General features: G+C 44.0%; 1 protein-coding gene across 2 annotated transcripts; it reads left to right on the plus strand.

Annotated features, from left to right (window-relative positions):
• Nucleotides 1-6,965: 6,965 nt before the first annotated feature.
• Nucleotides 6,966-51,142, plus strand: LOC146976682 (uncharacterized). Of its 2 annotated transcripts, none has more exons than XM_085796596.1 (4): nucleotides 6,966-7,210; nucleotides 40,817-42,415; nucleotides 44,935-45,489; nucleotides 49,896-51,142. In XM_085796596.1, the coding sequence occupies exons 2-4, from the start codon at nucleotides 41,038-41,040 to the stop codon at nucleotides 49,916-49,918; spliced, it is 1,956 nt and encodes a 651-aa protein (XP_085652722.1). In that variant the 5' UTR covers nucleotides 6,966-7,210; nucleotides 40,817-41,037; the 3' UTR covers nucleotides 49,919-51,142. The 2 variants fall into 2 exon arrangements, with proteins under 2 accessions (XP_085652722.1, XP_085652723.1); XM_085796597.1 differs by having other exon boundaries at nucleotides 7,016-7,214; nucleotides 40,820-42,415.
• Nucleotides 51,143-54,263: the final 3,121 nt, after the last annotated feature.

Raw genomic sequence — 54,263 nt, forward strand, 5'->3', positions numbered from 1 at the left:
TGCTAATAAAAAGCCAAATAAGTTACATACTGGGGCTTTAATGTATCTGTTGTCAGTCCTTCCAGGTATCTCCAATCCTCCAATCACCAGTAATAACTCAAAAATGATCAGCGCATATATCTGCAGCAGATATTTTTTATAACCCCTTCAACATTCCCAGAACAAATGGCCACATTAGAATGCTTGCAGGTTTTTGCCAGTAATTCAAACTTCAGCCTCAACAAACCAACATAATTACAAATATATAAACACCTCAGGGACTCTCTATCCCCTGAAGTCATTTCCTCAGGCGTAGTTTACTGCCTGACTGTGGCTGGCTACAAATGACTTCCACCAGTTCAAATCTCAGCAAGACTAACTTTCTATATTAAATTAAAACAACCTGGTACAATCAACTACATCATTATTTTATTGAGCTTATTGGTAGCCTGCATGTAATTACCACTTGAAGGACCACCAGGCCTAAAATGTTCACTAAAAGCTTCATGTAGAAAATCAGAGATTGTTGAGATATAATGCAAACACCAGAGACAAGATGATCATCACAGTGGTTGCAACTAGTTTCAACCCAACTGTAACCCAGAACCAGTTCAAACCCAACACCATTTACTCTCTCCACAACAACGATCACTATACCAAGCATTTACCAAATTCTAATACATATTTCTTTCTTCTTTATGTTTGTGTGCATGTGTTTGTGTGTGAACTTATTTTGTGGTATTGAAAAACTGGTACCCACAATACTAAAGGGGTTCAACAACTCTTTGGGCTTCCTACAAGTTTAAACGGTGCTACGATGGTTAAGACTTGTAGCCATTTGACCTTAAAACGCCTTAAAGAGGAACTATGTAGGATTTCTACCTTAACCATGCTTTTTACCTTAATTAAACAACTTCGGAGTAATTCTGACGGTTAAATGACTTGTTCCAGGGAAAATGAAGGCTCTCTGCCTTCCACCTAGCGTCTCTTGGCTGAAAACCAACCTTGGAAGATCAGAGCCTCCGACCCGGTGTCCCAGTTCTCGACTCAACAGCATCATGAAATAAACTCACCCCATAATCTCTTGTTTATGACAGATGAGACTACACAAATATACAGTACATGTCGTAACACGTATATGATGAATAACGTTTTCCAGCACTCTATTGATTGTTTTCTCACCAGCTGTGTTGTAACAAATGCACATGGCCAGAAGGAGGGTTAGTAAAAGAGCTGAAAAGCAACCAGACTTGCATAGTTCCCCTATAAGTGGGCTCTCCAACTCTATGTGAGATGCGTTTATCTTTTTGACTTATCACCAAAGACTTGGTCATGCTGCAGGTACCTCCAGTTATTCCTCTACTTCCATCGCTAAGGACTATCATTTAATGGTTTAACCAATTTTGATATTCAAGGATGTTTTATGTAACTATTAAATATCAAGAAACAATGTGACTGGCCTTTGAATTGGTCATTTGAATGGATCCATGTTAGGCATTCAGTTGTGGTTGTTGAGGTTAGGAGTTAAGAGGAAAGGGAATGCATTATGTCAATACTGAGTCCCCACAAATTGAACAAAACAAGGGTGTGTGTGTGTGTGTGTGTGTGTGGTTAGGGGCTCCTGGTCTCAAAGCCTCATTAGGTGAGCATATGGAGTGATCTGCAGACAGTCCAGTAATGATGTGGAGCAGAAACGAGTCTAACTCCTGCCGCTGAATTACAGCTGGAGGTTTTTCCTCTGCACACTTTAATATGATGGAGTCTTAGTAGAATTCACCAACTCGCCTGACTTCCCTTCGCATATCTGTGAATTTTTTATTGGCCAGCTGAGGATTTTATGCTGTCTTAAAAAAAAAAAGAAAGCTGAGCGGCTTTAATTTGTTTTTGACCTTTTTTTCCAGACAAGAAATGTCCTGAGAGAATGAACAACCTGTTACTGTGGGTCACTGAGCAGCTCTAATGGATCTCTCGGGGGATCGGCTGGGTTCTTTGCTCAAAGGCATCTTGACAGAAGTTGCTGAGCAGGTGCAGGAGATATTTTTCCCCAGCTGAAAGAAATATTCGAACGAACAAACTCATTACCCCTGCAAGAAGACTGACAATGTGAGATGATGAGCTGACAGTAACTGCTAAAATACTGTAGATATCAGAGAGTTAGGACAGCAGATGATATGATAGTTCAGTCACACCTTGACAGAACCTCTTCAGATTTGGCAGTAACATTCACTAGGACTCAGGGATGAACCCAGTAGATTTTGGTGGTTAGAGGTCAAAGGTCAGTTGTTTTGCGATTTCTTTTAAACAGACAAATAGGAGATGTTCTTTTACCTTTACATATTTTGACTGTCAACCTGCAGCTGACGGCTGTGACGTGTGGTTTATCAGCTGATGTTCCCAGGCGGGCCACTGGTCTCTGGAGTGGAGATTCCCAGGTGTGAGAGCATGAATGCTCCCTCCCTCCCTCCCTCTGATGATGGTGTCTTTCCATCCAGAGACCATTGGACGTTGAGGGGGCGTGGCTAATCTGGCGGATCTGGCAGGTCGGTAAACAACATGTCGTCAACTGACACTCCTGAGGAAGACTTCAGGTTCAAAGTCAAAACATGTCAAGGTAAAAGAACATCTCCTGACTTATTGGTCTGTTCAAAACAAAACCGTATAACGAGTGATAAAAAAAAAAGGACAAAATGCACATTTTCAAGCTACTTTAGCCACTCATCTCCCCATACAACAATTACGACAAATTTTCTTATGACACTGCACTGTAACCAAATTTTGTAATCTCAACATTATAGTGAAATATCTATGGTAATATACTGTTTAAAAATGCTTCTGGGACAATAAACTGTCACTATTCCTCATACTGTAAAAGTGAAAAACTGTGATAAACTGACCAATGGCAAAGGAGATTTCTCATTTGTGGTCTTTTTTCAAACTGTCTGGTGGAGGTAGCAGTAAAAGGACAAAGGGCTTAACACAGTAACTCACTAGGCCTATAGCCTTATATTTTACATAGTACTTCAAACCCATTTAACTGTAGCCAAGTTGACGTCCATTTTTACTACTGTTTTACAAAGATTCTATGAGATTATGATTACAGCTAATTGATAACATTTGTATTAGCTAAAATAACCTAAATAAAGTGTATCACTTAGTTTAATAACATGATAGCCACAAAATATAATTTACATTATGATAGTGTTGCTTAATAATGAAGCTAGGGGTCCATTATGCGGCCCTTCATTCATTCACTTAAACAGGCTACTGGGTGGTTAAACAGGGATATGACCTGAACTGAATAATGGACAGACAAAGTCGAGGAAATGATTCCTCCTCCAAACCAGCATGCATTCATACAGTAGGACAGATCTCTGTGGAGAAGACATGCTAACACACAGGTCATCCTCTTATCTCACCCACTCACCTGCTCTCTCCCTCTGTCTTTAGCTTCTTTTGCCCATTTCCTTCCCCTCCTCCAGAAGACAGAGGAGTAAGAGAAGAGCAGAGGAGGAGGAGAAAAGGAGGCTGCTGGCTGTCATGTCAGGTCAGCGTCAGATTCAGGCTTCAGACTCCACGACACAGTGACTGACACACCTCAGTCTAACTCTGTGTGGCTCACTGAATTCTGGTTTCACTTCAAACAGGAGGACAGTGCTGACACATCTCTAAAACGCAGCAAGGTCATGCTTTAAGTTTGTCATGAAGATCTCCATCCACACTAAAACACCACAACACTAGGGGAACGGCATATTCTCCTCCTAAATACATTGTAACTGCTGGTCAGAGTAAACCTGTGTGGAGCCACTGGACCAAAATCCAAATGAAGCTCTCCTGAGTTTAACTCTCCAACATAGACTTTGTTTTAACATGGACATGCTCAGTGCTCAGTTGTCTCATTAACATACTGTTTGTAGACATGCACAAATATGAATATATTCATTGTTGGATGACATGAATTTGGTATTTAAAGGTCCAGTGTGTAATTTCGTCAAAGTCTATTGGCAAAAACTAAATACTACCAATATGTTTGTATAAGTGTATAATCACTATAAAATAAAATCTGTTTGGTTTCTGTAGCCTTATAATTCTTCTTTTACTGGTCTTGCTTCTTTTATTTATTCCAACCACGGCAATTTCACAATTTGACAATATCATGGCAAATCATAACATTTCTTTCATTGGTTGGAGGGGAGCAGGGGAAAGACACATCTTCTGCATTCATACAGTAGGACAGATCTCTGTGGAGAAGACATGCTAACACACAGGTCATCCTCTTATATCTCACCCACTCACCTGCTCTCTCCCTCTGTCTTTAGCTTCTTTTGCCCATTTCCTTCCCCTAAGAAGATGCTTAGAGAGTGTCGCCATCTTGCGCCACCATGTTTGTACGGTAGAGAGCATGTTTCAAAAGTTTCACGTTCATGAATGAACAATAGAATTATTTAATAGATAAATAAGAGAATCACTGATTTCCCCTCATGTTACACACTGGACCTTTAATTAGTGCCATGGGGCTAATAATAATGCTCAAAGGCACTGACCTACAGTATGAAATAGCTGCAGAGGTCAAGCTGAGATTTTAATGGCTGTGCATTATGCAGAATGTTTGGGCTGGAGTGGGTGACATCATCAGCTGGTGTGGAGGAAGTTGTCTGAAATTGTCTGAAACTTTTCTCTTTCTATGCTGCTCCTGGCCACAAATTACATTCTACACACATGATTTCTTCCACAGTTGTAGACAAACGTATCCTCTCTCTAACAATGTGTTCAACAAAGCAGACAGACTTACAGAGTTTAAACTGTGAGCCTCTGAGTGCAGTCAGGTCCCTTCCTGCTCCCCATTGACTGCAATGCAAAGATTTTCGGAAAGAAGTAGAAGGGACCCTTGTTTTTAACTCGCAAGGGTTTCTAAAATATTGACTCTAGAAACACCGAATCATATAAAAGTGTTCAGGAAGTCCTCTGGATGCTCACGGTCTGCTTCTTTTTCTGATAGCAGCTACCGTTTTGTCACAAAAAGTCAAAATGTGAGACCAGCACCAAGACAGAAAATCGCCTGTTTTCTCAACATTTCTGTCTGCCTCAGCCTGGGGTGCCTCTATCGTCGTGGTCACCACCTCAGGTTGCTGGGTAACCTCTGAGCCTCAGTCCAGAGCCACAGCTGAGACCAATTCATTAATCAGGGACTCCTCTGATATCTACTGACCCCTGTCTCCCATACACAATGACAGAGTGGCCCCCATGGCACTCTCAACAAGAGTGAATAGTCTAATTGCAACAGTTATCGACTTTGTCTTCATGTACAAACAACAATCAGTGTGGTATTTGTCACACATCAGCATCAGGAGGAATGTCAGGTTTCACTATTTCTTAATTCTTGGGCCTTTTCCACATGGAAACGGAGCTTCATCCAAAACAATCTTTTTCTTGTTTGTTTAGAAAATAAGTCTCCGTAAACACGGCATCGTTTCCAGAAATATCTGTGTACACATGGATCCACTGAAAACGACTCAAAACGCTGTCATACATTACACCAGGCCTGTATAGAGTGTGTGTGGTGCTGTAACACTGCCACACATACATACCAAAAACAGAGAAGATGTACAGCTTGCCTGCTGTATTCAAACTCCAAACATTATAAGTTGATTAAAGCAGAAGTAAGCGATCCGGTGGTTTTGGCTAACTTCTTGTCAGCCGATGGAGTTAGCAGCCCCCGCCCTCGTCATGGATCTATTGGTCCCCGTCCCTACGTCACCACATTCACGCGCATCCCTTGGCTGCACACACAGTCCTTCATGCCGTTCTCTCTCATTGGATAAAAGTTGTAGGATACAATGAAGTATACAAGAAGTTTTCTCCTGGGCTCAGAGCAGAGCAGAGTGACTGACAGACCCGTGTTTCAGACCAAACACTCTATGTAAGTGATTGCTGTCGGAAGATACAACTATTTAAGACTTAGATTAACACAAATATTCTGCTTACTTCTGCTTTAAATGTTGACTGGGAGTTGTGTCAGTAAAAATATGATGATCAGTGATGATTTAATAACACAGGCTAAATGTGGCTCAGGTTACAGGTTAGAGAGGTGGGGGATATGACACCATCGTTTCACAAAAGATCCATTTTGGTTGTGTACATGAAAAGGATGGGGCGGCGTTTTCAGACTTTCCTACTCTAAAAAACGTATGCGGATTCAGTGAAACTTGTATCCGTGTGGGCTCTTGGTTGTGCCAGGCAGAAGAAGAAAAAGAGGTTGGCTATGGGGAATAAAATGTGTTTAGAAGGTTGGGCAAACTTTGAGTTTAAAGCATAGAAAGGTGTTAGATGTAGCCTTAACTTACTCATAAACCTGAGACAAAGATGATCGGTGTGGACGTGGTCTGTGTCTCCATCCTCCTTCCACTACTTTACTCTGAGTGGTTGATATTTGAAAGAAAGGGTGCCTCCTCACCCCCACCACCCCTTCCCCTCCCTCTGTTCCCCTCCCCATTCACACCCCTCCCCTCCTCTCTCTATGGCTCTGATGCTTTGCCCCCATTGTTCTCTTGCCTTCACGCCCGCACACACACACACACACACACACACTGATACAAAACAATGCCTGAAACGTGAATGGAGCAGCCACCACAGGGAGAGTTGTAAGCTGTTGGCGCGCAGACTCCTGCTGACTCCCTCTCTCCTTCTGTTTCTCTCTATCTCTCTCTCTCATCCTTCTTTCACAATGTCGTCTTTTTAAAACCTCTGTCCTCCCGCGAGAAAATTAACCCCGAGAAGATCCTTTTTTTTTTTCTAACCCCCTTAACTGGGTGATGAAATTTAGGAAGGGAGGAGGAGGAGGGGGGGTTGGAGAGGGCGGGGTTGGTGGTGGTCTCCGTGGTTGCTAAGGGCAACCATAGGGGAGTGAGCAAGGTAGAAGGCGTCCTGTGTTTTGCATGTGTGTGTGTGTGTGCGCACGTAGGACCTGCCAACGTCCCGCTGCGCGACCCCTCGCGCCAATTCCATCTCACACAATTGGCTGAGAGAGAGAGAGAGAGAGAGAGAGAGAGAGAGAGAGAGAGAGAGAGAGAGAGAGAGAGAGAGACAGACAGTGAGAGAGAGACCTAGGCACAGACCAGGAGAGAGAGGGAGAGAGGATGGCTGGGAGGATTTAGCCGCGGCAGCACAACAACAAGCTTATTAGCCTACCTTTCTCTCCGCGCGCTTGGAAACGGATTTACGCACACGAAAAGAGGTTTGTTTGCTTCATTTATTTATTTATTCCTCTTCTGTTCTCTCCATCTCCCCAGCTGATTGCATTCACCTCTTGCACGAGATTCTTTTTTCCCCCCCCACCACCTCACAAATGAACCGTTTTATTTGCCCCAGTTGCCTGCAAGTAGTGGAGGGAGGGAGGCTACAGGTTCCTGCGCGACTGCGTTTAATAGCGATTAGCTGGCGGGTAATTAGCCATTAACGTTCAAATTAACCTGGTAGCGGTAGTGTAGTCGGCTCAGGAGAGACCGGGCTTCTGTCGGTCCTGGTGCAAGAGGGGCTTGTGTTTTATTTGGGGATGGGTTTGGGGGGGTCCGTCGGGAGAGCGCTGCTGCTGCTGGTGGTGGTGGCGGCGGAGGGGGACAATAAACGGGGCTGTTGTTTGGCGACGCCGCGCGCATTGTGCCCCCAAAACCGTTGATCGGGCTGCCTCTGGAGGCAATGAGGGATAATAATAGGCCTCTATTAGAAATGATGGTGATGAAATAGAATTAATTGATTGATTGATTGATTGATTGATCAGTCTGTGGTGAAACAGTCACATGGTCCAGATCTATCCCACCAGAACCTGGATCAATCACAGACTGGCTCCGCTCTGGCTGGATGGTGAATGGACGGTGGGTTTGTATGGGTCTATGTGTGTGTGTGTGCGCGCGGTTGTGTGTTTGTGTGCAGTTTCTTGCAACCGTATAAGGAGCAACAGAGAAATAAAATCAAGATGTTGAATAAAACGCTGTGGTATCTGTGAGAGCTGCTTCCATACTGTAGATATATATAGATATATCGGCGCGTTGGACATTTACAGTCAGATGTTACATTTCTGACATGTGTGTGTGTTTGTCATCTGTTCGTGCGTGTCTGTGACTCTGTATGTGCGCGTGTGTGCGTTCGTGCAGCGCGCGCAGTGTGGAGAAGAACAGTCTCATAGACCTGGATGGCAAAAGCGCATGAAGTTGTTTTTGCGCCTGCATGGACCATGATCACAACAACAACAACAACAACAACAACAACAACAACAACAACAACAACAACAACAATGCAATAAAACCAAGAATATTATACAGTGCGCGCGCTGTAGGGAGAGAGACAGAGCAGAGAGAGAGGGGGGGGACTGGAAGGGGGCGGGGGGAGGAAGAGGAGGAGGAGGAGGAGGAGAAGAGGGGGTGCGAGGGTCTCAGCCATTTTCGATGAAGTGCGTGAAGGAGCGCGCGCACATGGCGACAGACAGACTGAAATCACATCATAATCACAGCCAGGCGACCATGTGTGAAATCACAATGAAACACACAAGTCATCATCATCATCATCATCATTATTCTTCTTATTACAACAATATTATCTGTGTGTGTGTGTGTGTGTGTGTGTGTGTGTGTGTGTGTGTGAAGGAGTTCGGGGTCTGGAGGAGGAAGGTTTCATCCTCTCTCTCTCTCTCCTCCACAATAGACCAGAGCTCCGCTTGTTGGGAATTTGGCGCTTCACTTGTTTTGCTGAATGAGGATTCAGACTGAAGCTGCTCAACACTGTTGTTGTTGATGATGATGGTGATGATGATGATGATGATGATGATGTGGGGGCTTCTCCACGAAGAGTCGCGGCTCTGTTGTTGTTGTTGTATCGCCACTTGATTGTTGTAACGATTCTCCATTGACTGATAAATGTTTAAATTGATCATGTAACGGTGCTCGGGGGGGCGGGGGGTCCATGTGCAGTGCGCCGAGCCCCCCCCCTCACACACACACACACACACAGCCTCGGTCTATTGTTCCCTGGGTGAATCTGATGGAGGCAAACACGTATCAATCGGTCCATTAACACAACCGTCCGCCTCGCAGGTCGTCTGTAAAAATAATAATAATAATAAAAAATAAAATGTGCCGTGATAGTTTCTTCTGATCTCACTCCAGCGACTTCATGTGTGTGTTTAATAGTCCAGGCAGCAGTAAAGTCTGGTGACCTTCTTCATGCTCGGTGTTGTGTCTGTGGACTTTTGTTACTTGCTCCACATTCTGTTATATAACGTTGCTTATGTTTTAATAATCACAAAACGATTACATGTTTTTTTTTTCTTTTTAGTTTTTTATTTGTCTTTTTTGGGGGAGGATGTGGAGAGGAGCAGACGGATAAAAACATGTCGCCATATTAGAAGATTTTTTTTTTTTTGCCCCCCAAAATGGAGGGGGAGGAGGCTCAGATGAGCTCATTAGCAATGCAAATGAGTTTTTTTCTTCAATGGGGGCTCGGGCACCTGCTGTCTCGAGCATGCGCGCGGCTGGATGGCTGAGTGGCTTCCTCCCCCTCCTCCTCCTCCCCCTCTCTCAGCCTCGGGAGCGCGCTTCCATCCCTCCTTCTCATTAGAATTATGTTCTATTTCCACAGGCGCGCCCCCGTTATCGGAGCTTTGACAGATTATAGGCTGTGTGTGTGTGTGTGTGTGTGTGTGTGTGTGTGTGTGTGTGTGTGTGTGTGTGTGTGTGTGTGTGTGTGTGTGTGTGTGTGTACAGTATAGTATAACCCAGTATATATGGATACAGAGGAGCTCACAGGCAGGAACAGCCTCTAGGAGGTGGGGGCGAGAAGAGGCTAATTTAAAAAGAGGAAGATAAAAGAAATGGCATTAATTTACTGTAAAAGAAAGAGAGGAAGAGGAAGAGAAGAGGAGACAAATGAAAGAAAAGTGAACAGTGAGGAACCACCTTCGTTTACTCCCACAGCGATAGAAATATTTCAGCCACTGTGATGTACTTATACATATTGTCTTGTTATTCACCAGCGGCCACTCATGTGTAATGTACAATCTGTTTACAGACACATTATGTGAACATTACTATGAACCATTCGATGGCTGAACGGTTATAGCTGCTGCTTATGGCCAACAGCAGGTCAGGCCAGTGGCTCTGGGACTTTTTCATACTAAGGACCCTAAATTGATATAAATTAGTATATAATTAGTATAATAATAAATAAATGATCCCTCAAGGAGCCCCACTTTCAGAACCACTAGGTTAAATCACAGTGTTCGGAGGTTCGGGCTGATGGGACAAATGTAACACTAAAATACACACGTAGGCTAATTGTTTAATTCATCTCATAAGATAAAACAATTTCCAACTAGGTAAGATACGTTTTTTTTTTCTTAAAAAGGAACATTTGGTGCTGTAGTTAGTCAAAATGAAACTAGACACGGAACGTCATGAAAAAAAAAAGACCCCCAAAAAACAGGCCGTACTGTAGGTCATGTAGCCTATGCAGCAGGTTACAACGACTCTTAATTACGTTTTGTTGCTAGGCGACATCTAGTGGTCGTAGTCCGTATGACAGCAGCAAAGGGAAAAGTGCAGTGATGTAGTATTACTGTAAAGAGAAAAAGTCCATGTCAGGAGCTTTTCATGGAGCGACCGGTCAACAATTCACAGCAATTTGACAGAGGGGAGTGTTCGATTCCCATGTCAGTCGTAAAAGGTACTTGGTTTAACCCACATCACAGTCTTTTCCTAAATGTAACTAAACCACTACCGCTGTAATAGTAGCCACTGGCAATTATCATTGTAACCATGACAACCAAGGTCTGTTTCGTCTGCCAAAGTATTTCATAAGGCGCTTGTATGGGTCGTATCAGAGTGTTGGTAGTTGAGGCTGGAGTTGTTGAATACAGATTTACACAAACCAGAGCACAGAAGCTTCATCATTGTGTATTTTACAGTAACTGGCTGATTACTGTAATGAAGCAGAAATATGAAAGATAAGGTTGATATGAGCTAAAAACGAGGTAAAACAGGTGTCTTAAATCTGCACTTAGGTATAGTTTTAAGACTTAACTATATTTAGCTACTCGCTTTCCACCACAGGTGCATTCCAGCCTGTATAAAAGATAATACAAGAAGGACATAGCCTACACTGTGAACAAATGATGATGTGAACTATCATGTCTGAATGGTCCACTGCAGAAGGTTCTCACTGCAGCTGTTACAGTAAACATGAGTACATATGACACAACTTTCAACTCCTCTGAATCAGTTACAGTATTGGGTTATTGGATTTCTGCGCTGTTCTGTCACTGTGTTGGTGAGAGGGCAGACAGGCAGGTCAGCAGAGCCTCTAACTGACCACAGTCCTGTTCACTGGTCAGTGAGCCACTCGTCTATGGAAACCGTGACACCCCAAACTGGTGAAAAGTGAATAGAAGTTAAGGGTTAAAGGGCAAAAGAAAGAGGAGAATGGAAGAAAGGAGGAGAGGGAAAGAAGCAGGACAGGAGATATAAAGACAAAGCTGAAGACAAAGTAAGAAAAATGAAGAGCGTAATGTTAGAAAAAGGAAAGAGATGAGAAAAGGAGAGTGAGGGAAATGTGAAGAGAAGAGAAGGACAAAGAGACTGGAGGATGGCAAGTCACATTAAAGGATACAGGACAAATGAGAAGCAACAAGAAGAGATAAACAAAGGAAACAAGCATGAGGAGGTGTACGGAAAAGAAAAGAGGGATGGTTAAGAGGTAGAGCAGAGACAAGAGAGGGAGGGCGAACAAATGAGAGGAGAGAAGAGGAAACAAATGGAGGAACAAAGGAGACAGCAGTGGAGGACAGCAGATGAAGACAAAGGAGGGGAAAGGGAGACATGAAGGAAAACGAAGAGCTCATACAGAGGAGGGGAAGAGCCAGATACAAGGGGGAGAAGAGGAAGATGGACAAACTGGACAGGTGTAGAAAGACTAGAGGTAGAGATGGAGATGGTTGTGAACCCATCAGGCAGGTGAGGGGCGTCGGAAGAGGAGGAGCGGGATAGAGGTTGAAGATGGGGCTGTTCGATTTTGCCCAAAAGTAAAAACTCGATTTTCTTCTCTGAAAATTTGTTTTCCGATTACGATTACGATTTTTTTGTTAAATGACAAACTATTTCGTGTGCTGTTTGTGTCTTTTTAAATGGACCTAGAGTCTAATTTAAAAAATTTAATTAAAAAAATATCTATCTATCTATCTATCTATCTATCTATCTATCTATCTATCTATCTATCTATCTATCTATCTATCTTAGCAAAATGCCGACAAGTGTGTGGGGAGAGCAGTGGGAGAGCGTGATGGGAGGAAGGAGGCAGCAGTCATTACCATAATTCAGCGCAGCCCAGATTCATGAATGAGGGGCTGACCGTAATTACCCTAGTTAGAGTAAAAAATCCATTTTTACGATTTCAAAAAATAGATTTTTTACGATTCCAAATAATCGCGATAACGATTTTAAATCGATTAATCGAACAGCCCTAGTTGAAGATGACGCTGCGGGACGGAGGACAAGGAGGAAACTGTTCAGTAACGGACTGTCTGGTTTCCTCCGTCGCTCTCACATCACATGCACATCACCAGGGTCTTCACATTCTGTGCAACACATGAAACCAGCGCGTAGAAACAATTCACCTGGTTGCCGTGCAGGTTGGTCCGTTGTTCACCTGACTTCAGTCTGGAAGAAGATGCTCAGGTTGTCATGGTTTCCTGGTTAGATGACAACGACGACTGTTCACAAGCGAACTTGTATTAAATAATCACGACCGCTGTTGTTTCTGCGTGATGAACAGCAGCACATCTTGGTTTAGCAGCAGGTTGGATTGCATTACCACACTGATGTTCACTGTTCACCACATGGTTTAGCTTGATTTTCATCCATCCAGTCGTCATGACATCATTCATTGATTGGCTGTCTTTTGCTTACATTTTGTATCGATCTGAACACTGGTTTCAGAGATTGAGATGAAGGATTTGCGTTGTGTTCCAGCAGGATGTTGCCTTTTCTCTTTGGGAAACTATGATTTCTTTTTCAAATCAAAAGATTAAAAGATGGAAAATAAAGATCAACATATTATCTAATGTTAAAAAAACGTAGTTTGCAGGGTTATGGCTGATTTATGTTTATTCTGCTAGTTGTTAGCAAAGACAACAGAGCTCAGATGACACGGTGCACAGTTCAGATGCTGCACAGCAGATAGGATGAGATTATTTGACCAGGAAATAAAATGTGAAAAAAAAAAACCTGCTGGAAAGACTTAGAAGATAACATCAAATCGGTATTAAGCTACACACACAGATAACGTGGCCATGGATAAAATATTTAGCTGGCTTTCCAAATCAGCCTCCCCCCCCCCCTCCTCATTGCTATGTTTGCGTGTTTGTGTGTGTATGTGTGTGTGTTTCTCCCCCCAAATCCTAACTGGCATGCCTGTTCGCTGTGGAAAACAGGGTCAGGCTGGAGAAAAAAGAGAAAGAGAGAGCGAGCACATGATGGGCAGATAAAGGCTTGCCTGTGTCTGAGGGAGAAGAGCGAGGAGGATGAGAGGAGGAGGAGGAGGAGGAGGAGGGCAGCGTGATGAAGGGGCCTCTCTGTTGAAGGAGGGAGTCGCGGCTCTATAGAAGGCTCCCATGGCGGACAGAAACAAGGCATTTGCTCTGTGAGTCGGCCTCTGTAACGCCATAATAGGCTCTTATAATGATGCCACTATGGACAGGGAGGTGGGGAGGGGGGGTGAAATACAGAATGTCCCTTTAAACTGGAGGCTTGTTGTGAGGAATGCCTATAGTGAGACGGAGGTGGATGAGCTGCCGCTTGGTTTGGGAAGAACAAGAAGAAGACTGATGTGGTTGTGGGGGTCCAGCTAGGGTCTGGACTGACAGGGACTCAGCTGGTCCTGAGTCACCTCCACCGCTGCCACGTGCTGCTCGCCAACTAACTGGTGGGTTGCTCCGTAGAATGTGGACAGACAGACGAAAGGCTACAAACACCACGTTTACACCTGGCATTAAAGGGATACTTCACCCAAAATTGATAATTCTACTCACCGTCATGTCAAGGAAGGGTCTGGAGAACTTTCAGAGTTATCAAAACGCTTTAGGAGTTCCAGAGGGGGTCCGGCTGGCAACAGATTTTCACATAATGGCGGCGGATAGAGTTCAGTTTTGAATGGTCCAAAACACACACTATGAAACATCCAGATACCTCCATACTGCTCGTCTGTACTGACCCAAGTGTCCTGAAGCCGCCACATGAAAAAGTTGTTCGGAAAAAATTAATTTGATCTCTGTTTTTATCCTTGTTGTAGCAGCAGCTCCCAGTGGCTGTGTGAGATGTTCTTCCGTGTTTACAACATACATCCAATAGTTTACGAACATCTCGCAGCAAATCTCTGGAGGTATTTGGATGTTTCATAGTGTGTGTTTTGGACGATTCAAAAGTGAACTCTATCTGCCGCCATTATATGAAAACACATTGCCAGCCGGACCCCCCCTGGAACTCCTAAAGAGTTTTGATGACTCTGAAAGTTCTCCAAACCCTTCCTTGACATGACGGTGAGTAGATGATGGGTGAATTATCCCTTTAACATGTGTCCACATTCAGATCCGATTGAGATCCGATCACATATTTGCATGGGTAAATTAAAAAAGGAAAAAGAAGAAATTCAGTATTTCCGCCCACGTTGTGGTCACAATACGTCCCTGACCACCTTCGGAGGTGGTTTGGCCGATCGGATCACAACCCGTCCTCACTGTGTCTTGGGTACGTTTACACCTGTACTTTCATCTGGTCAAACACTATCCAATTGCAATCCGATCACTGAAAACATGTTAATCCCAGGTGCAAATGGGGTAAAAAGATTGGTACCACGATGCACCTCCTCCTCCAGACGCCCCCACACTTTCAGTCCTCCAGCCCATTACAAACGATGAATGTTTTATTGTAGTTCAACAAACATCCAGGAGCTTCAGTGAGTAAGATGGATGTTTGAGATGATGGATCGCGGATGGACGCAAACCGACAATCACTCTGCAAATATGTCACGGTGTAAACCCGTTTTGATTGGCCAATCCACTGTTTCCCTCCTGATGCATTCGGTCAGATTCAGGCAGAAATTGCCACTAGACTGAATCAGCTCAGAGACGTATGTGTTCGTTTGCGTTTGTAATGTGTAGAAGATGATTTAGTTTATGGTGCAGAATCTCCCACAGCTGTAAAGTCACAGTGCTGATGTCCACACTCCAGATGTGTTCTGTTATGATGACTGAATCAGCCTGTAGGATGACTTAACGAGGCAGAGAGATGATAAACAGCATCCAGTCCACTTCTCACCTGAGCTGATCATTTCTAACGGCTTACCAAGTTAAACTTCCAGTCGTTGCTTTATATCATCAGAGTTTTTTTATCTGTTGTGTTAATTAACCAATTTAGAATCATAAATATATGTCAGAGCTCAATTGAAACAATCATGAACAGCTGTAACAGTAATGATGAAAAAATAGTTGTGAGCCTGGTAACAGTCATAAAAATAAAAAAATCAAACTGATCAATGTTGTGCTTTGAGCTTTTGCTCTTCACGTCACATTCACATCCAGATGTATCAGCAGCCAGCAGCTGGAAGACGAAGAGTGTGGATGTGGAGGGACGAGGGGGGACGGGGGGGTCGTCCTGCCCAGCTGGAGCACCCATGTAAACAGCTTCTGTAGGTGTGTGGATGGGCTCAGCTGGCCTGCAGTCTGTCGTGTGTCTGACAGCCTACACACATCTACAACCGAGATGTCAAATGCTTGAGATTTTAATGAGGAAAAACCATTTTAAACTTTCCAACCAGTAGTGAGTTTGTTCTGGAGGGAGCTCGAGCTTCTCATTAAAAACTCATTGAGACCTACATGAGCATCAGACTGAAAATCACTCTCTGATTCCAGTTGCTCCAGCTGTTGTGTAAGATCTAAGTTCATTTTTTAATAGAGACATGGATAGAAAATCATCTGTGTACACTTCATCACAATCAGTTCCTAATGAGAAGACAAAACTCTCTGTGAGTAGGAATGATCTGTTCAGGTTCATGTGATAAATGATCTGCCATCATCATTCTTGTTCTTCAGCATCTTTGATGGATCCTGATTGGCTGACTGTTAGTAGTTGTGCTCCTTTTCCATTTCCCCCACACATGTTTTCATTCATAGTAACAAAGTAATGCTGGTAGTGATGACTTTATGTGGAGATGTTTCCTTTTTTTTTCAGCACATGCACAAAGCTGATGTGGTGAATTGTATTTTTAGCATGCTCAGAAATCCTCTGCTACTTTTCTATTTCATATTCTCTGCTACTGGGAAATCTGACAGCATTATTTCTGAGTTGAGCCTTGTTGCTGCTGCTGAGTGAACTTGCACAATACGTCTCCAAAATGGACGCAGACACAGACGGTGGACACACAGTGGAGTCTGTTTATACTACACTGTGTTTCTGCATATGCATGTGGCCGTGGGAAGGCGAAGGTAACTTGCATTAGTGAGCTTTGGCGGCTCTAAGTTGTGAGAAGCTGGAGGCAGACTGTGACAGTGACATCATGTCAAAACAGCAGCAGCCTCATTTTTTTCATTTCAGACAGCAGCCCAGACCTGATTTGATTTGATTTGATCAGATTTGGTTTTATGTGTTGTGAAGACGTGCGGCTGATATACTGTCCTGCTCTTACTGTAGCTGCTCTGTGTGTTTAACCACATATAGTATCTTGTATCTTCCTTCACGTGTGAACCTATAGGAGAGCTTTGCGTGCAGCCCACTCCTGAGCCCTCTGATGGATTTAACAGGCTTAAATCAAGTGTCATGTAATTTGAAACTTTATTGCTCCCTGCGGGGAAATCCTCTTTCACTTGACCCTCTGAGAGCAGAGGGTCAGAGGTCAGGAGAGAAGGTCAGGGGCAGAGCAGGACTCCAACCTGCAGGTGTAGGGTTCTGCTCAAGGACACATTGACTGACTGACTGGCTGACTGGCTGGGTGGCTGGGTGACTGACTGACTGACTGGCTGACTGGCTGGCTGGCTGGCTGGCTGGCTGGGTGACTGACTAGCTGGCTGGCTGGGTGACTGACTAGCTGGCTGGCTGGCTGGTTGGCTGACTGGCTGGGTGACTGACTAGCTGGCTGGCTGGGTGACTGACTAGCTGGCTGGCTGGCTGGTTGGCTGACTGACTGACTGGCTGGCTGGCTGGCTGGCTGGCTGGCTGGCTGGCTGGCTGACTGACTGGGTGAGTGGCTGACTGGCTGGCTGGGTGAGTGGCTGGCTGGCTGGCTGGGTGAGTGGCTGACTGGCTGGCTGGCTGGCTGGCTGGGTGACTGACTGACTGACTGGCTGGCTGGGTGGCTGACTGGCTGGCTGGCTGGGTGGCTGACTGGCTGGCTGGCTGGGTGGGTGACTGGCTGGCTGACTGGCTGGCTGACTGGCTGGGTGGGTGAGTGGCTGGCTGACTGACTGGCTGGCTGACTGGCTGGCTAGGTGGCTGGCTGGCTGACTGGGTGACTGGCTTGGTGGGTGAGTGGCTAGCTGACTGGCTGGCTGACTGGGTGGGTGACTGGCTAGCTGGCTGGGTGGGTGACTGGCTGGCTGACTGGCTGGCTGACTGGCTGGGTGGGTGAGTGGCTGGCTGACTGACTGGCTGGCTGACTGGCTGGCTAGGTGGCTGGCTGGCTGACTGGGTGGGTGACTGGCTAGCTGGCTGGGTGGGTGACTGGCTGGCTGACTGGCTGGCTGACTGGCTGGCTGGGTGAGTGGCTGACTGGCTGGCTGGCTGGCTGGCTGGCTGGGTGAGTGGCTGGCTGAGTGAGTGGCTGGCTGGCTGGCTGGCTGGGTGGGTGGGTGGGTGACTGGCTGGGTGGGTGGGTGAGTGGCTGGGTGAGTGGCTGGCTGACTGTGTGGCTGGGTGAGTGGCTGGCTGACTGGCTGGCTGGCTGGCTGAGTGAGTGGCTGGCTGGCTGGCTGGCTGGGTGAGTGCAGGTGTTGGCTGAAGGTTTACATCATAGGATCAGCATGTTAACAGACAGAATCTGTGTTTTCAACAAAAGGAGCTGCTGGAATACCAAACTGGAACCTACTGTCGTGGGTTTTTTTTAAAAACAGCAGCAGCTAAAGTTATCTCATTTTTCAGAGTGGGACGACTGAATTTAGTTATCTTGATGAGATCAGGTTCGGTCGTCTCAGACTCATGTGAACTGGTCTTTTCATTGACTGCTAACAGTCACTGTGGATCTGGAGGGCACACAATTAGCTGCCAGCATGTCATCTATGGGATATCTGCATATGTAGCAGAGATATGTGCATTCAAGTGAGGTGTGAAATTTATTCTATTTCGATATGTTTTAAAATCCATTACAAGACTTGTGTCCAATCATCCTCACAGTGGATCTTTGAGGCTTACCACATTCTCCATGTTAGCATGCTAATTAGCACTTAAGAAAGCACATTAAAGACAGATGGGGATGATGTCAGTAGTTTTATGGATATTTGATAATAAGCAATAAAAGATTTGACAGTGACTACGTTTACATGCAGTCAAAAACCCCGGCCATGTAGACACCAATAACCCTTTTGGAAAAAAACCGTGGGTTACTCCTTTTCTAACCCGAATATTTAGTCATGTATACGCCTATTGGGATATCCCCATGGAAAGGAACATTCATTTGTGTTCTGCACATGTTCTATTAGCAAGGAATCTTGGTCTTTTGAGTACAGGAACTACTTGTTGTAAACATGGCGAAAAGCAAGAAAACACCACATTGGCTCAATTGATTACAATGACCATGATTACAGGATTAGCCCTGTTTGCTTACGCATGTAAACGGGTTATTCTGAATGTTTCAGAAACCGGAATATTGACCTTAACCCAGGGGTGTCAAATATACGGCCCACCCACCAAAGGGTCCACTCAGGCCCAGGGGATGAATTTGCCAAGTGTGAAAATGACATTGAAGAAGAGGCATGATATTGTTGCAATTACATGTATTTTTTCTTCTACTTCTTTGCACTAAAACAAAGGGAAACATTTAGAGTTGTCGTTATTCATAGGTTATAATGTTATCATTTCACTGGTCCAGCCCACTTGAGATCAAATTAGCTGGCCCCTGAACTAAAATGAGTTTGACAGCCCTGCTTTAATCTGAATATTGATTGCATGTAAACATAGTCAGTGTTTTCATTCATGGGACAAACTAGTTTATACATTAACTTACATGAGACACCATGGATCTTTCCAGAAGCTCTCCAGCTACCAATTTGTTGCCTCCCTGCCCCTTGTGATTATTATTTGTTAGCTCTAGAAACTTCAAATGTTTGACTTGGATGAACTCTTATGCCCTTTTAGATGAGGTCTTTACTGGCGACCTCAGCAAACACATGTTTGTATTGTACTACAGAAATTCCTCTTTTCAAAAATGCAGAGCTTCATCTTCCTTTCTTTCCGGGAATAATCGGGAACAAACACTCGGCTGTGAACCCGGCGCAGAAATCTTGCTCACCAGTTCATTTTTTTTTTGCTGAAGGAATGGAGTTGAAAATAAATGGACCCTAACAGCGTTGCACATGAAAGCTTTTCCAGAGCACCCCCCTCCCACCGCTGCCCCTGATGCAAAACTACGACAGCAGGGATAATTAGGGAGTTGTACTGTTGAAAATATAGGTCTGCATGGTAATGAGGGCACAACTGCAAAAAAAAAGAAAGAAAAAAAAAGCCTTCAATTCCGCTCAAACTGTTAGAGAGCTGCAAAGAAGACAAGTGGCTTTGAGGCAGATATGGAGAAAAGAATTTACTACAGTCTGTGGATTAAAAACACATCACACACACTGTTTGGTCTCCACAAGGCCATGACATCGGCAGTCATTGAACAACAGCCACTTGTAACACTGCTAAAGAGAACAACAGTGTCTGACCCTGAGTCATTTTAACTGTATACAGGTTTCACAGTTCTTTCACTTACACTACTAATTAATCACTTGATTTATAAAATGTTTTGTTCATTTGAAGTGGCTTCTCAAAGATATAAATTTAAATGTAAATGTCCCATGTCTAAGAGTCACTAGCTGTCTGTCCTCAGCAGTTACATAAAGGTGATTGAGCCTGTTTCCAGAGTGTACAAGTGTTGCAGGTTTGATATATTTGCAGTGTTGTGGTGACATTTCTATGTCCTATTGCTGCAGCTTTATGTAAGGAGGATAGTGTAGCTTTTGGTATTATTGCTCATCGTAAGTGTGTTTCAAAACAAGACAGCAGCTCCAGTGTCCTTGGTAAAATGACAGCAGTCTGTCACCTGTACCTGTTGTATTAAAGAGGAACTAGGCACGATTTTTACCTTAATTAAACAGCTTCGGAGTCATTGTGATGGTTAAATGACTTGTTACAGGGAGAACGGAGGCTCTCTGCCTTCCACCTGGAGCCTCTTGGCCGAAAACCAACCTTGTAAGATCAGAGCCTCCGACCCAGTGTCCCAGATCTGGTATCGCCGGCACCACGACACAAACACACACACCCCGTAATCCCTAATCTCTTGTTTATGACAGAGAAGACTGCACAAAGATACACATAGTATGTTACCCACATTGGTAGACATGGCTCCATGGATTGGATTGCCTTCGCTGAAAACAAATGCACATGGCCAGAGGGGGAGGGACGGAAATCTGCATGTAAAGTCAGAAATCTGAGATTAAAGTCAGAATTCTGAGGAAAAAGGTCAGAACTCCCTTTTTTTCCCACAGCGACCCTAATCCTCTTGAGTTTGAGTTTTTACGAGAAGAAGAAAGAAAAGCGACCAAAACAGCCACATGTGGGGGGGGGGGTATGTTTTATTCAGGGACTCCACTTTTGCAGTGTTGCATGATTCATAGTTCAATCCAAATCCTTATTTACCTCAAACTGTCTGTTATGTCGCCGCTCAGTTGAGCTTCTAACTGAAACTGGTGATAAACTCAGGCTCTTTCTTCTGATTGACCAACCTTCTGAAAGCCTGCTGAGCAGCTCTCCAATATCAACCATTTTCACCATGGTAACAGGCTACAACTAGTATCTAATGACACTGACCTCCACTAAACTTCAACCTGTTTGATTTAGTGCATTTGAAGCCCCTTGGGAAGTTGGTGATAACAGTGTATGTGGGTCTGTAGTCTCATTTAGCCTCTTATTAGCAACTACAAAATCATGTGAAGCTTTAAAAAGGATGAGGACTGGGGTATATTTACAACCATATTTTTATGTAGTAGGATAAAACATGACAAGGCCTGACCGGACCTGCTAATCTCAGACTGTGTGTCAGTCATCTAAACCCAGAGACTCAACAGATCTCTTCTACAAAAAGCTCTTATTCAACTTTCCGTCAGTCAACTAATAGATGAACCATGTAGCTGTAGCAGCACTGCACTTTGATTTGGAATCAATATATAATATTTACACTGCAGCATTTATATTATATTGATAGGCTAGTTGATGTTCTCACACCAAGCTTTCTGCATGCGCCCGGGCACGACAGCCTCATGACATCAATTTCATTATCCATGTCTGCGAACGCGTCCTTTTTTAGATTTTACCCAGCTCCATGTAGCTCCAGTATTGTTTTTGTTGAAAGACTGCATAATTTAAAGGAGCAGTCTGGAAATATTCTGTGTCAAGAAAAAAGTCCAAAAGAATCATTCATGGGTCCAAAAATTCATCTCTGACTGAACTCATCGGCTGTCGACTCTCACCGTGTGTGTGTGGCTCTCGGCCCCGAGCTAACAGCAGGAATAGTGCGTCTGTGGGCGACTATTTCCCGCTGCAGATTAACCCACATTGAGGGTAAGTGTGAGTTTTTCAGCAGCTGGAAGGTGTGTGTGTGGCACTGAGTCAAAATGATGCACAACGTGTGTGTGTGTGTGTGTTTGGGGTGATGAAGGAACATGTCGAACTCTGCAACTGTCTACACTGCAAAAACTCAAAATCTTTCCAAGAAAATTTGTCTTCTTTCTAGTCAAAATGTCTCATTTCTAGTCAAACGAATCTCTTTCCACTTAAAATAAGACTCATCACCTAAAAATCAACTTGTTTTAGATCATTTTCACTTGTTTCAAACAAATATTCACTTGAAATAAGTAGAAAAATCTGCCAGTGAAAGCGGGTTTTTTGTGCTTGTAATAAGGAAGAAAAACTTGCTCCACTATCAGATTATTTTAACTGAAAATCTGCTTGAAAGAAGGAAAAAGTGTCTAAAAACAAGCTGCTTTTTAATGTGATGAGTCTTATTTTAAGTAGAATTAGATTTATTTTGACTAGAAATGACATTTTGACTAAAAATAAGACAAATATTCTCGGTAAGATATTTGATTTTTTGCAGTGTAGCTCACTGATGTGTTTTTGAAGCTCCGTGGCTCAGAGGGAGGTAGATACATCAGGCTGCGACACACACATGCAAGGATTATTAACATAAAGAAAACTACAGATAATTACTCGGACCTGTCCTTTAACACAGAGTCCAACATGGATGTAAGACAGCGACAGACATGGAGGAGAGAAACAGCCACTACAGAGACAGAGAGAGGCCCATGCAGCGATGTGCCGTCCCGTGGCTGAATCCAGTTTAAATTGGCTGCTCTCCTAGCTCTGGATTAGACCTGGGCTTAATACCTTCACACTAAAAGGCCGGTCCGTTCCCTCCGAGGGCAATCTGCTGCAGGAACACACCAGCCTTTAATCCACAGCAACAACAGCAACAACAACAGTTTATCTGGCTGAAGCTCACCAAGGCAGATCACACCACGCGAGGGCTCGCACGTCCTGGCTTCATCACCGGTAGCCTACTACGGCCCAGTGTCGATGCCTCATATGATGAAATCAGGTTGTTTTTAATGCTAAAATGTAGCTTTGCAACCCAGTGCTTAAGTTTTCTAGTTTTCTTTGGCTTGAGGGAGAAGCAGGTTATCAATGATTTCAAATTTTGGTTTTAATTTATTGATTTTCTTTCTTTCTTTCTTTCTTTCTTTCTTTCTTTCTTTCTTTCTTTCTTTCTTTCTTTCTTTCTTTCTATCTATTGTTCTTTCTTTCTATCTATTATACTCTCTTTCTTTCTTTCTTTCTTTCTTTCTTTCTTTCTTTCTTTCTATTGTTTTCTTTCTGTCTTTATTCATTTATTTCTATCTTTCTTTTGTTCTTTCTTTCTATCTTTCTATTATATTCTTCTTTCTATTCTATTCTCCCTCTATCTATCTATCTATCTATCTATCTATCTATCTATCTATCTATCTATCTATCTATCTATCTATCTATCTATCTATCTATCTATCTATCTATCTATCTATCTATCTATCTATCTTTCTTTCTTTCTTTCTTTCTTTCTTTCTTTCTTTCTTTCTTTCTTTCTTTCTTTCAGGGGCCATGTACAAAATAAATAATCACATAAAGAGAAGAGATGCTTTATAAAAATATTAGTTGATTGGCTATAACCAGATTGAATCATCAAGTTTTTAATAACTAATTAGTGGTTTACCAAGAGAAATGTCAAACATTCTCTCATCACAGTGGAAATCTGTGAAAGTCGGCTGATTTTCTCTGGTTTGGGAAAACACACTCATAATTGAGGTGCGTCTCGCTGATTACAGGGCTGCAGATGACCTGGTTTCATAATTCATCAGCTGTTTCGTGTACAAAACATCTTGAAATAGTGAGAAATCCTTTTCATATTTTCCCAAAGGAGACTTTTTCTCAAATGTCTTGTCTTTGACCAACAGTCCAAAACCCTCTGAGGGTACTGAGAGAGCAGCAGCCCAGAACCTCACAGTGGAGAAGCTGTAGTAAAGGAACTTAGGACAGGCTTTGTACTATAACTGAATGAAATGTCTGATGAATTAATTGCCAGTTCAGAGAGTTTCTATGTTTCTTCTCATCAGATCTAAGTCTCTAAGTCTAAATGGCCTAAACGTCAGCACACAGGGGTCAGAGGTCAGACATGAAGCGTTGACACCAACACCACAGGCTGATCTGATCACTCATGAAAACACGTTCATTTATCAAACAGCAGGAAGCTGGAAGCCAAACAAGCGCAGTGACATTAACGCTGCACCGAGCCTTCAGATGCAGCTTCACATTTCAAGTTCAACACAACGATGAGCGTTAGTAATTAACCTCTCGCTCGTCTCACTCATCTGCCAAGGCTGAGGGAATAAAAATCTAAAAAACAAAACGTAACCATACCTGTTTACACTGGTGTTTCCTCTGCAAACTCGCCCTCTGTTTACTGAGATTCACCGATCAATCAAATACCAGCCAATCAGGAGCCTGTATGCAGACAATTTGTTATCGCTTTGATCCGATTGGCTCTCGGCCACGCTTTGTACGGTCGCCAGGAGGGACAAACTGTGCAGCAGGAGAGGAACAAGGATGTGATCAGACTCAATCAGCTGATCAAAGACTCATGTTCAGATGGTTGGTCAGGTCCCACTGATGTCCAGAGCCGTTGCTAGGAATTCTGGGCCCCCTTAAAGAATACTAAAGTGGGCCCCTCCCCCTAACTTTTCCTTTTTTTTTCTTAAGACTACGTATGTATTATAGTTTTTTTATTTAAAACAGGTTTTGATGCTAATGCAGCATACAAAAAAACATGAATCTTGTAAAACAAGAAGAGATGCTTTGAGCCAGGTTATAGCAACAATTGCTAATGTCCGCCTGTAGTCCCTGGGCAGGTAAAGTGCTAAACAGACACAATGTTAAGATTAATTGAAATAGGACATAATAACCATAATATTTTTTTTTAAAAATGGACAGAATGCACTAATAAAAGCAGGGAAACAGGAGCTCCAAATCATAAAGTGCACAATAGGGACTAACAGCACATACACTCTCTCTCACTCTCATCACACATTCAAACACATACACATACAACACACAGATAACAATCATCCTCCTCTAATAACCACACTCATAGCCAGACACACATACACACACTCACATAATACTCAACAATGTGTGCAAACTTGCTTACTTAGTAACCAGCGCTTTGAACATCAAGGAGCTGTTGCTCATGAATCCAGACTTATTCAAAGGTTTCAGAGATGAAGAGGTTTTGCTGGGAACATCTCTAAGTTGTAGAAGGTACGACAGAGCAGACGAGATGTTGATACTTTCAGCTGGAGAGGCAACAGTGCGGGATGTTTTTTGAAAGATATCATTATGCAAACAGCTGTGAAAGTGTGTGTGTGTGTGTGTGTGTGTGTGTGTGTGTGTGTGTGTGTGTGTGTGACACTGCTATATGTGGTTTAAGTTCCACAACCACAACCGCAGCAGGTGGAGGATCAGTCAGCGTGTCCGTCTGAGCTCAGGGTTTCTCTCCTCTGTGATATCTCGCAGACACTTTGGCCGCGAGCCAGGGAACAATTGATTGGATTTTTATGGTGATCTGGGATCTGGGATCTGGGATGTCGTCGTCGCGCAGCTATAAAAGTAAAAGCCGCTTTGGTTTCAGTGTCTTCAGCATTGGCGGGTTCATTTTATCCCAAACAGAACAGAAGACGTACGACCGAAGCGTGTGGATGTGACAGTGAGGTCGGCCTCGGTTGTTTTTTTGCCGGTGCTAAATGTGGCTGAAACAAATTGAAATCTGACTGCAGATCAGCAGAGAGAGCTGATTAGATTTGAATGAAATCAAACAACAGCAGCAGAGTCTCTCCCTACACAAGTTTGTGAAAGTGTAAAGCATTAAAGTATGCTTATATATTTATATATTCTGTTGCACTGGAATATAGATTGTGTATTTATATGTATAGACACAGAAGGGTCGCCCTGAAATCTGCATCAATGAGAAAAAAATTCATTCTTAAAAATGAAAGACAAAGATGTGAAGTCCAACATTTAACACAAGCCCAGTGTCTATCATCATAACTTCATGATGGAGCTGCATTAACCAAGTCAGACATGGTTATTGTGAAGTTGAGAGCAGATTGGAGGACACCGGAGATGCGGTTGTAACATCCAACGTGTTGGATAACATAAAGCTCACTTCCCCTCGCTGTGTTGTTCGGTGTTTTTCAACCTTGGGCTTGGGACCCCACGTGGGGTCGCCTGGAATTCAAATAAGGGTTGCCTGAAAAACAATTACTGATAAAGATGTATTTTTTTAAAACTAATTATTATTCTTTTTAAAATTATGATTAAAAACACCACACACAATCTTAAACAACTGTATTCTATATTTTCAGAGATTACCTCGGAACCATATTGGCAGATGTGCACCAAGGTAAAGGAAGATGGTTAGAGATGGTCACATTTACTTGTTTTCACACTAAATCGTGGTATTTAAATGCCACAATTAATTGTAATTTTAAAAAATAAACTTGGTCACTTTCCGAAAAAGATGATCTTAACCATATTTCAAACACTTCCCCCCGGGGGATTAATAACTGGTCCTATATTAAGAGATTAGTAATGTCATTATATTTTGACTATATTTGATTTTACACATTCATAGTGTTGTGAAATTTATTGATGCATAATAATCGTGATAATCGTAACACCGTGATTATTTCTCTGACAATAATCGTACCAAGAAAATCTGTAATCGTGACATCCCTAGAGCTGGTGCATCTTGATTGACGGGTCGCCAGAAATTTGTGATGTCAAAACGGGGTCACGAGCCAAAAAAAGGTTGGGAGCCACTGGAGTAGTTTGTCCAGGTAACAGGTTTGCTGATCTGGTGCGATGTGCCTCGGACCGACTGGGTCACACAAAGCACCGTGCTGTGTGTTCAGTGTCTCCATCCAGCTGATCTCTCTGAGAGGAGCTCCGTCATGCGTGTGTGTGTGTGTGTGTGTGTGTGTGTGTCTTTGTATAGCCTCGACACAATGAATCGGACACATATTGTGCAAATGTGTGGACGGACCGACTCCGCTCCAAGACATTCACGGCAGTGGAGAGAGAAATGAGAGCTTGAGATTGATTTCACACCTTCATGGGTCGTCCATGGGAGAAAGTTAGACCGACTGGCTGCGATGCTGCTGATGTCCTAAAGCCACGTTCAGAAGCTGCTAAAGCATCCGATCAAATCCACGTCGGCTCTTTTGAGGAGCGTCTGAAACCCCCACGCCTCTCCAACAATGAAATCTGAGTTGTATTAACATTTACTAAAACACATTTGCCTGTAGATCTAAGGAGCAGCTAGGGCACATTACTTTTTAAAAGTAATTAGTAATGGTTACTAGTTAAAGGTAACTGAATTACTACATTATAAAAGTAACTAATTACCAGTGTATGTAATTATTGCGTTACTTTTTTATACAATGCTCAAATATGTCAAATTACTTGGACTCGCCCCCCTAACCGTAACCCTAACCTCCCGTTTATACTGAGTTGGTTGGTTCCAGATAAACTGCTTTTTTCTGACTAGTTGATGGACTGAAAAAAAAGTGTATATAACGTAACCTTACATGAGTGTATTATTATTTTGTGACAGGACTTCTCGAGTCAAGTAACAGCACATTTTATTGTCAGTAACATTATAATGGGGTAACAGTAACTTTTTTGATAACTAGGGATGTCACAATAGTAGATTTTCTTGGTAAGATTGTTGTCAAAGAAATAATCATGGTATTACAATTATCATCATTAATTAATTGCACAACACTACGAATGTGTAAAATCAAATATGGTCAAAATATAAACACATTACTAATTACTTACACAAAATATTTTAAGTATCTATTAATATGGGACCAATTATTAATCCCCCAGGAGAAGTGTTTGACATATTCGAGTCATTAATTGTCATCTATACCAAATGTTTAAGTTTATTTTAATCGTTCTTTTTAATTACAACATTTATTTAAAATCCTACAAATTCAATGTTACGTTAGGTAAATGGGCCAGTATCTGTGCATTTACCTTTACTTTGGTGCACATTTGCCGATATGGTTCTGACATAATCTTTTTTTGGAAAGTGACGGTATTTAGGAATCTTTGCAATTGATTAACCGTGGCGTTTAATACGACGATTACTTGTAAAAGTAATCATCCCTACTTGTTGTTGGAAAAAGTAGCGCCGTTATTTTATAGCGCCGTTATTCCCATCACTGCTCTGGACATGGGTTCTAAATGCGTGCTGATGCTGTACAGTGTAAGACTTTACCAAGCATTACTGAGGTTGTGATTTTGAATTTAAGGGTGTTTTGTGTTTCAAAATGATTTTGTTGCGTCGATTTTCTTGTACAGCAGCTTTAGCTTCCTGCAATGTGTCTGAATTAGAGTCGGACTTTGTCCCATTGGGTGCATCATGCTGAGTAAAGCTCTGTGGTCCTGGGAAGCAGATTCCCTGGTCTTCTATCAGATGGTGAAGCTGGATCACCTGATTAAAAGCTGCTCTGTATAAATGAACGTGCCTCACTCTGTGTCTCAGTTCAGACACAGTCAATAGTCTCCACCCGCGAGGTCACAGGTTCAATTCCCACAGCGGCGGCAGCAGCAGCAGCAACTGTGTCCTGCGTGTCATGTCCCGGAGCGAGACGGCGGCTCTTTATCACTGTAAATCCATCGGCTTCGTGACTGAAATGTTAAAGTGTGAACGCTCTGACTGGACCGGAGCGGTTTCTCCTCCAGGCCGCTGTTCATTTTACATGACTGATGTTCTTTATTACAAAAGGCTGCAGACGCTCCGTGTTCATGGCTCAATATCTCAAAAGCGTGGCTCCATGCATCACCTGAAATGTCACCTTCAGAGGTATTTCAAGACATTAAGGCTTTTTCTGTGTCATTATCGCTCCAGCACGTGAACTCTTTTTATTTTTTAAACAAAGGCTTCAAAGTCTCAGATCATCCAGTTACTGTAAGAGCCAGAATAAATCAGATTGGAAGCATTGTAATGTTATGAGTGGTCACACTGACGGTCCTGGTGACTGACAGTTTGGAGCAGCAGTTGTTTTTCGCCCTTGTTTACTTATTAATTAAGTTGTTTATCTCAGTAATACGTGGATTTTGTGAGTGGAGACCTTAGGAATGGTTTTGAAGCAGCAGTAAATCCTTCTCCTTACACTGTATTATGCCACACTCCTCCAACAGTCAGGTTTTATAAAGATGCTTCATGTAAAAATGACCATCAGAAATAGAGGCTGGATTTGCTGAGCAAACAAAGATCTATGTAAATCTCTCAGATTCCACATTTCACGTGCCAAGTATTCACATTCTTGTTTTGCCTCATTCACATGGTCCCTGATACGCATCACTTTCATGCAGTATCATGTGACGTTCCTTGGCAGAGGTCTCCAGGAGAAGAGGCAGGGGAGCAAAATGAAGGCTACAAGGTAGTGCTTGTAATGTAGACTGTCTCTTAAAGGGGAAATATGCAAGTCCAGTCTCTTCTCCTCTGTGTTGCTAACCCTCCTCCCGGTCATGTGCATGTGTTATCAACAAAGCCGGCAAGAAAGCAATCAATGGAGTGGTGGATAACGTTATTTATTGTACGCATTACAGTGTGTATATTTGTGTCATAGAGAGAGATTACAGGTTACGGGTCGGAGGGTTTTCAGCCAAGGGACGCTCTCCCTGGAACAAGTTACAAGTCATTGATTTAACCATCACTATTACTCTGAAGCTGTTACATAAAGGTACTAAAAATCCTGCATAGTTCCTCTTGAAGGTGAGGAAAGAAGGGTTGGATTCACTAACCAGAGGGAATGACATGTGAAGAGCAGGGAAAAACAAGCCTGAAAGAAACTCTGTAATGCAGCATCCTATGATCCTGCTGAGATTTTAACAGTCTACCTCCTTACCCAGTGTATTTCAACCTTGGGGTCGGGACCCCACGTGGGGTCGCCTGGAATCCAAATGGGGTCGCCTGATGACAATTGATGATAAAACAATTTTTTAAACAAATTTTGATTCTTTTTAAAATTATGATACCACACACACTTAAACAACTGTATTCTATACTTTCACTTTCTCGAATATAGTATAGAGTTCAAATAAAATGCAGCATATAAAAATATCTGAGCTGGCGCGTCTCGATTGATGGCCGCGAGTCACGTGATCACAGGGTCACCAGAAATGTGTGATGTCAAAATTGGGTCTCGAGCCAAAAAAAAGGTTGGGAACCACTCTAACCCTGTATCACCATCGCCCTCACAGGGGTGACACCTCTCTTACTTTCCATATTCAGCTCCTGAAACGGGCGCACATCTGCACCATAAAGGGTTAAAAGGCGGGAACGTGAAGCCGTACGTTTGTGTATGAATGCGGTCCATGAGTCCACTGCGACTGCGGGGGAAGGTGTGAAGAGGAGGGCTATTATCTCAGTGTGAAGTGGGAAACAGCGACTGGCCACTCTGCTACTTCCCCATTGACCCCCATTACAGCTGCATTAACAGGCATCCGAGGGGATTAGATTGTCATCACAGAGTGAAAACACATGCAGCTAGAAACGCACCCAAGAGGCACCAAAAGCCTCTCACATAACGACCAGGCTTTCTGCTGCAGAAGCTGTCTGCCTTCAAGACTTTGTCCCTTTCTAAAACTAACACAGTCAATCTGTGAAGACGGCCACTGTCAGGAAATCATTACCTGTTCAACGTCGTGCATTACTTCATGCGTAGCACAGTGATGAGTTGCAGCTCTGGCCTGTAGCTCATTAAGCTGATCATTAAGCCAAAGATCCAGCCACAGTTTTTCACTCTATACGTCTAAACCTGCAGTGACTAAAGGGAAGTAAAGGGCAGCAGCAGGTTGGAAGCTGCTGTGATGTGAACTCTTCTTATTAGTACATTTACAGCAATGCTGTTTGAAATGGTTTCTCTTTTTTAATGTATGAGATTTTATGTCACAGGAAGTGGTAGGAGCATGGTTAGGGTGGGGGGTGGGTTCATGAAGCTCATCCTGCCCCATGTTGTCTTCACTTCACCTGGATAGTTCAACATTTTGGCAAATTGGCCCATTGCCATAATCCCTATAGTTTTAGCAGTAGGTTCGTTACCTTTAATTGTCGGTGCAAGATATTTTTAGAACGGCGGAGCAGAGCCGTGAGCTGCTCAGAGCTACGCTACGGAGGCTAATGGGATTTCTTGGTTTCCCTCATCAAACTCATCAAATACACAATCCAACAACTCCACAACGCTCTGGTGGACAAGTTGTGACCTGCACATTCACCACGCTATGAGATAATAACACAACGTTACCACACAGAGTTGTTTTAGAGGGAAATGCAGAGACTGTTGATGAAAAACTGTCCCGAATGTGTATCAGCGGTTTTGCATGAATTTCCCTCTAAAACAACTCTGTGTGGTAACGTTGTGTTATTATCTCATAGCGTGGTGAATGTGCGGGTCACAACTTGTCCACCAGAGCGTTGTGGAGTTGTTGGATTGTGTATTTGATGAGTTTGATGAGGGAAACCAAGAAACCCCATAATGAGCCTCCATAGTGTAGCTCTGAGCAGCTCGCAGCTCTGCTCCACCCATCTAAAAATATCTTGCACCGACAAGGTAAAGGTAACAAACCTACTGCTATGACTATAGGGATTATGGCAATGGGCCAATTTGCCAAAATGTTGAACTATCCCTTTAACCACTCCCTGGCTCCTTCAGTTGCCCACCCTAGCTACAGAAACTGTACATTGTCCATGATCAGCCACAGCCTATATGCATTTACCTGCAGAGGGATGGTAATGTGTAGATGTGCTGTTCCTTTGGTTGTTATGGGGGACTACGTCATATTTGAATGAAGATGATTTTCTCAAATTCTTCTCTTTTCTGGCTCCATCCTCACATAGTATATACGTATTAGTTTTAAAATGCATCACCATTGCCAGTAACTAAAGAGTTACTTTTCATAAGAGAAGCTCCGTCAGTAGCTTAAATCAGGTTAGAAGCTTCTGGCATCTGCTAACCTGTTTTACATTAGTGACACAGTGTGACTTTGTTTGTTCTCCCCTTTTGAAATGTGACTTTAAACTGCAGCAAAGCCAACGACCGCTCAGCCGGTGCTCTGCTCTGATGACTGGAAAGAGACGAGACCTGGACAGACAGACAGACAGACAGACAGACAGACAGACAGACAGACAGACAGACAGACAGACAGACAGACAGATGAGTCAGAGAGGGAGGAAGAAAAAGATACAGAAAGAAGAAGAGTAAGAGGGAAAAATGCAGAAAGAAAGAAAGAAGAAAAGCGAACAGATAGAAATAAAGGGAAGCAACAGAGGGACAGAAAATGAAAAAAATAAAATAAAAGAATGAATGCGACACAGATGGGAGGAAGGTGAATGAAAGAATTAAAATGAAAGGAAGAAACAGAGAGGGGGGCATGAACGATAGAATTAAAGAAACAGCAAGAAAAAAGGCAGACAGAGAGAGAGAGAGAGAGGAAAAAAGAAAGAGAGACAGCAGAAAAAAGACGGATGAAAGAGGCAGGCAGACAGACAGGTGGAAGCAGAGCCAGACAACGGAGGTGAAATGAGACAGAGGCAGACAAACAGAGGGACAGTCACAAACAGAAAAAAAAAAGACGATGGAGGGGGGGGGGGGGAAGCAGGACAGCCATGAAGAGAAAGAGGGATGAAAGTGAAGGAGACAGACGAGAGGAAAAACCAGACAGTGACACAGACAATCAGAGCTGGAGAGAGAGAGAGAGAGAGAGAGAGAGAGAGAGAGAGACGATTCACAATCAGCTCATGTCTGCACCACTCCTCCTCCTCTGTCCATCCCCAACACCTTTTCCTCCTCCTCCTCCTTCTTCTCCTTCTTCTTCCTCCTCCTCACACCCCTCCCACCATTTTGTCGTTGTGCTCCGTCTGATGCTGTTCCAACACCTCGGGGCTTCAGCCTCACATCCACCGATCCAACACTCCAACGCTGCTCTGCTGCTGCTGCTGCGGCGGCGTAATCACCAAAAAGAAAAAAATCTACCCAAAATAAAGAGGAAGTGAAGTAAAGGCGGCTCTGCAACACCAGCTCCACACACACACACACAGTTATTAACATTATTACATGTGTTTACAGCTGCTGTGTTGTGCTGTTGTTCTGTGAGCAGCTGATTCATCCTGAAGTGTTATTAGTCAAACCGTTACACCTGTGTTACCTGAGCTACATTTTCCCTAAACACAAAGCAGCAACGGCCCCACTGTTTGCTATCAAGCCCATAATTCCCACCGTGCTGGTTTGTCTCCAGTGCACACACAGCTCCCCATTTGGGCATCTTAAAGGTATAATGTGTAGGAATTCCCCCCATCTAGCGGTGCGGTTGCATATCTGAACGTATTCTCGATGTTGCATTCACGTGAAATGGGGCAGACGTCAGACAGACAACAGACGCTGCATGTAACAGGATAAACAAGCGTCTATGTAAACAAGTGGTCCGCCAGCACGAGGCAAAACAATACAGGCGTGACAATATGTTGTCATGGTGATGTCGTATTGTAAAGTAAAATGACATCTGGTTGGTTTGCCGACGGCCGTCTGCCTGACTGCACCTGAATGCAACACCAGTGCCTCCGTCCTTCCTCACACTACACAGTGGTGACAGTTTTAACAGGCCGAGCCCTCAGCTCCGCTCAGTTTCCGTGGTTACCTACGGTCACGATGCCACTCAACGTAAAAAATGGCGATGCAACATGGCCGCCTCGGTTCGGTGCGTCGCCCACTTATGTATTTGTAACGACTTGTAACAACTCATTCTAAGGAACCAGAAAGCTTTACTTTGGATGCAGCTGTGATTCACCTTCAGGGAAATACGGATTTATGAAAGACAGGTTTGATTTTTGCTAATAAAAAGCCAATTAAGTTACATACTGGGGCTTTAAAGTTCAGTCTCGTTGAAGGTTGACTGCTGTGACCAACCACCACGCAGCAAATACACGTGAGGCATCCAGACAGTAGATCCTGAAACAGCTCCTCCCCCCAGGCTGCTCCCCCTACCTCAGGTCACCCTCAGCATCTTTTTTTTATTTTTTGCCTGCTCCCTATCCTCTTGTAATCAGCTAGACTGGAGCAGCCGCTTGTGTCTGAGCACTACATTACATTACATTACATTCTGAGCAGTGGAAGGTGAAGTGACTGACACTGAATGACACTTCATCATGGCACCGGTGAACATGTTGTCCTCAGAGTTGATGTGTATGAAGCAGGAACAATGGGCTGGGGGTTAGGGTTAGTTTGACCAGGAGGACTGGGTCTCTGTCTTGTGGTCTGATCCCGGTCTGCAGTGGTCCGGATCTATCAACAGTTGGTCCAAGGAAGGAACAGTGGTGATTGGCTCATTGATACATGTGGGGAGAGAAGGCTGCAGACTGCTGAACAAGTTCATGCTGCTTCTGATAGAAATCAGTCAGCACATGTCATGATGGTATGGCTGATCGGTGTATATCTTTGTTTGTTGGGACTTCCCACTTCATAGTGTTAGTTTATAATTATTTGATCATGATTTGGTCAGCATGGAAAGACTGGACACCGATCAGAATGAATGAATGACTTTTACTATTGTGTCATGCATACTTCTGGTTGACCAAAGTTAGATTTAAGACACCAAGAAAACAAACCAGGACCAGAGAACATCATGAACATATCAAAGAAATAAGAAAACAATCAGTGGTTCAAAACCATTATCCAAAAAAAGAAAAGGAAAACAAATCCAAGGTTCAAGGGAAATCATCAGAAATTAATTAAACAGAATGTCCTGTCTTCTTTTCCAGGCTTTAGAAATAAAACTAGCCTACCTCTCTCAAATCATCATACTTAGTACAATATAAAAGGAAATGAGACTCACTCTCTACTTCATCTAACTCACACATATCACATAATCTAGAATACCATATCTCAGCAGTACAACTAAAGATCTTTGACTTCTCTGTAAACGTGATGTAACATAATTCAGGGCAATCTACATATATGTCCTTAATTTTGGTTTTAATAGAACATTTTCAAACCATTTTTCTTCAAATTTCAATAGATACAAATATACACTGTATCAGGAGAGGGGTGATGCTCAGATGATGCTAGAACATCTGCATCTGGAGCATATTATTGGCTACATTTATATGACAGGATTTCAAATGACTTCAGACTAATAAAATAATGAGAACGGAGGATGTTGGAACAAAATAAAGCGGAGCAGAGCACCAGAGAGCAGGTCCTCCCATCCTGTGTGCAGCATGCTGATGATGAACATCAGTGGCTGAATTATTAACAAGCAGAATATTAGATCCAGGGCTTTTGTAATCTCTGTTCAAACCCAGCTGCTAATGTGACTTTCCAAGTGGTGTCAGCGCACCAGTGAAAGCTGCTCATCTGCTGGGACTGCAAACACACACTCAAAGGGTCCGGGGTGTTGCATCTTGGGTAAATAACCCACTTAAGAAGCTGTGTGGATTCAGGACGTGGTGGTCCAGGTGATGTGCACAGTTTTGCTTTTGCGCTGTGAAGATAAATTCATGTGCATTTTTCCGCACATGTCTAACAACACTGAATACTGTCTATAGATTTGTGTGTGTGTGTGTGTGTGTGTGTGTGGCTGTTAGTGTGTGTTAGCTGGACATCCGTCTTTAGGCTACTAAAAGGCTGAGGAAATGAGCTGAGCTGAGCCCATCAGAGCTAACAGGCTACCAGCAATTTAAAAGCTCAGAGTAGTAAACAAGTGAGGTGGGGGGAGGCTCCATGTGGTCAGCAGCAGCCTGGCAGCAACACAACATCACCACTCAGTAAACCTGTCAGCAGCAGCATTAACTAGATCTGTAGGTCAGTGGCCGTGCAGCAGGAGCTGCTCTTAAGGCCAGACACTACAGGCAAAACACTGCACTTCATGCACTTATCCATTTAGAGATTTTGGGCTATTTTTCTTCCTTAACATGTATTCTTTCAGAAAAGTCAAAAGAAATGGTAGAAGATCCACATTAAGGTGGTTGTTTTACTTTATACATTTTGTCTCTTTCGTCAGTAGATTTTCCTAAATTCACCAAAAGTGGTCATGCTATTGTGACATACTGTGCTGTGCCTGTTGTCATGTCAGGTATCATTGTAAAGCTCTCTCTCTCCTGAACAGTCATGTAGGCTCCAAAGATTGTCATTTTCTCTGTATCTGCAACCAATCGTAAAAGTAGGATTTACATTAAAGCAGAAGTAAGCGATCCGGTGGTTTTGTCTAACTTCCTGTCAGCAGATGGAGTTAGCAGTCCCCGCCCTCGTCCCTACGTCACCACATTCAGGAGCATCCCTTGGCTGCACACACAGAGAGGACTGCCCCTTTATGCCGTTCTCTCTCCTCATTGGATAAAGGTTGTAGGATACAAGGAAAGTTTTCTCCTGGGCTCAGAGCAGAGCAGAGTGACTGACAGACCCGTGTTTCAGACCAAACACTCTATAGAAGTGATTGCTGTCGGAAGATACAACTATTTAAGACTTAGATTAACACAAACATTCACCTGACTTCTGCTTTAACAATCTATGGAATTTTACAGTAAAAGGCTGTTTTCTCAAAATGAGATTTTTCTCATACTTCACCAAACCTTCCAGTTATATTCCTGTCTATATTCTGAAGGTTTTTACAGAGATTGTTGATATATCATTTAAAGGTGTACAGCTGTTGACGGATGACGGATCCAATATCAGTGGCTGATGAATCGTGAGCAGCGTGACGTATAATCCGTGCGCCTGCATTATCTAATGCGAAAAAAAAATACCACACTTTCATCCCGGATTTATTCGAGAATAGAATTTTGCACAAAGTTTGGGCTCCATCGTCTGATAGATGAGTTATTACACTAATGTTAAGATCCACAGTGGGCTCAAATTCAATTTTCTTTTCTGTACAGCTTTAAAGCCTGTGATAGCCTGTGAAGTGATAAACTTGGGAAGTTTCATGGCGATATCTGTTAGTTTAAAATTTTACCCTTGGTGACGAGGGTAAAAAAAACCTGTAGTGTCTCTGATTAACATGCAGGTCGGTGGCACTGATACAGGAACCAGGAAAACATGGTCAACTTCTTCATAAAACATTGCATTCAGCAGCAGTGGTACAACATTGGTACCTGCCAAGTCAATAAGCTCAGCAGCCGGCTGCAGTCTGTTAAACTACTAACGGTTGCCAGTGAGATCTATGGCAGACGCCAGAATACACTGCTTATTGGGTTTTTAACTATGATACAGCAATGTGCAATGTCAATTCTATCCTCCAGTCATGCTACCTGTTGTTCTGTATTTAACTGGCCTTTGCAGTGCCATACCTGTTTATTACTTTTACAATTTGGAACACCATCTAAATCAATATTGAATACATAAATAAACTGTGCCAACTGTGCCTGTCTTTGGACAGTGGGAGCTGGAGAAAGCCGGGAACTATTCGACCATTCTTTGGCTACCCAATCCACCCCACACCCAGTCTGTCGTTTTAAATGAGAAGTGGTACCACCTCTCATCACAGTCCATTGTTTAAAAAAAAAGACAGACTTTTTTTTCATGACTGAAAAAAGTCCACCTGTCATTTAAAAATGAAATCACATGAAATCAATTGAAATTTGGTACCGCACAATATTGTAACGGTACCCTTCAATTAAGTTCTCGTCATGGAACGAGAGCACATCTAAATGGGAACGAAGTCTCCTCTCCTGGAAGCAAGAACAAGGGAGAATGAGGTTTTTTTTTTTTTTTTAGGCAAGACAATAGAAACTTTTTACAATTCAATGACTATTTGAATATTTGAAAACCATTGTCCATCCCTACAGCCCACACAGTTGTAGCCGATGTTATCTGGCCCTCTGCGTTGTGTTTGGTATGGACTGCCCCAGGTGGTTCGAACCCTGCTCTGCTCTGCACCGCGGGCAACGATGCAAACCGTTTTGCCAAGAGGTCAATGACCGCTTGGCAATCTGGTTTGCACGTCCTTAATGGGTGAGTGAGTGCACCGCGGACTTTCAGTTACACAGGCACAGGGAGAACATGAAGACTGAAAGAGCCCAGGCCAGGAGATCAAATGCAAAACCTTCTTACTGAGAGGTGACAGTGCTAACCACCAGAGCACCTATTAACACATTTATTTATGTATTTAAAATTGATTTACATGACATTTCTTATTACCAGAGCTATGCTCTGCTCTGACAGCCTGGCTGAGCCCCGCAACAGGCTCATAGAAAATGGTTTGTTGCTGTTTTCTATCCCCACATAAGGCTGTTGTCTTTTGTAATACTGTTGAGTATACTAACCAGTCAGTCAGTGTGACAACCAGTATCAGTCAGAAACCTAACTCGTCAGCTGTCAAGAGCTAACAGGAGTAAGTCATCCGGTCAGTCAGTAAGTCAGTCGACCGTCCCGTCTCCCAGGCAACGCAGCAGCCAGTGTGTCCAACGTGCCAATATGGCAGCCGGTCAACCAGGAAGTCATCCACTTGGTCAGCCAGTCAGTCAGTTGTGGCAACAACACGGCCAGATTATCTGGAGCATGTGATGTATGTGTTTACACCTTTGCTCTCTCCCTGGCCGGCCCTCCGTCTCTCCACCTGAGTGCCTCTCTCTCTCCGTCTGCATCTCTCCGTCTGACTCACTCTCTCGCCTTCTCCTCCCAGAGCCAGTGTGTGGCTGTGTTTGCTAAACGTCCGGACTGCACACACTTTTCTCGCAGCAGAAAGTCGGCTGCTCCACATTAGCGTGTGACTCACGGCGCGTTGATTCATTGATCTGCTAATTCATTCATTAAATCGTCTACAGGTGTTACAACCGAGCGATGTTTAAAGGACAAACCGAGTCCACGTGCGGACCCGTCGCCGACAAGCTGTTCCCACCGACAGTATCAAAGTCTGATACGTCTGATTCCTCTGAGCCGTTAGCTACACTGTTCCATGAGTCACACTGTTGCACAGGTTGGCGTGTTTCCTCATTACTATGATCACACACTCTGGAGTTTATTTTTGACTCAGTCCCACACACACCGTCCTGCTGCCCAAAAAAAATTCATTGATGCACCAAATGAGAATCCGTCGCTGAAAATAGTCCCAGACAAATGCATTATTTTGCTCCTGCTCCAGTGTGGAGGTGCAACAGAAGCATTTAGCAGATGGATAAAGAGAAAATGTATAAACTCACAAACAAGCTTCATGGTACAACAGTGTTTCAGCAGCTAAAGAACCAGTTCTCAGCTGATCAGAGAGCAGCTTTGATCTAGAACTAAGAACCTTGATGTCAGCAGCTGAGTAAGAATTGTTGTAACTTGACAAGGCCTCGTTAACTTTGCAACACTGTTTTGTAGGTCTTAAAAGAAGAACAACCATGAAATCAATGGAAAACACTTAGAGATATGATGTTGTCTGCCATTGCTGTTGTTGTGTTTGGTGGAGATCCATGTAGATGCAAATAGACACATGATGGTGTGGCTCCACGGTGACTCTCTTGCCACTACGGAACAGCAAACCAGAAGAGCTGCAAGTAAAGCCAACTAGAAGGAAGTTAGAAATGGTGGAAAAGGGTAGCCTAGGTTTACCCATGCTGCCTTGCATGTGATTTTTTTCGCTCTGCAAGTCAGCCTGGAAACCATGGACCCAATTTTTCCCTCAACGAAAGAGCCAATCACAGGGGTGGGGGCAGCAAGACGATGACACACCAAAGTGACTCTGTTGATAGCTTGTTGATCCAACATGGTGGCAGACGCTTTACCTAGTAGTAGTAGTTTAGACCGCAAGTTTATTTTGAAGAAAGAGCAACGTTTAGCGTTTTTTTCCTCATCGGATTTCTGTCGCTCTACATACGTCATCGGGTATGATTGATACGATTAGCCAATACAGACATACAGACGCATTTGATAGACATTCGTAGCGCCCAATAAACAGCTCTGGGCTTTCATAAAGCAAGCCTCAAATACGGGAAAATGAACGGGTGGTTCCCAATCTCAATATACATTGAAATGAGGGTAAAATACGCTACATTTTAGTTATTGAAACCAAATGTGTAATCCTAGCTCTAGAGGATCGTTGTTGGTTGTGATAACACCAAGATGCTGGAGTGCAAGCACAAACACAAACCATATACCACTCACCCAAATGCCACAAAGCCTGTTCATGATGGTGTTACATTTACCTCATTCAAATGGTGATAACAGCTGGTCACAACACAGTCACAGTCAGTCTGACAATGGAAATATAAAATCATATAAATGAGGACAGCTTTAATGTATTAAAATACTGTATACGTGAGAAAAGAGAGATGTCTGTCACTTAATGCAGCTCCACAACAGTTTAACTACGTCCCCAGTTTTGCAAAAGGCCATTCCCAGTTCAGAAATATGACTCGTTACTATCTGGCCTTGCAATTTCTTACATATGTCTACAACATTCAACATGTGTCACCATGTTGCTTAAAAAAGGAAACATCTGACCTGAATAAGACTGTCAAACAGAAACTGATTTTAATGTGTGGACAACTGTCGGCTCAGTGGCGTAGAAAGGAATCTGCTTTTGAGTGAGCAGCTGATGAAAGTGAAGCAGCCAGCTCCTGACAGAATAAACAGCTTATAGGATCCAAGGCCGTCTGCTGCAGGTTTTACATCTCCAAAACCTCCAGATTCTGCCATTTCAATTAAAAGGAAAAAGGAGGCGTGTGTGTTGGTGTGTGTGTGGCCCACATCAAATCACACAGGGGGTGAATTTTGGAAGTGTGACTGATTAGGAAACATCATAATTGCAGTGCATTTCCCACTGAGATTCTCTATTATGTTACTCTTCATTCCCTATTCAATGCACAGTCTAGACCGGACTAATTGAGTGTCTATGTTGTTGATTCAGACTATCAACCATCTGTGCTTCTCCTTCTCTCTCTCTTCTCATCCCTCTCTCCTCACCCCTGTCTCTTTTCTCTGCAGGAGTTTGGAGGACTAGTAGGATGCTGAGTATCTTTTCTCCTTGCCACTGTTCTCCACCCTGCTCTCCATGACCTGAGAGCGCAAACCACAGCGGGAGGAACGAAACACCAGAGAGAGAGAGTGGAAGAGGAGGGCAGAGGGTCTAGGAAGGAAGGAAGGGAAGAAGAAGGGAAGGAAAGAACACACTTTTTCGCTGTTATTGTTTGTTTTCCCTTTCTGAAATGGCGGCGACGGAGGCCAGCGCTGCACCGGTAGTCCAGGAAGACGGGAAAACCCCGGAGAGCAAGCCGACGGAGGTGGAGCAACCAGCTAAAAATGCCAATGCAAATTCAGAGACTGTCAACAGTGAGGTTGTCGATAAAGATGGCACTGCTGTCAACAGCGAGGTGGTTGAAAACAAAGAGACTGTGAATAACGACACAGCGGCTGCGGCGGCAGCAGGAACCGAAGAGGGAGGAGAAGCAGCAAGCGGGGAGGCGGAAGCTCCTCAGAATTCGGAAAATGCAGCTTCTTCTGAGCCCAAGACCTCGTTCCTGGACTCCTTCCTCAACAAGAGCGGCCTGGGGAAGGTGATGGGAGGACGGAAGAAGAAAGACCAGAGCACAGGTGCAGCGGGAGGAGAGGAGAACGCCACTGAGGGAGGGGAGAAAGAGGCGGAGAAAGGAGAGGAGGCGGCAGCGGCCGAAGGAGGAGCAGAAGGAGGTGCAGAAGGAGAGGCAGCGATAGAGAAAGCTCCAGAAAACGGGGAAAAGGAAGAGGAGAAGAAAGCAGAGAAGGGCAAAGCGGCGGAGGCTAAATCCACGGTTCGAGATTTGATCAGGAAACCCGTGGCGAGGATCTTCTCCCATCGCAGCACCGAGAAGAAGGACGGCTCGGCCGCAGAACCCCAGAAACAAATCAAAGTTCGGACCAGGTCCCTGGACAGGCTGGAAGATCCCGAAGCACTTAACACCACCGCAGACTCCACCGTAGAGGAGGGAGGAGCGGCAGGAGGAGCGGAAGGAGGCGCGGAGGAAGAGCAGAAAGCCTCGTCCTCCTCGGCAGCCACCAAGCACATGAAGCGCTGGCACTCCTTCAAGAAGCTCATGGCGCAGAAGGCGCACAAGAAGAGCGGCGGGGGAGGAGGAGGAGAGGACGGGAAGGAGGAGGCGGACGGAGAGGGAGGCGGAGACTCCTCCACGCTGGACTCCAAGGAGTCGGGGCAGAAGAGGTGGAAACTGAAGCGCTCCTGGACCTTCCAAGGCCTGAAGAGGGACCCGTCCATGGTCGGCATCAGCGGCAAGGCCAAAGGGTCCGACAAGGACTCGGCCGACAACGCCAAGCCAGAGGAGGTGGCGGCGGTAGGGGAGGAGGAGGCGGAGGAGGCCAAAGCAGAGGGAGGTGAAGAGAAGGAGAAGGCGGAAGGGGGCGAGGAGAAAGAGAAGGCCGAGGGAGGAGAGGAGGAGAAGGCGGCGGCGGCGGCAGGAGGCGGGACGGTGACACAACACGCCAACGAAATCTGGACCTCTTTCAAGAAACGCGTTATCCCCAAGTCCAAGCGGGCCAACACGGAGTGCGCCCCCAGTGGGGAGGAGGACGCGGCTGCAGCTGCCACCTCAGGTGAGATGAGACAATATACAACAACACTGTTGATGATCAGATCCTGTTCTGTTTTCTAGAAGGTTTTATGGCCAAACGATGATCCAATATGTCAGATTTATCCTGTTACCCTCTAGAGCAGCCTAAGTCAGGAGCCTCCATGTCCATTGGCATCCATCAATTCCAGTTTTTACATGTTGTGGTATATCGATGTGTTGATGAAAAGAAGTGAGCACCGCCAACACGTCTTCACTTGCATTCAAAAAGAGTTTATTTACAAGAAGAACAGTGTTCAAAAAATGAATCCTGGAGCATCTCTGGTGCCAATGTGAGATCTCTCTCTCTTGGCCCAAAGCCCTACCTTGTATACGTTTCCTAATTCTAAAACTCCACCTTCTCCCAATAGAAGGATATAGCTGACCAGGATAGGACAAAGACAGGATCTAAAAACAGAATCTAACCTATGCCATCTGACATTTAACCTCTTGACCAAGCTAACTTAAACATAGATAAAGTATTAAGTATCCCCAAAAACCATGACCCCCAGAAAAAGGGTAAATGACAAGGCAAGGCAATTTTATTTGTATGGCCCGTTTTTACAAACAGTTTGTCTCAAAGGGCTTTACATGGCATCATAACAAGAAACACATTTCTCAGGATACATTCTTGGCCAGGTCTCTCTTGCAAAAGAGATCTTGGATCTCAATGGGACAAACCTGGTTAAATAAAGGTTATAATAATAAAATTCCAACAGATCAGATTACTTCTAGGCAAGATATGGAACCCATGAAGCAGAGCATCAGTTCACACATTTCTTCAATCCAGAAAAGGCACACACAAAGAAGAACATAAGATAATACAAGATAGTAAAGCAAAAAGTTCAGGTGGATAATATACTACAATCTAAAGACCTTTTATCTTGAGATTGCGGTGTTTAGCTTTTTACATTTCCAGAAATCCATTTGTGCAGCAAAGGCAGAGTTGTTGAGTATGGCAGTGGTTCTACATGAAGCCCGTCCTAACAGTCAGGCTCAGAGGCTCAGGGAGCGCAGACAGAAGCCAGTGGCTTGCTAACTCTGGAGGAGGTAATGTAATTGAACATTCTCCCAAATGAAATATTCAACGTCTGATGTGAAATTCAAATCACACTGTAGCTTCAGTCAACAGTAAAGACTAAATTTAGGTTATTTTTCTGCCCCTGGCTGGAAGAGGAAAATGGTACAGAAACACAGAACCCTGGGCAAAACAGAGTGGATCTAAGGCTCACTGTTACTGTTTTGTTCAGTGGAGGATACCTAGATTCTCTGAAACAGATTTTTATTAAACTCTCTTTTTTGAAAACATGTCAAGAGAAAACGCCATAGATGCTGGTTCTGCTCCAAAGCAGATAGAGTTGTTTTCATTTTATATTTTTAACTTAAAGCCTGAGGTAAGGTCTCATTAAAATGAAAACAGTTGAATGAAACAACCTAAGTAAATAAAGATGGATTTAAAAATGGGAGTTTATTGGACTGACTTACTCACTGGAGTCGAGCCCTAGTAGTCATTAGAGGAACTGTCGTTTTTGGTACTTCTATGGTAGCTTCATTTTTCAGCGTCAGGGGATGCCCAGTCATCTCCTTAAAGGGATAATTCAACATTTTGGCAAATTGGCCCATTGCCATAATCTCTAGATTAGAACGGCGGAGCAGAGCTGTGAGCTGCTCAGAGCTACGCTACGGAGGCTATAATGGAATTTCTTGGTTTCTTGGTGACCCACACATTCATTTTCAAGGCAAATGCAAAGAGGAGAGGGTTTTGGAGTTGATGGATTGTGTATTTGATGAGTTTGATGAGAGAAACCAAGAAATCCCATGAGCCTCCGTAGCGTAGCTCTGAGCAGCTCACGGCTCTGCTCCGCCGTTCTAGAAACAGCTTGCACCGACAATTAAAGGTAACAAACCTACTCCTCGGACTATAGAGATTATGACAATGGGCCAATTTTCCAAAATGTTGAACTATCCTGTTAAGGATTCCTTCAACTAGTCTTAGGGCATATTCACACCTGGTTCGTTTGGAGCAGTTGCTCCAAAACAGGGAGCGTTTTATGTCAGAGATCAGTTCGTTTGGTGAACACAACAATCACGTACGGATGCGGAACAAAACAAGCGGGCCGAGATCACCTGAAGAGGTGGTCTCAGCTCGTTTCCATCTGAGCCCTAGAGCGGTTCATTTGCAGTGAGAACGTAAACGACACAACACACTACATGCTTCTGATCTTGAGTGGTTCTCAACGACCAGGCGTGCTGGTTCGGACTGGCCCGACCAGACACCACAGGTGTGAATACGCCCTTAGTCTTACAACTCATTCTAGTCAGTTGTTGAATGAATTCAAGTTAGTAAAAGCACTGCACAAAAGACCTTAACAACCAGAGTAAGTAAAGTTGATCTGTAGTACTGTTTCATTGACTACCTTTGAAGTTGGCTACAGTTCAAAGGTAGTCAATGAAAATCTGATTATTGACACAGGAGCTTTAACCATAAACTCTCAATCTGTCCAGGTGAGGAAGGAGCAGCAGAGGAGGGCAAAGACGGCAAGTCGGCCAAGGCCAAGCGCTCACACTTCGGCCGTGCAGTTTCCCTGAAGAACTTCATCATGCGGAAGGGCAAGTCCTCCAGCGTGGACCTGGGCGAGGGCACCAAGGAGGAGGAGGAGGCAGCAGAGGCCACGGAGGCCACGGAGGCAGCGGAGGCAGCGGAGGAGGGAGGCGCCAACGACGAAGCCGCCGCGCCCGAGGGGACCAACGACGAGGAAGCGGCGGCGGTGACGGCTGAGAAAACGCCGGCGGCAGAGGAGGAGGAGAAGAAGAGCGGAGGGGAGGCCGTGAAGGAGGCGGAGAAAACGCCGGCCGAGGCCCCGGTCACCAACGGCAACGGGGAGAACGGCTGCTCCAACGGCGTGGCGGAGGAGAACGCCACGCACAATCACCAGGAGGAGGAGGAGAAGAAGAAGACGACGGGGAGCAGCAGCCCCGTGAAGAAGAGCAAGGAGAGCGGCGGAGTAAAAGAGGAGGCCAACGCCAAGATCATCAACGCCACGGCGGCTGTGAACAGCGGTGAGTTAGAGCGCGCCGGCCGGGACGTTGACCAGCCACAAAACAGCAGCAGCAGCAGCAGCAGCAAAGAAGGAGATACTAACAACAGACAACAGCATCCAGCACCAGCACTAACTAACAGCAGGAAACAAGCTAATAGCAGCTGTCACCTACCTGAGCTAGCATTCAGCAGTAGCATTAGCAGGGAGGAGGGAGAGGGAGAAGGAGAGGGGGAGGCAGACTCTCCACAAAATGGAGGTGGTCATGACGGGGCAGTGTCGTGTGAGCAGGGAGAGAGGAAGAGGGGGGAGGAAGAAGATGATGATAATGATGAGGATGAGGAGGAGGAGGAGGAGATGAGGAAGCAGGGTCTGCGCGAGGCGGCGGTGGCCATCGTTCAGAACGTGATGTCAGCAGCAACTGACCAATTAGAGAGGGAGCTGTGTATCGACAACGGTTTAAACGGATGTTACGACACCAACGTTAGATACTAACAACACACACACAAACACACACACACACACATGATTATGCACAAGTAAACACAACTCTATGGATATAGAACGAATCTCCTTGTTGTTTACAACTAGCCTACTTCCTGGTAGAAAACCAGCATGAGAACAATAGTGACGGACGAGAGTTTCGCTATATCTCATTTTTCATGTCACTATATCACCGTTTAGACTAATCTGATGTTTGTAAAGTTTATAGAACCAATGATTGGACAAACATTACTATTTACGTGTGCACATTTTTGTAATTAGTCGTGGTTATCATAGATTAGCCGGGCTAACGGTTAGCTACCTGTTTAACTTGTGACTCAATAAACGCTCCATGAAAAAATATTTTCTCCAGCGGATATCTGAGTTCCAACATGACTGAGCTAACTGGAGTAGTTTCATGTCGTGTCCCACAACGGTGACGTCCTAATGTTAGCTTAGCTACCGCTGTTAGCTGTCCCTGTCAGCTGCCACTGATGCTGAATACAACACATAGCAACACAAAACACACACACAGAAATAGTAATGTTTCTTCAATCATTTCAGATTTATGAGATATATAAATAGGGATGTGATAGGGCGTGAAAACTCTTGTTCGTTACTGTTCTCATTCAAATCACGTGCTGGTTTTCTACCCGGAAGTAGTAGGCTAGTTATAAACAACAAGGCGATTCGGCCTATACACACGTAAATGTGCCAAATTTAAAGCCACACCACAGGTTAGCACACGTATACGCATGCAAGCACACGTTAACGGCAAAGCCACTGTATATATGCAAAAAGCACATACACACAGGCACAACTTCCCTGGGTGATTGCATGAGAGATGCAGTTATTCATACATCCCTTTAACTAAAGTGTAGTGTAGCTGTTAACTTCAGTGTCTCTTCAACTGTAGCTGACCTGTGGGTATCTGATAGGAGAGAGAGAGAGAGAAGTGTCCTTTTATTTGCTCATTTCATTACAGCGACAAGTTCATGATCAGCCAAAGCACAAAACTATTTTACAATGAGGACTCAGGTGGCGAGTGCAGATTCCCAGGGCAGCTACGGTTGGACGCTGACTGTTCATGAACTTGTATGAAAATAGAAATAGCACATTAGTTGCTACGTGTTTCCTCCCATCGGTGAGCGAGCCCCCTTTCATTTTTTTTAGCTTTTCATTTGATGCAAGTTTTTGGTCAAATTGGTGAGGGAATGTGACGATGGAGATTTTTACTTCTCCTGACATTTTCAGTGTGACATTTTTAACAAGAGGAGAGAGTGTAGCTGCTTCACCTCCCTTTGGCGGTGTTTTACACATCTCCACCTGGGAAACGCACCGCAGCTGCTGGACACTGGACATGAAGTGCCTGTGAACCAGAAGGTTGCTCTGTTCTCTCCTCCATTATTTATTTCGGTCCCAGCCTCCTCCTCTGCCTCCATTCAAACGCTCTGTGAGGCTCGGTGTCCAGCAAGCGCCCGGCTTTGATCTGGCGCGGCGCAGCAGATGCTCGTGGAGAGCGTCGAGGCTCCTGCTGCTGCTGCCGCCGCACAATTTACTAGAAGCCTCTTTGAAGCTCCAACTCTTTTTCTAAAAAAAAAAAAAAACTCCATTTAGCACCAATGTTTGGCACTCTGAGGCCTGAAACTGAGCCAAGATCACTGCGTTGTCAGGAAGACGCACCAGCACCTGTTTTTATTGGAAACAACATTTAGTCCAAGCACATCAGGCACACCAGCAAATATACTTTACTAAATGAGACACCAGTAACCCTGAAGGTGTTGTCTTAGATCGACGATGACAGAACAATATTGGGGTAGCTATGGAAACTTTTAGTTCACATCACTGGACACCTCAATTTGACTATTTTATATTGATTATAAGTATCACTTCACTGATTTGGGAGTGAAAATTGGCATCACAGTATTATTTACAAGTTGGTAATCTCAAATGAATGCAGCTTCATGGCATGCATAGTAAACACCAGTGATGGCAACAACAGTGTTATAAAATAACGGGTGTTACCTTTTTCAGTAACGAGTAGCCCAATCCAAAAAGTTCCTGGTTCCCCCGTTATAACGCCGTTACTGTTACTGACAATAAAATGCAGTATTACTGGACTCAAGAGGTCCCATCACAAAATAATACAATAATACACCCGTTGAAGTGTACCCCAGCCAGCAATGCTACGTGGGGTCCATATGGGCCCCACTCGGGCTGCAATTGTGGGCCCCATATGTGGCCCAAGATCCATATAGGCCAGGATGTTATACACTTTTTTTTCAGTCCATCAACAAGTCGAAAAGGAGCTGTTTATCTGTTTCACTCAGTATTCCTCCGCACGCCCGTCTGTGCAGTGTAATATTGAGTGAGTTGGTTAGTTCCAGATAAGCAGGAGGTTAGGTAGTACACAATAGTTACTTTTCCTGGTAATTAGTTACTTTTATAATGTAGGAACTCACTTACTAACTCAGTTACTTTTTCAGGAAAATAACATCTAACTATAACTACTTACTTTTTTAAAGTAACGTGCCCAACACTGGCAAACACTGTGGCACCTTAAAAACTCACAACACCACTGATGTGTTTCCCAGTTTGTTTGGGACACACCTGTATGGATCTAGGCTAATAAAACTATATCCATGTTCAGTGTTTAGGACTGAAAACACTCCTGTGATGTCGACACAGGCGGCATTAGTCCAACTTAGCTGCATCTCTAACTGGCTTTCTTAATCCTACAGATTGTCAGAGAGCATCGCACCCTGCATTTAGGATTGGAAATATTTATCATCCATAGTCCTCCACGTAGGAAAGTCTTCCACCCGATACTGAGAAAGTTCACTGTGAATGGTTGCTAATGCTAAGCTAGCAGATATTCAGGTTTGATCAGGCCGAGCAATTCATCATTCCATCACCATTATCTCAGGAACATTTTGCACAACGAGCTCAGCTTTCATTCCCCACGCCAGATCGTAAAAAAAAAACATGGCTCCTCGGCCAGCGTTTATTTTTCCAAACAGAGTTGTATTTTTTCCCCCGGACAGACGGTAGCATCCTGCACATATAGAACACAGTAAATGCACTAATAAAACGGATTAAAAGCACCAAAGGCTTCACTGCAGATCCTTGACATCCTGGTTCTGGCCTCCCTCCTCCCTCCTCAATCCTCAGTCCTTCAGCTCACTGTTACTAAGCGTCACTAGCTGTAACTAGCTGTAACTAGCTGTAACTAACTGTAGCTTAGATAGTTAGGTCCGCTTGCTGTGGAAGAGAAAAGCTGGTTTAGCAGACATCAATAGAGTTGAGTCCATCAAAGGATTAGTGGGTAAAATCAAAGTGTCACGGAGCCCCTTCAACAAGCCAGATTAAACAGCCCTCTCTCTCTCTCTCTCTCTCTCTCTCTCTCTGTCTGTTTTTTCTTCTCTTTCTGGAGCGAAGCAAAAGAGAAAGACAGAATCTATGTAGATGGAGGGTTATTTTCTACAAGAGAGTTATATTTCTTTGATTTTTAGAGTGTATATGTGAGCTCTGAGGACCGAGACAAACCAAAAAGAAACAGAAAAAAGGCCCAACTGCAGGTAGATGGTGAAAGACAGGCAGAGAGACAGAGCGACTGTTCGTCTTCCTGTTGGTTACCATGTGTCGACGCTTCGCCATAAATGTGACAAACACTGTGTGGTAGTTCTCTCATGAAACTGTTGTGTTGTTGTTCTTGTTGTTTCTCGTTGTTGTTTGCTTTGTGTACATCCTTAATACAAAAATTAACGAAACTAACTGAACATTAGAGACCGACATCTGTACTAAACCACTAAACACACATATAACCCTTTTATATGACTGTTTATTATTATTATTATTATATTTATTATTATTATTATTATTATCCTTTTTCCAATACCTATTTTTTAATACATTTTTTCAATCTCTTCTGTTATCATTTACCAGACAAAAAGGCGGGAAACGTGTGAGGCCACACAAAGAGGATTAGAACTGCCCGGGATTCGCTGAGCAAGGAGCTCTGAGCCCCGCCCCCTCCCACCCCCACTCCTCACCCCGCCTCCTCCTCCTTCCTACCCCTCCTCCTCCTCCTCCTCCTCTCTCCCTTCATCCCTCCTCCTTCCTCCCGAGTAAGCGGAGTAATCACGTGTTTAACAGATCACCATGGTGAGAAAGAAAGAACGAGAGAGAGAGAGAGGAGCTGAGAGAACGAGAGAGATGCAATCCATGTAGATGAGAAGTGAAAAATAATAAATACTCAGAAAGCAATAATTCAAGCCCTTCTTTTCGTCCCCATCCATCCATCCATAGATCCATCCATCCATCCATCCATCCATCCATCCATCCATCCCTCCGTCCCCTCTGTCCAACACATTCATACATAAGAACCTGTACATCCAGTGTTTTTATCTTTTCTTTGCTTGTCTGTGAGATTTTATATTGTCTACGAGAGAAAAGAAAAACGCAGAAATGTAAAAAAAGAAAAAAAAGAAAACTGAGACATTCCACCCCCCTACCCCCCCCCCCTCTCTCCTCCTCCTCCCCCCCCCCCCCCACCGTCCTATTTTACTCCTTGTTGAACTACTTTAACTCTGCTCTCTGTCTCTGCCGACTCCTGATTGGTGCATTTAAAGAACAAAAAAAGAAAAAAAGAAAAAAAAGGACTGTTAGTTTTATATTGACGGCCATTTTGGTTTGTAGTCTCCCCCCTCAACTGCCCAACCCCCCCTCCCCGCCCCACCTCCCCCCTCTCCATCCATCCCAGTAGATATCTGACAGTACAGCAGGACCATGTTGCTACAGTATATAAACTGCCCTGAGGACTGCCACTTCCCAACCAACACTGCAATGTCTTCAGCTCTGTGTGTTTAATGTTTTTAGACTGTTATATTGTGTACATGAATTAAAACGAAAAAAGAAAAAAGAAAAACCACCATCGAATATTAAAGTCAAAATGTTTTTTTTTGTTTGTTTTTTTCTTCTTCCTGTTTGGTTTGGATTAATTTTTTTTTTCTTTCTTGTTTTATTTTTTAAAAACACATCTTCTCACTGTTACCGCAGTCTGACAATATGCTGTAATTAAAAAATAATAATAATAATGATGATGATGTTTTGTTGGTCCAAGTTTTCACATGTCCGCTAGCAATTGTCGAGAAAAAAAATAGTACAATAAAGACTAAAATCTAACAACTAAACTGCAAGTCATTGTGCGGTTTTCTATTTTTATCTGGGTGAGTGAAGTGTTGCATGCAGACGGGCGGGGGTGCGGGGCAGAGGGTGGAGGGAGGGGACGGGGCGGGCCATCGCGCTGGAACACCATTGGCCGTTCATTAATCTGTGTATCGATAATCTCATCCTTTTACGTAATGGGCAGAATAATATGAGATTTCTTTGTATTAAAGTAGATCTGTATGTGTAATCTGGCAGCAGGCTGCAGGCGGGGCGGCCATATGCCAGCCACACCAACGCTGCTACGCCACCGCCAGACCCGACACGTTCACAGGGAAACATTTAAGGGATAGTTCACCCAAAATTCAAATTTCACTCATTATCTATACTCACCCTCATGTCGACTAAAAGCTGTGGGAATTTTCAGAGTCCTCCGTTCCTTCTCTGAGTTACGGGGGGGTCCGTGCAGCAGTATTTGTCCATATAATGGTTGTGAATAGATACCAACTTTCTTCGTCCAAAAAGACACACCAAAAAACATCCAAATACCTCCATGCTGCTCGTATGTAATGTCCCTCTTGTATTGAAGCCCCGACATGAGAAATTGTTCCTGTGTCAGTGCAAATCACGCGAGATTTGCACTGACACAGGAAGAGCAGTGAACCGAGACACCGGGAGCTTCCGCTACAAACAAGCTTAAAATATAGATTTATTTAATTTTTTTCGGAACAATTTCTCATGTTGGGGCTTCAATACAAGATGGACATTATATACGAGCAGCATGGAGGTATTTGGATGTTTTTTGGTGTGTCTTTTTGGACGAAGAAAGTTGGTATCCATTGACAACCGTCATATGGACATGCACTGCTACGCCGAGACCCCCCGTAACTCAGAGAAGCCACGGAGGACTCTGAAACTTCTCCCAGCCCTTAGTCCACATGAGGGGGAGGAGATAATGAGTGAAATTTGAATTTTGGGTGAACTATCCCTTTAAGGTGGAACTGAACAAAATATCAGTCGACAGTGTGGGCAAAGTTTGTGTGTTGCTTTTGGTTCAAGGTTGTTCCTCGTGGATCTGCCAGGTCCCCTGACGGCCACAAGAGAGAGAAGAAAGAAAAGTTTCTGCTCACCAATAAATGAACAGTGGTCTTCTCCTGTACGAGCCAGTGGAGTCGTCTAAACCCACAAGATCATTTAGACGACAGTGGGTTCATTTTAATCCTAAATTAGTCACCCGGGCTAATTTGAGCGAATCTGGCCTTCAGTTTCAGGGGTTTGGTGACACGTCACACTAACCCTGACCCAGTTCCTCACATGGCTGCTGTCAAACACTTTGTTAACATGACAGTTCAGATGAGACTCGATGAGGAAAACTGACTACATAGGTTTATGTTAGCTTTCAAGTCAGTGTGTTCAAAATGCAAGTCAAACTAGTTCCCTGTGGCTGCTATGAAGCACACAAAAATCGGTGTGTTGTTGTAGTGATGAACGAGCTTAGAGGGATAGTTCAATATTTTGGCAAATTGGCTCATTCCCCTAATCGCTATAGACTTAGCAGTAGGTTCATCACCTTTAATTGTCGGTGCAAGTTATTTTTAGAACGGCGGAGCAGAGCCGTGAGCTGCTCAGAGCTACGCTACGGAGGCTCATTATGGGATTTCTTGGTTTCCCTCATCAAACTCATCAAATACACAATCCAACAACTCCACAACGCTCTGGTGGACAAGTTGTGAGCTGCACATTCACCACGCTATGAGATAATAACACAACGTTACCACACAGAGTTGTTGTAGAGGGAAATACAGAGACTGTTGATGAAAAACTGTCCCTGAACGCAACATGCATCAGTGGTTTTGCATGAATTTCCCTCTACAACAACTCTGTGTGGTAACGTTGTGTTATTATCTCATAGCGTGGTGAATGTGCAGCTCACAACTTGTCCACCAGAGCGTTGTGGAGTTGTTGGATTGTGTATTTGATGAGTTTGAGTTTAAGTCTTAAATAGTTGTATCTTCCGACAGCAATCACTTCTATAGAGTGTTTGGTGTGAAACACGGGTCTGTCAGTCACTCAGTCACCTTTATCCAATGAGGAGAGAGAACGGCATAAAGGGGCAGTCCTCTCTGTGTGTGCAGCCAAGGGATGCGCCTGAATGTGGTGACGTAGGGACGAGGACCAATAGATCCATGACGAGGGCGGGGGCTGCTAACTCCATCGGCTGACAAGACGTTATGGTGCGTTCAGGGCAACCCGTAACTCCTGTTTTTCCAACCTGTGAAGTCGTACCAGTTTGATCTGGTACGAGTTCACGGGTCAGAAGTTACGAGTGGCCGTTATAGTGACTTTCACAGGTAAAACAGGTCGGAAAAACACGAGTGGGTTGCCTGGAACGCTACAAAGTCGTAAGTCGTGACTTGAAGCTGTAATTTACAGTTTCAAAAGCCTGCCTGGAACGCAGCATTAGCCAAAACAACCGGATCGCTTACTTCTGCTTTAAAAAGTGAAATTGTGTGTCCACCTGTGAGCAGGAGGAGTCAGGGGAAAATGTTTGATCAAAGTCTTTGCTCCGTCCGTCTGTTTCCTTGTTTTCCTTTTCCCAATTCATCTTTTTTTAACCTTTGGAGATGAAAAGTGTTTCACCTCCAGTCTAGATGGATGTAAATCTGACCTTTGTTTTGCTGGCCTGTTGTCCTCGGAGCTGCTGCTTCTGCTCCTCATCTCCTTTAGAAGCAGATGAGGAGCCAGAATCACTGCTCTCTCCTCCTGCAGCTTCATGTCTGTATCCTGCAGTATTTATTTTAGTAGCACTTTGACTGTATCAAATAACCAGTTTCACATTGTTTAAAGGTAAATATAATCTAAAGATAATATATTTCCTCAAAGGAAATCTCTGACTTCTGCTGAGGTCTATAACCGTTTCTGTATTTGCTGATCAGGTCCCACTGATATGAGAGCAGGTATCATGTCTGGTGCTCTGCTGAGGAATCCTCCTGTCATAAAGTGTCCTTGAGCTAAAAGTTGAGCTCGTTTCCAGGATGTGAGCAGATCTGAATGTGAGCTACTACTGACACACCTTAAGAATGAACAAAGGAAACTGCAAGACAAAAAATCTAAATGTGAGACCATCAGGAGGCGAGGACACAGACC

This window comes from Trachurus japonicus, chromosome 13 (assembly GCF_045865225.1).
Source record: "Trachurus japonicus isolate A0001 chromosome 13, Traja_1.0".
Classification (NCBI taxonomy): domain Eukaryota; kingdom Metazoa; phylum Chordata; class Actinopteri; order Carangiformes; family Carangidae; genus Trachurus; species Trachurus japonicus.

What these genes read in the sequence shown, in the direction of transcription:
- LOC146976682 (XM_085796596.1), top strand. Translation starts at nt 41,038, where the DNA reads ATGGCGGCGACGGAGGCCAGCGCTGCACCGGTAGTCCAGGAAGACGGG. An exon ending in GGCTGCAGCTGCCACCTCAG is followed by an intron (nt 42,416 to 44,934) that starts GTGAGATGAGAC and finishes CAATCTGTCCAG; the next exon opens with GTGAGGAAGGAGCAGCAGAG. An exon ending in CACGGCGGCTGTGAACAGCG is followed by an intron (nt 45,490 to 49,895) that starts GTGAGTTAGAGC and finishes ATCATTTACCAG; the next exon opens with ACAAAAAGGCGGGAAACGTG.